The following is a 72,089-nucleotide window of genomic DNA, read 5'->3' as shown; positions in this document are numbered from 1 at the left end:
GAAACTATTTCTAATCAAATGAAAAGGTGCGCCAAATCACTATTGATCAGAGAAATGCCAATTAAGACAAATCTGAGATACCACTACACACCTGTCAGATCGGCTAAGATAATGAATGTTGGAGGAGATGTGGGAAAACTGGGACATTGATACATTGTTGGTGGAACTGTGAATGGATCTAACAATTCTGGAGAGCAATTTGGAACAATGCTCAAAAAAGTTATCAAACTATCATATCCTTTGATGCAGCAGTGTTTCTACTGGGCTTATATCCCAAAAAGACCTTAAAGAAGGGAAAGGGACCCCCATGTGCAAAAATGTTTGTGGTAGCCCTTTTTGTAGTGGCAAGAAGTTGGAAACTGAATGGATGCTTATCAGTTGGAGAATGGCTGACTATATTTTGGCATATAAATGTTATTGAATATTATTGTTCTATAAGAAACAACTAGCAGGATGATTTCAGAGAGGCCTGGAGAGACTTACATGAATTGATGCTAAATGAAATGAGCAGAACCAGGAGATCATTATACATGACAACAACAAGATTATATGATGATCAGTTCTGATGGATGTGACTCTCTTCAACAATGAGATGATTCAAACCAATTCCAATTGTTCACTAATGAAGAGAACCATCTACTCCCAAAGAGAGTACTGTGGGAAATGAGTGTAGACCACAACATAGCATTCTCACTTTTTCTGTTGTTGTTTTCTTGCATTTTGTTTTCTTTCTCAGTTTTTTTGTTTTTCTTGATCTGATTTTTCTTGTGTAAAGAGATATATACATATATTGGATTTAAGATATATTTAACACATATTGGACAACCTGCCATCTAGGGAGGGGATGAAGAGGAGAAGACAATTTGGAACAGAAGGCTTTGCAATGCTCAATGTTGCAATGCATGCATACATTTTGTAAATAAAAGCTTTAATTTAAAAAAAAGAAAAAATATTTGAGGAGAATGTTGATAGTATTCATAAATTGAGTAGGGGGTGGACAAAATCAGATCCCACAGAATCTTACAACTTTGGGATTCTGTGACTTCATGAATAGATGTTGATGTAACTATTGCCTAAGAAGCTCTATGCAGTATTTAAATTCAGAACTAGAAATTAACATGTTGATTTTGATTTTGGAGATTCTGAAAATTGCCTAAAAATTATATTTTCCTTTAAGAAAATTTATTGATGCCTTTTGTCCTTTGTATCAGTTACTTTTTAATATCTTCCCTTGTCCCACCCCTACCACAGCATATGCCATTTAACCAAGAAAAAAAGCTATGCAATATCTCATGTGTGTTGTTTATCTAGAAGAAGGAAATGTATTTTATCATTATCATCTGGTAGGAAGACCAGTCATTACAAGAAAGCTGAATTCTTTTAGTGTTGTTGCTTAGTTGTTTCAATCATAGTCAATTCTTCACCACCTCATTTGGGATTTTCTTGGCAAAGATACCAAAGTGCTTTGCCATTTCCTTCTCCAGCTCATTTTAGAGATGAGGAAATTGAGGCAAGCAGGACTTGCTCAGGGTCACACAGTAAGTAAATGAGGCTGGATTTCAACACGTCTTCCTAACTCCAGCTCTAGTTCTATCTATTGTGCCACCTAGTTGCCCCTCTTTTATTGTTCCTTTCTTGAAATCTGTTTCTTACAAAACTATGCCATCACACTCATTCTAACTAACAACCTGCTTCCTACACTGACCAGTTTTTATTATAAGTCAAAACATAAAGTTCCAAAATGTTGAAAATAATAAATCAAAGATAAGAAACTTTTTTTCAGGAATAAGGCATTTTCTGAGTTATGAACACTGAGGATATGAATGTTACCTATTTATAGCTCAAATCTTACTTTTGTACACAATCTTTCATCAATGAAAAGCATCTGTCAATGAAAGCATTGCTTTGGTTTAGGTTTTGTTTTTATAGAGTTCATGATAAATACTTGCTCAAAGATATATAAGTGTGGAGCAAAGAGATTCTTCTTTCTATCAGTTGTACTTATAGAATCTCCAAAAAACAGATGAGAATATAATCATAAATTTAGCTAGGAGGGATGCTGAGGAATACATGAAGATGCTTGTAGATGGAATCTTCCAAAAGCACTTCTGTTGAGAAGTGTTCAATGAAGTCAGTGCATGTAATTGCTGCAGAGACTTCTCCAAGCTTTGCCCCAATACCACCAAGCTATTCAAAATGACAGAGAAAAATAGAAGGGCATAGTTTACTATATGACTAGCAAGATCTTGTGCCCACCTTTGAAATGATGAGGAAAGGGCTGTATGCCCAGCTAGTATTGTTAGGCATCTGCAAGCTGTATCTATGGCATTATCATCACTAATATTTCTGCTCAGTGGATAAACTTTTTGATTTCTGAAACAGCACAAATTTGGGGCCTGGATTAACAAAAAAAGATGTAAACACCTCTTATAGCCATACTGCCCACAGTAAATCCATAAAGCAAGAAAAACAAAGAATTCTAGCACTACTAACTGTCCCTTCCAGCTCACATAGAATCATGGATTTAGAGGGCATCTAGTCTAAACTCCTCAGCATTTTCCAAATGAGAAAATGGTATGGAAGCTTGCTTAAGGTCAAATGCCTTTCTTAAGGTCACATATGTAGTAAATGGTAGAGACATAACTTAACTTTCAATCTTCTGACTTGTGGACCTACATTTCCTTCATGTACCAGGTACATTAGTTACTGGCAGATTGGTCTGATCAATGCTAAATAAAGACCAACCTTCATCGAATTCCCCTAAATATCTGAGGCAGCCATAGTAGCCTCTGGTGGAAATGCCAGTACAATAAAATCTCCAACTTAACCTAACTGCTTCCTGTGGTCCCAGACTGAGAATAGTAGCTCCAGGTGATTCTCTTATGTGTGCCACCTGTCTCCATGTCTGTCTCCATGCCCTGGAGGAGTTAATTCTCTCTACTGTCCTACCAGAGAAAAACAATGAGACATGTGTTAGTCTTTACAGAAAGTGGAGTTCAAAACTTGAATTTTTATAATTGATTTATGACCTTCATACTACAAACCAGTAAATCAAGAGTCTTTGTAATCTTTATTTGGAAAAAAATTATTGATTTTTTCTTTTTTTTAAAAACTTATTATATCTTCCTGACAATTATCTCCCTACTTCATACTAATACTCCCTACTTATACTCCCCTTCTTCTTTCATTAGAACATTCCTTTAAAACAAATAAACAACATTAAGCAAAACAAATCACACAAACTATGTTCAGAAATGTTTTCTCTTTCCATTCCTCTAGTTTACTATATTTGACAAAAAGGAAGAGATATTCTTCATCAACTGTTCTCTGATGTCAAATTTAGTCACTTTATTGTTTAGGATTTTGAACTTTGGGGATTTTTTGTAAATTAAATTATAAAAAATTACAGGAATTTATTTTCTTTCCCTCTCCCAACATCACAGGAAAAAAATCCTTATAATAAATATTCATAGTATTTAAAATTTACTTTACTTCTGCATTGTCTTTTGGCCAACTTTTTTTTCTTAATGAGAATATCAGCAGAGACTCAAAGACCAGCAAAACCCAGTGGAGCATGAAGTTTAGTAATGAACAGGCACAGAAAGCCCACTACAGAAACTAAGATATGATTTGTCACTCAACATGTTCTGCATCTCTTATGTATAATCTCTACATGTGCTCACTGATTTCAGTAACGTTGTTTTTATTGATGGGAGAGTATGCCCAACTTTTATGCAGAAGAGTGTTCTATTGAAAATTTTCTTTCTATGCTGTTTCATTAAATGGTTTTTTAATTGAATTAACTGCACCCAGTAAATACTTTGGTGGGGACTTAAGAGCTATTATTCTGAGAAGATATAGATCCACAGAGTACCTTGAACCTCTTAAACCACTTTTCCCAAAGATCAAAATTAGAAATCATATTGAAACCTGTTAATTAATTGATCTGATTGAGACATATGAGAAGACTAAAGACCCTAAAAGGGTCTTTGGATGTGTCTGTCCCCATGCTAAGCACTTTATAAATATTTGATTTGATCTCTGGGAGGTAAATGCTCTTTTGTCACCATTTTATAAAATAAAAGAAATTGAAGTACACAGAAGTTAAATGACTTACCCAAAGTCACATAGCTACTAAATGTCTGAAGTTGAATTTGAACTTGTCTTCCTAATTCCTGACTTCTGGGCCCAGCATTCTAGTCACTATGTCTCCTGTGTTCAGTGACCAAATACATCATTTTGGAGATTGAAATCTTCTGGTGGGAAATATAGATATGAAAGCCTTACAGTGATATGAAATATGCTAGCAAAAACACTACTTTCTTAGTTGTATGGATTACAATAAATATGCCATAGGTTAAGAGAACAGCCTTTCTTCTGTCACACTATTTAGTTTCTCTACTGAAGATATAGACTTTTTTTCTTCAGTGTAGACTTTCATCTTGTTTGCACTAAATGGGACAGCTATACAATTTATCACTATTCTGTGTGTGCATGCTTTTTAATCAAATAGCAGATTGTCTGGTCTGTTGGCCAAAATTTTGTGGTCTGTTGTTATGGCTTTCTCCCAATATATTTTGTAATGATTGCTTTCTAAAATAATTTCAGTTATATTAATAATACACTTCTACCTTCTTTGGGTAAGACAGTAATCATGCATTATTTTGTCATTATTATTAAAGTTGTTATTATTGTTATTCTTTTGAGGATGCTCTCTTGTGATGCATCTTCCATTCCATTTTGAGTTATTAAATTCAAAAAATGCATTTATTTCTTTTCATTTTCAAAAAGCTAAGGGAGATAAATTATAGTTGATATCTGATCATAAATGCTCTTGACCTTTGCATTGGTTTTATTTCTTAATTGTCTGGATATAGTGTGATAGTACAATGGGAATAATATCAGACTTGCTGTTGGAATCTTTACAAACTGCTAACTCATTAAAGTTGATAGATTATTGATCTGATCTTACAAGAAGATGTTTTGGGCCAGAACCTGAAACAAGGTACTAAGTAGAACTAATTGATACAATGCTTGTGTTCACACCTTTACTCATTAGAGTTCACAAGTATGGGAGTTTCACAAAGTAAACTTTGTAACTTTGTGAATTCACACCTCCCTTGAAGCTCTTAGGGCCAGAGAGCACTATGGGAGAAAACCCATAATCTCTCTCTCCTATCCCACAATTCCTCCCTCTTATATAAAAGAAACAGACAGAGGCTCTTGGGGAGATTTCAGCGGAATTACGCCAGAAGCCCTCTCTCCGAGGCAAGAAGGAATATTTTCCACTTGGCTGGCTGGTGGCAGAAGAAAGAGTTTTCAGAGGAAGACGCTACGAGTCGAGAGTTCAGCGGACAACCAGATTCATCTCCATCTCACACCACTGTGGTTGGTGGCTGGGCTCCTGCACTCCCCCCACTGAGACCAAGCTGGTCTGAAAGACTCACCAGAAAGCTAGCTGAGCCCCAAATGAAGGAGACAAGAGATTCATTCCATCTCTGTGCTGGTTGGAGGCAGAAGAAAGCAGAGGCAGAGGCTGAAGGACAGAACCCTTGGATTTGGAGCTATTCGGAGGGCTCTAAACTAACCGGGCTATACTGGAGATAATAAAAGATCTGAACTTTTATCACCTGGCCGCATTTGGGGTAATTATTGATCTGAACTGATACTAAGGCTGCCTCCAAGAAAAACCTTCCCCAAGAAACCTACCCTCTCCCCCAGAGAGAACTATTCTACTTTGGGTTCTAATCCTTATTCCACCAATCACTAGTCATTTAACCTTTCTAAGAATGTTTCTGAATTGGGAAAATTCTGTATCTGTCCTATCTACCTCTTAAGGTTGTTGTGAAAAATGAATCAAACAATGCCCATGAAAGATCTTTGAACAATATAAAGCACTTTATAAATTGATAGAATTATTACCTAAAGCATTTAGAGAATCTAAAGTTTTCCTTCTATAGCTCCATTTTTTATTTATTCTAATATTTATTTTATGTAAGGCACATATGAATAGACATCAACTCAAAATAAAAATTAAAAAATAACATGAGTTTAACTTCCAGTTGGAATAAAATCTTAAGTACATTCAATTCAAAAAGCTGGTATTAAGTACCTGTTGTGTACCAGGAACCTTGCTGAAAAAAGATTTTTTTTAAATAGCCCCTCCTACTAGGATAATACAATATCTAATGGGATAATTAAATATGAAATCATAAGAAATAAATTCAAAGTAATTTAGGGAGCAGGGAATGCTTGCAACTTTCTATCATTAAGGGACTCCTGTAGGAGGTGATGCTTGAAATAATGTTTAGAGGCAGGTTAGGGATTTCTAGAGGCAGAGATGAAGATAGTTCCTTTTTATTTCTATTATATTAATATTCTATTAGAGAAATGTAACACAATTTATTTAACTATACTCTTAACTGTTGAACACTTAGTTGTTTTTGGTTTCTTAAGATTATATGTAAGGCATTCCCAAAATCTTAGGGCAATTTTGAGCTGCTAAGATTTATTAATGTTTATACAAGGAGACAATAAAGAATTTGGACTTTAACATCTGGCTATTCTTGTGGTGATTACTCTACTAAAAGGAAGGCTGGTCCAGAGACCTCCAGAAAACCAACAGGAACATAACATTTTGATGTTCTGGTTGGGGAAGAGTAGGGGTTCAGGACAATCACCAGGAAGATTGAAGATCGAATTGAATTTCTCCCTTTGGTTGTGAGAACTTCTAGTGTGCTTGTCTTCTCTGCCTTTGAATCTCCAGCTCTCCAGATGAATCCTAGGTGAGGCTCCTAGTTTATATGCTCTACACTGAGTATAAGCCAATCATTATATCACTAGGAAACCATTATCTAAATGGTTTAGATAAATTAGATAACCATTATCTCTATCAATTCCACTGACTTAGCACCTTGTAAGATACAGAATGTTACAGATGTGGTCTGACCAGAATAAAGTATAATGATACACTCTTCTTCCTTGTCTAGAACATTGTGCTTCTATTAACACATCCCAAGATTAGTACTTTAAGATATGATGCTCCTTTAGCTTGAGTTTTTCCTTGATTAATGTCCCTAAGACTTTTCATATGAACAACTTTCTAGTTATGAATCCTCATATTCTGTTCCTGTGTAGTTTTTTTTCCCTTTTAATCCAAGTAAAAACTTTTCTGACTTTCCATAAAAATGTCATCTTATTAGCTTATGTCCACTGTTCCAGTCAATATGGAGAAGGAAACTAGAGGGTACATTACAACTATTTTCAAGTATTTAAAGGGATATCACATGAAAGAAGGTTTCAACTTTTCCTTTGTCCAGAGGGAAGAACTGGGAGCAATGGGTACAATTTGCAGAAACAAGGATTTAGGCTATAAAAATATGACTACATATTATATATATATGTGTGTGTGTGTGTATGTTTGTGTGTGTGTATCTACCTACACATACATATACATATATAATTATAGTGAGGTATTTTATATACAAATATATTCATATGTGATTTAACAAATCTAAATCTTATATATTTTATATGCATATATGTGTGTTTGTATTTATACACATAGATATCCCTTCTAAAATTAAAATTGTACAGAATTTGAATGAACTCCCTCAGAAGTTCCTGCATTCCCCTTCTCTAAAGATCTTCAAGCAAAGACTGAATGCCCCCTAGCTAAGTATCATACAGAAGAATCTTTAATCAGCTGTAGGTTGTATTAGATTGGCTCTGAAATCTATCCTACCCCTATAAGTCTATGATTTTATGGGAGCTTTCTGAATTCTTATTTTGCCAGACAAGGTACTAACATTTTCCCCTGCTTTGTGTCACTGAAAAACTGTATAAGTATACCATCAGTACCTTCATCAATCAATCAATCAATAGACATTTATTAAGAATCTATTATGTGCCTAGAATTGTGCCAGGTATCAGAACTACAAAGATAAAAATGAAACAGTCCCAGCCCCTAAGGAATTTACATTCTAATGTGGGAGACAAAATGAATATATATAGGTATATACTAACCAAGCAAATGCAAAGTAACCCAATGGGGGAAGGCATGAGAAATTCAGTGAGGACGGAATCTGAAATGGTTCTTTGTAAAAAGTCATATCTGAACTGAGTCTTGAGGAAAGCTAGGGTTCCCAAAAGGTGATCATTAATAGGGATTTACACTAGGCATTGGTTACAGGCAGCATCAAGATATAGAGACAAAAGGTATGGCATCCTGTGTGAACAATTTTGTTCCTATAGTTGTTATGTCATTTCACTCGGGTCTGACTATGTATGGTCCCTTTTGGTGTTTTCTTGGCAAAGATAATGGAGTGGTTTGCCATTTCCTTCTCCAGCTCATTTTGCAGATAATGAAACTGAAGTACAATTGGCCAGGCTCACGCAGCTAGTGCCTGAGACTGGATTTGAATTCAAGAAAATGAGTCTCCCTAATTTCAGGACTACTGCTCTATTCACTGTGTCAACTAGCTGGCTCATGTAAATAATACCAAGAAAGTTAGTTTGGCTGCAATGTCTAGAAACATGGGCTGGGGGCAAGCTGGGAAGAATTTTAAGTATTAAACAGAGGAATTTGTATTTGATAATAGAGATAATAGGGAATTGGAGACATTTAATGAGTAGAAGGGTGACATGGTCAGACTTATGTTTTAAGAAAAAACACTTTGGTCAGTGTTTGGAGGATGGATTGCAGTGGGGAGAGTTTTGAGGCAGGGAGATCAGTTAGATATTATTATGATAGTCCAGGTGAAGAGTAATAAGGCCCTGAATCAGGACATTGGTTGTGAAAGTGAAGATTGTATGGATAGAAAGAGCAATATTTGATTGAATGAGTGGGTTGGGTGAATGTTGGATGAATGAGAGGACTAAAGGATAATACTGAAGTTGTCATTGGGAAGAAAGTAATTCCCTCAAAAGTAAGAAGGAAATGCAGGACAGGAGTGGGTTTGGGGAAAAGAAAATGAATTCTGTTTTATCTGTTAATTTTGAGATGCCTGTGGAAACATACATTTTGAATTGTCCAATAAACAGTTTGTGATATGGGACAGTTAGATAACACAGTGGGATAGAAAGTAGGTCCTGAAGTCAGGAAAACTCATCTTTGTAAGTTCAAGTCTGACCTTAAATACTTACTAGTTATGTGACCTTTGGGCAAATCATTTAACCCCTTTTACCTCAGCTTTCTCATCTATAAAATGATCTAAAGAAAGAAATGCAAAACACTCCATTATCTTGGACAAGAAAATACCAAATGAGGTCATGAAGAGTTGGACATGACTGAAACAATTAAACAATAAAAACTGGAGCTGAAGCCTGGATATCTCAATCTGGGAATCATTTTTATAGTGACAATAATTGAACCCAGGAAAACCGATGACACCAATAAGTATAGTAAGAAAAGAAAAGGGGATCTAGGATAGTGTTTTGATGGATACTCATAGTTAACTCATAGTTAATGAACATTTTATGGATTAAGATCCAGCAAAGAAGACTGAGTAGAAGCCAAAGTTGAAGAGAATTAAAAGTAGTATTATGGAAACCCAGAGATAAGAGATTAATCAAGAATTAGCCATGTCAGTTTACAGTGTTAAATGCTGTAGAGAAATCAAGAAAGAAGAGAATTCAGAAAAACAGCATTAAGTTTATCAGTTAAGAGATCATTGGTAACTTTAGAGAGAGCAGTTTTAGTTAAATTAAGGGGTCAGAAGGCAAATTGTAAAGGGAAGCAGAGTAAGAATATAAGTAGAGGAAGTGGAATCACTAACTGTACACTGCTATATAAAGAGGTTAAGCTGAAAAGAAAAGGAGAGCTATAGGATGACAGCAGTGATGGTAGGATTTAGTGATTTAGTGGGATTCTTTTAAAGATGAGTTGTTGTTGTTGTTGTTAGCATATTTGTAGGCAGAAGGAAAGGGACAAAAAGATAGGACTAGGTTGAAGATAAGAAAAAGAGGAGGTGGTAGAGGGATTAATCTTGTAGATAATAAAGAAAGGGATTATAAAAAAAAAAGAAGGGATAGTATCAAGGGTAACTATCACCCTGTCAAAGAGAAAGATGACCTCTTTATCAGAGATTTTGATTCTTTTTTCCCCTCTTAATAAAACTTCCCTTTGATATAGTAGCTTCATGCTTGAAAGTATTAAATTAGCCATGATCCAGGAAAGCTATTATACAGTTCTTAAAATATTTTTTCTCCAGGGCAGGGGCTCAAGTCAAAAGAAATGAGATTGCTTCTTTCCTCCACCCTCATCCTTTGCCAAAAATAATTTACACCTTGGACTTTTTGTGTCAAAGTTACTACTGACACAAAGCTCATATAAAAAGTCATAGAATTTGAGTATTGAAAACTATTACAGGACCTGAGTTCAAATGTGATCTCAGACACTTAATGCTTCCTAGCTCTGTGATCCTGGGCAAGGCAAGTCACTTAACCCCAATTGTCTCAGGGGAAAAAAAAAGAAAACTATCACAGCAGCCATCCAATCCTGTTCATGTAGGAAAGGAATCCTCACTGTAGTATACCTGACTCCGGTCATGCAAACTGCTTAAAAATTTTTTAAGGAGAGAAAGTTAATTTCCTCAACTGTAAAAAAATGAAAGGTTTAGACTATATGGTTTCTAAGGTCCTTTAAATTATAGACATACCATCCTATAATGCCCCCAAGTATCTATTTCATTTTTGGAAACTCTAATGTTCGGGCCAGCTTTCTGGAATTAAGGAGTGCAGAAGACATGAAAGCCACCAGGAGGACCAGGAGGATGGTCAAAAATGGAATGTCTTTCTTCCAATCCTTCTTAGTCCTTAAATACCTTGGTATGATTACATTATTATAGCTCACCATGCTAAGTACTAAGTATATGTATACTAGAGAACCATTATCTCATCAATTCCACTGAGTTAACACCTCGTTTTAAGTATCCTTGTTTCAAATATATTTCTCCAGAGTTCTGGCCCTGTACAGGAAATTAAGGCCCAATGAAATGAATTGGTTGAGAAAAAAAAGAGAGAGTTTTTCTTTCCAAAAGAAAAACAATGAGCAAAGCTAATGATGTAAATGAAATGACATAAATTATGTAGTTCCTATACTAAAAGTTGTTTATAAAAAAACCTGTGTAACTCTTAAGAATCATCAATAACAATTTGCTCTAGAAACATAAAATGTTTTGAATGAAAAGGTGAAACATGGTGAAAAATGGAATTTCAAAATAGGTCAACTTTCTGTACTTTTAACCCATCAGGTTGATACTTCAACCCGATCAATTATATAAATGTTCATTAAGAAATTATCTCACCCCTCTCAGTACAGGTAAAATATCCAAAGAGAGATTTTATTTTCTTCATAGAATAACTGTATAATTTCTTAGTGCTCTTGCTGTTGCATAGTGGGAGAACTTTAAGAAATTATAAGAATCTATGGAAAGAAATTGGGATGATTAACCTGGAGAAGATAATAAGGTTGAGGAATGGAGAATTGAGAACATCCATCAAATGTTTGAAGAATTGACCTTTGTTTTACTGCTCCTAAAGGGCATAACTAATGAATAGAAGTTACTTAGAATGGAAACTGAAGAATTAGTTACAGAAGATATTTGTGCTCTGGCAGGCAAAGATAGGGAAATTAAAGAATAAAGCCAGAGGCTTGGAGTAAGAAGACCTGAATTCAAATCCAGCCTCAGACATTTAGTAACCCTGATATATATGACCCTGAGCAAGTTACTCACTTCTGTTTGCCTCAGTTTCCTCATCTGTAAAATGAGCTGGAGAAGGACATGATAAGCTATTCCAGTGTCTTTTTTAAGACAACCTCAAAGGGAGCCACAAAGAGTTGGATATGACTGAAATAACAAAATAACAACAGGCAGAGATAAGACATCACTGTCTCTGATTTGATATTTCCAGCACTGAAATTTGAATATTTTAAAGAAAGCTTTCGGAGAAAAAGTAAAGGTGCAGAAGGAGAATAAAAATAAAAAAATGTTCCCCAATGTCCAAAATAAGCACAAAACCTGAATAAAATTGCTATTTGTCATGTAATTAAAATAGACATATATCTTCTTTTCAGATAAGGAAGTGACATACTCTGTGGTACTAAGAAACATCAAACAATTATGGTGTTTTCTTTGGGGAATAATTGCTTGCCTCCCAATAAAATAAGGAGAAATTTTCTCTATAGTCCTGAATTCAAATTATGATTCAATAATTTGGAAATTAGCTTTGAAGATGGTCATGAGTTTTTAAACTCACATCATAAAATGGTGCTGTCTTTAAATATTTATGTATATGTGTATACATGCCTACATACATATATTATGTATATATTTATCACTGTTAATCCATGATCAATGAGACACGAGCTTCAAGCTATTTTTTCATTCATAGTAATAGTAATTAATTTACATTTTTCATACATACTCTCTTCACAATTCCCAATTTCCTTTTATGAATGATCAATGATATGACTTTGTCAAATAGTTCCTTCAGAATTTTACCAGATGCCTGCCATTGGAAGCAGAGGCAGAGATTTGGAAGTCTTAATCCTTTTTGAAATTTCCATCTTGCCTACTCCCATTCTAGGACTACAGTTTTAGGCATGTCCTAACCATACTTTATTTTATTCCCTATCACTCAGCCATCTTCTCAACAGCTGTCTTGCCATATTACATCTCCCTTTACTTCTACCCCTTTCTCCAAACTGTGCTCTCCAGTTTTCAAATTGTAATCACATCAAAAGTATCAATGCTTATTAAAAGATTGTGTCAGCACATTACCTTATGCTTCTGCTAACTGTTCCTATGACTTTTCAAACCAAATTGTTGTTACTGATCAGTTGTTTCAATCATATCCAACTCTTATGATGCATTTGAAATTTTCTTGGCAAAGATATTGAAGTGATTTTCCATTTCTTTCTCCAGCTTATTTTACAAATGAGGTAATTGAGGTAAACAGAGGTAAGCCACTTGCCCAGAGTGAGACAGTTAGTAAGGTTAGAGGTGAACTCACAAAGATGAGACTTATGACTTCAAGCTTAGCGATCTATTCAAGCAAACAACCCTCCCTAGACACCAACCCCCTATATGTTTTGTCTTCTCCATTAGAATTTAAGTTCCTTGAGGACACTGACTTTCTACTTTTGTATTGTATAACTAACATTTAGTTCAGTGCTTAACAATCAATCAAATATTTATTAAGTGTCTAGTATGTCCCCAGATCTATGCTAAACACTAGGGATACAAAAAAGATGCAAAAGATAGTCCCTGCCCTCAAGAAGCTTATTAACTAATGGGCAGACAACATGCAAACATATCTATACAAATATATACAAATCAAGCTATGTGCAAGATGAATAGGAAATAATTAAAACAGGAAAGGCACTGAAATTTAGAAGAGTTAAGGAAATCTTCCTGTAGAAAGTGGGATTATGTTGGGACTTAAAGGAAGTCCAGAAGTAGTAAGAATGGAGTAGGAAGGGTATATCAGGTGTGTAGGTAAAATAACTTGAGCCAAGAAATGGAGTGTCTTGTTTGTGTAGCAAGGGTATAAGAAAACTGGAAAGGAAGGTGAGGTTAGTTTATGAAGGGCTTTTCATTCATGTATTTGTTCATAAGTTCCTACTCCCTTCCACTTTTGAAATCCCTTGCCCTTTACCCATGTGATTCCATCTCTCAAAGAACAAGAGAATAAAATGGATGCCCAGGCTGTATATGAATTCTGGGGATTCCATATGTGGTCCCAGATGATCAGCTCTCTTCTTCATTTACCTCCCCCTTTTTTACTCTTCTTCTTTCTCAAAATAAAGCAGGTGGGGGTGAGGGATTGAAAATGCATCTGCTCAATCTGGATAGCAAGTTCCTCATCTGATTTTTAAGCGTCATCCAAATGCCTTTACTATCCCCTCGCCTTGGGGACAGAGCCTCACCCATTATCAGTAGGTAGAAAGAGTAAGGACTTGAACCTGTAAGGAGAAAATGAATCTGGTGTGTGGTGAACAAGAGAAGGGTCTCCGACTTCACAACCTTGGCTGGCCATCCCTCAGGACTAGTCCTACTAGGTCTAACTAATATCTAATTACAAACACTGTTTAGGAAGCTAATATCTTACTTATCTTCTCCCTGTCACAGATAAGCTCCTAGGGGAAAAAAAAAAGCCCATTCTCTTTTTTTTTTTTCCTGAGGTAATTGGAGTTAAGTGACTTGCCCAGGGCTAGGAAGTATTAAATGTCTGACTCCAGATTTGAACTTGAGTATTTCTGACTCCAGGGCCAGTGCTCTATCCACTGTACCACCTAGCTGCCCCCAAAAGGCCATACTCTTTGACCACATCCTCATTTCTTCACCACTTTCATACAATCTACATTCTAGCTAATCCCTGAACTTTTCATCTTTGTCCATCTCTTTGCCTTTTATAAATTTTCCTCCATGTCTAGAATGTCTGCCTTTCTCATCTTATCTCCCTTTGACTCCCTAGATCTCTTCACTGTTCAGTTTATGTGCAACATTTCTTCCTTCCTCCCTCCCTCCCTCTCTCTCACCCTCCTGCCTTCCTTCCTTCATTTATTTCTTCCTTTCTTTTCTTTCTTTACTTATTTTCCCTTCTTCTATCCATCCTTCCTTTCTCCTTTCCTTCTTTCCTTCCTCCTTCCTTCATTTATCTCTTTCTTTCTTCCTTTCTTTTTCTTCCTTCCTTCTTCTTTCTTTCCCTCCTTCCTTCCTGACTTCCTTTCTTCCTTCTTTTCTCTTTCCCTCCCTCTTTCCCTCTCTCTTTCTCTTTATTTCTTCATTTGCTTCCTGTCTCCTCAAATTAGCACAAATATGAATGAAGGAAAAAAGTTTTTATTAAGAATGTACTAGATGCCAAACACTTTGCCAAGTTCTACAGATGCAAATAGAAAAAGCTATACAGCAGGACCAGGAGATCATTATATACTTCAACAACAATACTATATGATGATCAATTCTGATGGACCTGGCCACCTTGAGCAATGAGATGAACCAAATCAGTTCCAATGGAGCAGTAATGAACTGAACCAGCTACACCCAGCGAAAGAACTCTGGGAGATGACTAAGAATCATTACATAGAATTCCCAATCTCTATATTTTTGCCCATCTGTATTTTTGTTTTCGTTCACAGGCTAATTGTACAATATTTCAGAGTCTGATTCTTTTTGATCAGCAAAATAATGGTTTGGACATGTATACTTATTTTGTATTTAATTTATCCTTTAACATATTTAACATGTATTGGTCATCCTTCCATCTAGGGGAGGGAGTGGAAGGAAGGAGGGGAAAAATTGGAACAAAAGGTTTGGCAGTTGTCAATGCTGTAAAATCACCCATACATATAACTTGTAAATAAAAAGCTATTAAAAATTTAAAAAAAGAATTATTAAAAAAAAAAAAAAGAAAAAGCTATACCCCTGCTCTCAAGGAGTTCCCATTCTAGTTGAGAAAATAGTTCTTAAAAGAAAATTAAGCTGCAGGACAGTTGCAGAGTCCTGAGTACTGAGATGGTGAGGATTTCAAAGTTCAGAAATCTTTAATTTACTGAAGTAGTTAAGATGGCAATGTTGGAAGACTGCAAGAAGCAGAGATAGGACAGAGAGTAAGGCAGTCCTAGAGGATCATAAGAGATAATCTCAAGGTAGACAATAATTTTTATTGCTCTTTGTTAGATTTTTACTATTGTTCAAAATGATCACTAAGAGTGAAAATAAAAAGCAGACAGCAAGTGAAAAAACACCATGTTTTCGGGAAGGAGAGATTGTTCAGGACAGAAAATTGACCTATTATTTCATCAGTGCAGGGAACTCCCAGGTGAGTCAATCCCCTCTACTAACATAAGTTGACAAACTTTTTCTGCAACTTATAGCCTTAGAGAGTTGCCTAGATCACTTGCATAGGCAAAAAAAGTATATATGTTAGACACAGGACTGGAACCTAGGTTTTCCTGGTTCCAAACATGGTTTGCTATCCACAAAACTATAGTGTATCTTATTTCAAAACCAAAATTTTTATATTAAAGTGCATGTATTTGGGGGGTTTATATGCACATGAAAACTATTTCTCCATATGTTGAAAACATAAACTGCAATGGGCAATAATGTTTGTAGCTTATAGTTGGAGTAATCTCAGCTGTCAGTCACTTTATCAGCCTACAGAGAAAATACTGTTTTACCACCAATACAAGTTTCCTTTAATATACATTATACACAGTGCACAAACAGAAAATACTTTTGTTTATGACATGTCTATTCAGTTATTAGCATATTTATTCTTATTTCTACTTTCAGTAGAAAATGGATTGTCTTGACAAGACTAGTGGCTACAATGTGCATCTTTAGGAATTCAGGAGATAGTCATAGTGCTTTCACAATTGTCCTGATTCTAAAGAAGAATCAGTGATTCATCCTACCTCATAAAGGTATAGCAGTGATATCTACTTTTTCAGGTCTAGCAATTTTCAATAACTGCCTATTAAGTTATTGAGGATATTATACTTGGTATTAGTGGACAAAAAAACCAATAGGTTTTTTCATTTGCAATGAAAATTCAGATATTATATCTATTATGTTTTTCCTAGGGATAATCCTGGGAGATAATTTACATTATCCTTATTTTATGGAAGAAAAAATTGAAAAACAATGAATTGCTTGAGTTAGTGTCAGAACAAAGATGAAATCTCAATTTTTCTCTTAGTTCCCAACTTTTTCTGCTGATTCATATCTAAACAGACAGTTCATTTATTCTATTATGAGAATTTAACTGTCACCTAAATTTCTTCAAAGTACTTAAAAATAGCTCAAAATCTCTATTTAACATACTTTGGACACTCCAGTTATGTAGGGAGCCTACTGGAAAGTCACAAATCTCCATCTATTTGCTGATTCTCCTTTCTCTTCCATTCTAAAGAAAAGCTCACCAAATTATAGTTCAGTGAAGGAAATAAATAATGGGTGCACTTCAAGATCGATATCAATATGTTGAAAAACTACTACATATATAAGAATGGATAAGGTTAAAGAGTCATTGTCAAGGTTTATAAATTCTCAGACTGGACTTTGTACTTATGAATAGGACTCTCGTATTCAGAATTAAGTTTATAACATCATGTGAAGTTTTTTGTGTGCTTTTTATAAACAGTCATGGCTATGTTTATTTTTTAAAGTTTCCAGCCAAGGCATTAGTTTATTTTTAATATATGAGGGAAATTATAAAAGATTAAAAGGGAGAAAAATAAACAAAAGCTAAAAAAAGATTGGTGATATTCTGGAAACAAATCTATTTTTGGATTCTTTTTCTATTATTTTAATATATTCCTATGCTCAAGTTTTAGATACAATACTACTGTTTGATTTTGGAAAACAGGGCATTTAAAAGGAATAAATTGTTTCTAGCCATTTCTAACATAAGACTTATAGAGCATACTTTGCTACAGTTTAGAGATTAATAGAAAAAATGAGCTTTGCCAACCTGTTTTCTCACTCCCTTTATTTGTGCTATATACTTGTTTATGATTTTTTAGAAGGCACTTTTCATATGGTTTGAAATGAAAAGATGATCTATTTCCTCATTACTGATCCACTGTTCAGTGATAAAAACAAAACAAAACAAAACATGGGAACAAAGGAAAATGCCTTCCTGTCAGTTCTTAATGCTCCCTGCTGTTGCTCAGCTGGGACTGGAGAGAGTAGGGGTTTAATGAAAGAAGGTGAGAAGGTGAAGAAAAAAACCACCCTAATGAGGGTGTTTCGTTGTACTGAAAGATCACTTAGGAGCTGGCATGATTTCCTTTGTGCCTGGAGAATGTTAAAGCAGCATTCCCCAAGGTCAGAGAGACCCATCCTTCCTCACTCATTCACTCTCCTCCTTGGCAACCAGTATTTCTACCTTGAACTGTTTTTCATGAAGTTTAATGTCTAATGTTGAGTCTAAAAGAAAATTAATTTTCCCTACCCAATATTTCACAGGAACCTTCTAATAGGATGAATTGTAAATGGAGCAATACATAAACTCTTATCTAGCAATGATATACACACTAACTTCTTTCAATGCTAGATGATGGGATACTTCTTTTGAATTCCTGTAGTAAGATTGCCAACACTTGTTCCTTGTTCTGTTAGTGAAATATATTTCATCTGACAACACTGGGGGTCCTAAAAACACAAATTCATTCATGCTCCAAAAGAGAGTTAAGGAAATTTGAAGAAACTATAATGTTAACTTCATATTTACTTTGTATTTACTAATTTATGCTCATGCTGTTCGCCTTCCCTCAGATGAGTATAAGCTCTTTAAGGGAAGGAAAAGTTTCTTTTTTATCTCTGTAGCCCCAGGATCTCACATAATATCTGGCATGTAACAGCATTTCATAAATATTTGTTGAAAGAATGAATGAATGAGACACTCCAAATTAGAATAACATTATGCTGTCATTCCCATCTGAATAAAGTATCTCTATGCAATTAGCCAGAGCTGAGGACTGAACATCAATCATATATATGTCTATATAAATGTGTATGTATATATAATTACACTTTTGTTTTTTAAGTTATTGACCAGTCAAAGCATTTATTATCATTTTCAAGGAGTTCTCTACTACTATAACTGGAAAGGATCTACATCTAGATCAATCCCCTCATTTATAAGAAGGGGAGACCCACAGTAAACACATCGGTTTTTAGGGGCAAAGCTGGGATTTGAACCCAAGCCACCTACATTTTAATTTAGTGAATACTTTTTTTTTTATCCTGCTTCTCTTTCACTACTGTTTTGAATGATTAAAGAAAAGGAAAATAATAGCTGTGGAGGTAGAAGGGACTTTTAAAGGTCATCCAATTCAATGTAATAATTTTACCTATGAAAAATCTGAGGTGAAAAGATGAAATAAACTATCTTGAGTTCTCTGACTCCAAATTCAGCACTTTCCATTGTACCAATCTGCCTCTCTTTCATTAACATTTTGCAGGATTAGAAGAAGACTATGATACTGTAAAAGAAGAAACTTAAACTAGAGCACCTTTCAGATAGACAAAAGATCTTGACAAGGCAGAGGATTGTTTCCACATACTCTATGTCCAGTCTTAACTATTAGCACTTCTGTCAGAAATAAATGAGATCTTTCTTTGAAGTTGAAATATGCAGTCTTAACTGCGCTCTCATCCTCTTAATTTCACTGAGTGAATAACCTAAATTACACAGAACAGCAGTTAAATTGGCTCATCATCACTCAGCTCTAATTTTAAAAGGATAAAGGAAAAAAGAAACCAAAAAGGCTAGTATGGGGGATTGAATGGCATCATGCTTGCTATTAATGGACTATCAGGGTCCTTCCCCAGAAGGTCAGTGGTTCAAGTTCAGCCCAAGTTAGTAATGGTCAAAGACCACTCAATGCCTAGTGTAAAGTAATTTGTGGTCCAAACATAATGTTTCTGATAAAGATATTAACAGATTACAATTATCATTTTTTTCTGACTCTCTCAGGAGTGAGGTAAATAGTCTACCAGATGTGGGAGACTTAAACCATTTTCTTACTTGTGAGAGTTATTCTTTGTCAAATATGTATTGAGTGCTAGAAAGAGTCTTTCTTTAGTGTTACTGACAACTACTGGCAGGGAGGGGGAAAATCATTTCATCATCTGTCAATCTAGCATCCTTGAAGAGCCCTGGGTATATTTAAAATTATAAACACACACATACACACACACACACACACACAGAGTCATAAAACAATATAATAATTTCTTTGTTTTCCACTTAAACATTTACTTGCCCTGATGAAATAAGAGGTCAGAAGCCACATTTTGTTTCCATTACTAAATATTAACCCTGAACTCTAAAATGGAAAGGCAGTTCAATTCACCAGATGCCATCTTTCAGATTGCCTCTGCTCCCACCCCCACCACTGTGGCAACAAGGACTGATGGAGTTAAAAACTTGGTCCCATGCTTAATAGGTGCTCAGTGTCCAAGACATCTTCACCAGGTACTCAACAAATGTCTCTTCATCATTCTTAAGACAATTCTGAAAAATAGCACAATTTTCATTTAAAGCCACAGGATTCAGGTATTCCATGTAAATTCTAGAAATTAATCCAAAAATGATTTGGGGTGGACTACAAAAAAAAATTAGACTGTGTTTCTGAAGCAAATCAAGGGCTGGGATGGTAGACATTCTCTCACAATTTAGATAGGAAATCCCCACGGAGAGCCACAGACTGTAAATTGCCCTCCATAACACATTAGGCTTTAACAACTCAGTGGTGGGAGGGTGACTGTGGCTACACTGCTCTGAATAGGATGAGTGCCACCAGTATCTATAAGTGTCCCCTACTTCATGAAAATGGAGCAGATTTGATCCCTTGAGGATGTACTATCCATACATAGTAACTCACAGTTCCTTCTATAGAGGAGGGTGGTATTGGAAGTGGAGGACCTCCTGGGCAAAATGCTTACCTAAAAGCTCTCTCTAAGCATAACTCAAAAACCTTTTACAGTGTCATCTGAAAACTGTCCTTCTAACAAGGAGTGAGAGGAAGTCCTTTCTGGGCAGCCTTTTCCTTTCATTTGCTGCCATTTGAACTTTATGGCACCAGGCAGTCTAGATATTTTGAGCATGATGTTCAGGCCATCTCTTTCTTTAGCAAAGACTGAGAGACAAATTACTCTGGAAGGTAGTGTCTCAGAGATTACAGGGAGGACAAAAAATCTGACAGTGTCCTCTGTTGACACTGGGTTGTGACAATGAAGGGAGGAGATCAGAGGGGTAGAGTTCAGTGTAAGAAACTCTAAGAACTCTGTGACCCTTGGAAGATGCCTCCAGTCTAGCTCTCTGAGGATACAAGATGCTATGGATTAACCTGTATATCAGAGAGGTATGCCATTCTTTGGCCATTTTAGTGTTTTTGGAGTACTTCCATATGTTTTAATAATTAAATTTGGGTTAACTATTAATGATGCACCTTTATCTCAATTTACCATTGAAGGAAAAATGACTAGAATATTTTCCTAAAATGAAGGGCTAGGTGGCTGTGGACTACCACATCAAACGAATCCTTCCAAATATTCTCTCTTCTTCTATATCTTTCTGCTGCTTATTTTCCCTGACAAGTCCCATACTTTATGATTTCCAAATATGGAACAACTTTAACATAAGAGGTCATGGATCAAGCTTTCTGTGCATGAATGCTTGTTTATTTTCGGTAGAAGTGAATGAAAGTGAGAACGGTAAAAGGGACCGGGGTGAACTTCAGATGCTTTGCAGGGTGGGGGAAAAAAGCCATATGTAGAGACAGCAATCTGGTTTGGTTTACATCGTCTTCCCTGAGTTGTACTAATTTTGAGTGACTGCAAGCTTGCATCAGGTGGAAGGAGATTGAGCCTTCCCCTCAAGCCACCACATTAGAAATAAAGATGTCTAAATAATAACAATAACAAAACGAAACCACCCGCACAATCCTCCGGGAATTTTTTTTTTTCTCAGCTGTTACCACTATAGCTGAGAGATGGGTTGGGGAAGGGTTTATGGGGGTAGGCTGGAGATTCACATTCACCATGATAAATGTAAAGACCAATTAAGGTTTGATCCGTGCACAGGGGAGGCAGACTGCGATTGATATTGTAACCAATTAACGAGCATGTCCTCTAATTCCTGCCGTCGCCTCCGAGTGCAACACGCATTTCTAGGCGTCTTCGGTGGCAAACTCCTGCCTCGAGCCCGCAATTGATCCAGGGAAGCCAATCCCCCTAGCCTGGGTAGCGGGATAGACTATGTATGGAGTCCGTGGAGTAAGGTGAGGAGAGTTGGTGGGGAGAGATAGAGGAAAATGTAGGCAGCCGCACCTGGCGGATGCAAATCAAAACTGGATGCGGCTAGGGCTGGCCAGGTGGACAATCTGTAAATAATTTTCTCTAAATACTGAGACCTGGAGTGAAAGGGGGAACAGAGGAAGAAGGTGTGGGAGTGAGAAGGCATGGGGCTAGGGAAGGGATGAAGGAGGGGAGATCGAGAGGCCGGAGGAGAAGGGAGATAGAAGCAGGGAGTCTAGGCACCCTGGAAAGAGAACAGGTGCTTCGAGGAAGAAGGACAAGTGTCAAAGCAGCAGTCCAGGTAGCACATCAGTGTTTTCTACCCTCCCAACCCCCCGCCTCCGCCCCTACCCGGGGGAGAGTCGAAGGCATTGGATGTCTTCCCAGCTGCTGGCTTGTACGCGAGTCTCTTCCTTCTTTTCTTACTCTTTCTCTCCACCTCCCTCATCCCACCCAGTTCAATCTGATCTCCGGAGGTAAAGCGCGCCACTGCTCCAGCAGCAAGGCGATACTGGTATCTGACCAAGATGACGATCAATAATGGTCCCAGGGGTCAAGGAAGTGCAGGGTCAAGCTCTGCGTCCCCCAGTATTGGCTCACATTTGTGAGCAGACAGGGGTCAAAGCCCCTAGGAACCCTCGGGCTGTTTGGGGAGGAAGTCAGGCCAGAGGATCTTTAGCCCCAGGGCTGGTGTGTACTGCAGCAGCAGCAGCAGCAGCAGCAGCAGCAGTAGCAGTAGCAGCAGGTTTCCCGGAGGCGTCAGGCGGCGACGGCGGCGGCTGCGAGAGCGAAGTTTGGAGGCTCCACAGCTACCTCCCGTGCGTCCTCCCCTCTGCTCTCTGTTCACTCTCCCTCACTCCCCTGTCCCTCCCCTTGTAGCTCCTGTGGCGGCGGTGGTGTCTGGGCGGCCGCTGCCAGAGACAGGACAAAGGCTCATTAACACGTGATGGGACCCGAGCTTCATAAATGGGACTGGAGAGAGAGCGCAAGAGAGACAGACACAGAGCGAGCAGGAGGAGAAGGAGGGAAGGGAAAGAAAAGAGAGTGAAAGCGCAAGGGACAGAGATCGAGGGAGCAGCGGAAGCCAGGTGCACTGGCCCAGGCTGGCTGGAAGACACTAGGAGAGGAAAGAGGCAGGGGTCCCCCAGCTGATCTGGGGCTTGGAGACCGTAAAGGAGAAGGAGGGGAAGGAGAAGAAGGACTGAGAAAAGAGGGAGGGGAAGGGACGGGAGGGGACGACAGGAGGGCGCAGCTTCTCTGATCATTTTCCCTGAGAAAAGCTTGAGAGGGGAGTTGTTTCTTTGAGTAGAGCGCTTAGATCAGTGGAAGAAAAGACTGAAGAAAAGAAGAGTGTTGACTGGGGTTCAGACAGACAGGAAAACAGACTGACGGACACACCCCACTCCACCCTAGTCTAGCCCACCCTATCCCTCCTCTCTCTCTTTCTCACGCCCAGCGGCACCGCCTCCCTCCCTTCTCTGTCTTCTTCTGCTCCTCTTCTCTCCTCTTGGGCTCACTCGCCCCTTCACTTCCTTAGTGCCTGGGTCTCTGGCCCTGGCCTGGGGCGGGGCTCGTTCAATGCTCCCTACCCTGGGGGGTCGATAGAGTAAGTGTGGGATCTTTCATTCTAGCTGAGGAACCTCCATCCACAACGTTTGTCCAGAGCCCCAGAGGGACTGAGGGTACCGGATCCCCGGCGGAGGACCAGGGGATGAGAAGGGTAAGGATTGGAAGAGTTCCACTGGCAATACTTTTCTGCATCCTGCCCCTGTGGTGCTGACCAGGGTGAGCCCTGAAGCGGCTAGTGAGTGCTTGTCTATTCAGTGGATGCGTTTGTATATGTACAAATCATGCATCCGCATGGTTATTTAAATATCTAGCTGTCAATCTGTTTTCATGTTCCTTTCAGTAGTCCCCCTGTTTTTTTTTTTTCTTCCTAAGGTTTCTTACGCTCTTATAATTTTTTTATTAAATGTGCACTGATGAATATCTATATGCATCTGTATATAGTTGTAGAAAATGAATAATAAGAAATGTTTGCAAATTGGGTTCTTGGGTTTGTTTACTGAATACCGATAAACATCAACAAGCATGTCTTTTTAATTCAAACCAATCTCTGCACCAAACCTAGAACACAGATAAGTGACATCTTAAGTGCCTAATAATAGCAATATATAGAAAACAAACTTTTTGGATAGCAAATGCAAATGAACTAAATGTATTGAACTAAAACGACAATGGTAAAAAAAAAAAATGAAACCAATTTGGTTAATTCATAATCCGGCATTAAATACCTTTTTTAAAAAAGTTCTTTCTTGATGCTAAGTTAAAATCTGTAATTCTTTTTACTTTTTATAAATGATTGAATACTAAATGGACATGTTTACTCGCAAGTAAGGAATTGTGATTATTTGAGACTTTACAACATACATTAATTCCGATCTTAAAATTGTTTTTCTTAATAGTTTTTAGGTTAAAACATAATTGGTGGGAATAAAATATTTTAGTTTTCTGATCATGCATATGCACGTGCATTTTTTTTTCCTCCCATATAGTGTTGCTTTTGTTGCTATGTTGGCTTATTAAGACACCTCAAGCATTTAATCTAATGAAGGATTAGGACAGGTTTTCGTGGTCTTAAATATATTATAAGAGTTTTATTGGCACTGTGACTGCTCCTCATTTTTTATTACCACCTAAATTAATATCTTTTGAACAATAGGGGGGCGAAGTCAATTTCTTAGAGGAAACTCAGTACACATTGAGGACCAATGATGTCACCACTAATATTAATCTGTTTCCCTGTATATTGAAAAGCTCATAGCAACTAGCCTCTTAGGTTCCCAAAGGACTTTATCTGATTTAAAGTGTTGCTTTTCTAATCCCATCCTACTGGTAATTTACAATGGAAGACATTCTTATTGATTTTTCTCTCTAGAACGGTTTTTCTTGGTTCCTCTTTTTCTCTTTCTCCAAACTCATTTATGAGCAATTTTATCAAAATGTCATTTATATTTCTTTAAGTACCAAATTATTTTTAGATTAAATATTGATATAAGGATGGCTTTATCCTTTCTACTATAAAATAAGTCAGAAGACAGTTGTTTGGTAGTACAATAGTATTGTAGTTGAGCAAGAGATTTAAACTTGGTCCTATATTAGTCTTAACAAACTTATTATTAATTTTAAATAAGCTATTAACAAGATTTACTACAAAAGGCCTCTTTTTGTTTCAAAGATATCTCCTACTCAACATGGAAAGCCTTCTTTGCCAAGGTATGTATCAAATATATGATGGAAAAGAAACCTCAGTATTTTCCTGAGATGCAATGTGGGTAAGATGGTACTAGAAGACGAAAGTGCACAGTTTTGTCCCATTTAGATTTAAAAAAATACTATTTTGCATACATAGAAGCAGAAGAGAGATTGTCTACACATATGCAAAATGCTTGATATCAGTACACATATATCTATTTATATCTAACTATATATAATCTCTTGTGAATGGTTATAACACCTTTAAAAAGTAAGGCATCTAGTTTGATTGTAATTCTAAAGTTCTAATTGTTAAAATGTGAAAATGTGTTTTTGTCCAGCTGTTATTTCTATTTTTTTTATTGTTATTCTTCTCCCACTGGAATATGTTCTTCTCTGTGTTGCTTGCAAGGCTGTCCTTTTCTAACAAGCTTAGTTGCAGGATCAATGTGTTCTTTTGGCATTTCAAACTGCTAAAATAATGAAATTATTAAATATTATCAAGATGAAACTGTTGAAAATTAAATCTTCCATGATAATTATTATTTATTATGTGATAGCCTACTTATAAAGGAACTGCTTGAAGGGCATATCCATTTTGCTCCTCAAGAAAAACCCCAAGGATAGATTGATGGTAACTATTGGGTAGCAGGTTAATTAGTTTATTAATTACAGAAACAAAGCCTGAAAAACTTTTTAATAACAAAAATTTTCCATTAAAATTATTTTGGTTTAACCTTAGTATCCTAACCGTGGGGAAATTTAGACATATTCTCAGTGTTTTTCAGATTAGAATATGGAATTAGATTCTGAGTACTTGGGTTCTTTAAGATTAACAATTTGGAAATGGAATTAATGATTGCACCATACTCTCCCCAAATACTCTAAGGAATGTTTCTTGCCTGGAAAACAAGTTGGAAAATGAAGAAATTAATTATTTTCCATTAGCTATCCAGGAATGCTACAGAATAAAAGTAATAAATTGAATTTGAAAATAGCTCACAACATGTGATTAGGGAAGGCAGGATTGGGTTATGGCTTCTTGAATTTGGTTAGTAAGATTAAGCCTGTTCTTTGGGTTGGTGCCTGTTATTCTTGAGGATAATTATATTAGCCCAGTTGCATAAAGAACAAGAGCATTCCTTTTCTACTAAAAGGATGGCATGTCTTAACCAATGTAAGTCTGCCTCTCCTATCTTTTATATGCATGATTTTCCAATTAAACAAACAATATTAGATATTTAGACAGGTTTTTATTCTTTCCAACAGTTTTTTTTTTAACTTAGATGCAATATGGATCAAAAATTGCTTAAAAATTGTGATTAAAGGCAAGGTTTAAGTTTCAAATATCTTTCTTCTTTGAAAATGCCTACTCTGTTAATTTTTTCTAATTGCTTAAACATTAGTTTAAAAAAAAGGTTTTAAAAGCAGAGAAAAATATTTAAGCTTATCTGGGTACTTTGTACAAATTTGACTTCATATCTTTTAGTTGATTTATGATTCTAGTCAATTTTGTGTAGAAAAATATATATCAGTATAATTTAAGAAACTCCAGTCTTTGAACTTTCTGAGACAGTATAACTTTTTTTTGCCTCCACCTAACACATATACATACATATGTACATGCACATACATATATGCATACATATAAAATATTTATAGGTAAGGCTACTTCATCTTTTCGAAATAAGTATATCTATATAGATTTCTCTAAAATATCCTCAACTGACAGAAATCACAAATGTTACACAGATTGCACAGAACATAAATTTCATAATCTATTTTGTACCATTACATTCATTTATACATATAACATTTTCATAAAAGAATGTCATGGTAAAAAAAAATCTTTTAAAAGTAGAATACTAAAGACTGATTTAAAACATATTATGCATAAACTGGATTTTGACTAATTTCAAATCAACTATATAAATGGGCATGCAAGGTTTAAAGGAAGATATTCACCTTGAATAATAAAGCTGTTAATATTTACATAGAAATTCTTCTAAACTTTCTTTGTCTAAGAACTTTCCTACAAATATGCCAGATAAACAGTGGACGACATTCTATTATGAGTTTAATGTTAAATGCTTTAACACACAACTCTAATCTCTTTCAGGTCTGCCTGTCATTTTGATATACTTAGAAACTAGTATTTTCCTATTGTGAAGAGACATTGAACATGGTTATTGCACATAAAAACAGATAATTTATACCATGATATACTTCATGGAATTCTGTCATCATGTTCATAAGCAAATCATAGCTGTAAACAAATTCATAAAAAAGAAAAAAATGAGTGATTCCTCATAGACTCTGACTAATATTCTGATGTCTATATTGCTGTGATAGAAAAAAGTTCCATCTAGAACTTGTTTTGGTATTGATAGGTCAGATATACTCCCATAAAGTAATTGCTCCATTTTCTGTCTAAAGACTCTAAGAGCTTTAACAAAAGTTAACTTTCTATCTTAAATAGGCATGCATAGCTTTCGAATACCTCTTATCCCATTACATTAAAATTCCAAGGACAATGTGGATATGCAAACATACCCTTAACACAAATGTTCATATTAATTTCATTCATGTAGTAGCATCCATCTGGTACATTTTACATCCAAATTACTTAATGATACATTATCACCTGATACCATTTATTTAGTTTTATGTCAGCAACTCTAAAGATATTGGATTTTGATTAATTACTAGCTATCTTACTGCAGCTCAGATTTTAAAAAAATCCGGGAAAGCATTGTTTACTCACCCAACCTGGGTGAATGTTCAATGTTGAGCTTTAGCAGTTGTTCAGGGAATACTATGAATTCTATTTCAGCCCCAGCTGGAGTAATTTTCACACCTGCACTTTAGGAAAACTCCCAAAGATGGTGGTGTGGAATGTTTTGTTTTATTTTTTGTTTTTCTTTTTTTAATTATGTGAAATGTGGTTGATATAAATAGCCATCATTTATAGCTAACTTTCTTCTCTTAGAAGGCACTAGTGCAGTAAGTAACTTTTGGGTACATGATTAAGTTAGCTTATAAAATCAAATTGGAGTTTGATAAATGCAAAAAAAGGAACAAATATGTTTTTAGTTTCTTCCCCTCTTTCCCTCCACCATGATAGGTTGTATTCCTAGGTCAATATTCCTATTTTAGTATTCTTTTGCCAATTTCCCCTACATTCCATTAAAACTAAGAGTTTGGATTGCTTGGATAAAAGATATTGGTGATCTTTTAGGTTAGTTAATTTATTAGCATAACTTTGAATTACATTATGTGTTTTATGCAGTAGATAGGGTATAACATGGGTTTTTTTTTTTAACTAGGCATATATTAAAGCTTGTTTTTCTACCATTCTTACTAACAAATTCTATGCTATTCCTTTTTAAAGAAAAGCAGAGGCATATTTCAAAGATGTGTACCCTTGCCAGGCAATCTGGTGTGGTGGCTTAATATACTGGTGAATACTTTTAACAAGTTGTTTATGTGTGTCAACAGATTTATTTAAATGGCATTAAAATACTAATATAATGAGAAAGTTAGTTTCTTTACATGTTTTAGAACCCAGGACCATATATGGGAGCCTCCATTATACTTCTTCACCTCTTCACCTTTTTTTTTCATCCTTTCCTTTTTTTTTTAGAATGTTTACTAAAATGAAAATGTAATTAAATAGGATTTTTTTCTGCTGGGAGTGCCAAGAAAGAGAGAGGTTCATTTAAATCAATGATATATTCCAGTATATTCACTACACCTCTTGTTTCTATTAAATGATATTCTGAGCTGAACTTCTATAGGGGAAAAGGCTAGAAAGATAGAAAGAAAGGTAATTTTCAGTGTATGGAAAGCCAGTATTACTATGAAGCCAAATCTTTGACACACTGTTCTTTCTTTCAAATTGTTTGTAACTTTGAAGTTGCCTTGATTTGATCCTTACTGGGCTCTTAGGTATTCTATTTATTCCAGTGTAATTTAACGAAAATTTCAAAATGTGTCAATTCTGGCTCTTTAGGCACTAAATGTTTGCCTTGAGAATTAATACCAGTTAAGGTGAACAGAGAGCATATGCAATTTAGGGAAAATAAAATAAATGCTATATATAACCCAGTTCATGTAGGCAAATATTTATCAAAACCGTTTTTGCAAACAAAAGAATTTAGTTATGGGGAAAAAAGGATTGGCCACTTCTGAAAATGGCTGTTTTTTACTTCATATATATTAACAATATAGAACTATTACATAGAGCTATATTTTCCTACTTGAATACTCTTTATCTGGATACCTGTATGTTATACATATGTAGTATATTATATAATATACACATAGTAGCTATATCTTAATTTATTAATAAAAACATTAATGATTGCCTAAATTATCTGATTTATTGAATAAATCCGTTCTGAAGGAGTCACACTGCTTATTCTTATATATTTCTAACTGTTAGGGCTTTTTTTTTTTTTTTAATGATCTAGCCCTCTTTATAGAGTACTAAGAATTGCATAATTAACTAAGCAATTCATGAAAAACCATTGGCTACAGGCCTGAATCACTCAGATAATCACAAAGTCCTCTGTTTCACTTTGATTGTGTAGCTCTAGTTCTATATCCTGCATTGCAGCATTTAGCCAGAGTTTTGAAAATTATGTATTTGATAATGTGAAAAGGTGAATTGTAATTACTTTTACATTTTTTTTCATTCTTGCTTTTTTAAAAGAGATAGTCATGAGCTCCTAAGCAAAGTTATTGACAATAAATGTATGTTTTGGCAGAATTTCTCTCTCTCTCTCTCTCTCTCTCTCTCTCTCTCTTACATACATACACACAAATTGTATAGATTTTACAAGTAGAATTAAGAAAACTTTGTTTTGTGTGGGGGGAGGAGAGTTCTAAATTTTTTCTATGTATTTTATAACTAAATAAACACCTTAGTGCTCAAAGCCATTTTCGTTTTCTGAACTAAATATATGATCATATCCTTCCAAGATAAGTCTAGAAACACAAAGAATTCAAAAACTAGGAAAACCTTTAGAGAACACCTACTCTTTACCCTTACCCCTAGACAGGACTACCCCAATACTATTCCAATTAGATAAGAATTTTTCTAATTAAAAAAAAAAAGATCTCTAGGAAAGGACATTCTAAAATAAGCAAATTCCCTTAGCAACCCATTCCAATGTTTCAAAAACCCACACTACCAGGAAAGTCTTCTTTTAATTCTGTCTTGCAGTCTTCTTACAGCTTAATCTCATTTCTTCTTCTGTCTTTTACAGCCAGTTACTATCTGTATGATGATACCTTTTATGCTTAAGAAGAGCATTATTAAATTATTTCTCAGCTTTTCCTTGCATAGGATTGAATAATATAAGTCCTTTTAACTACTTGTAATTATTTTTATTTTGAAAAAAATTCTTCATCATTGAAACTCTATTCTGAACCTTTTCAAAAATTTCCAACTCAATTAAGAGTCTGAGTTGTATAAAGCAGTGTTATAGGAAGAATGCCTCCTGAATTGTCCAAGACATATTTTGATTTATATAAGAGGAAACATTTTAGAAAGAACAATGTAACTAGAATCAAGACTTGGGCATAAATCCCACTTAGTGCATCTAGTACTTGAGCAACCTTGAACAAATCACTTAAATTTGCTATGCCTCAGTTTTCTCATCTATAAAATAATGGGGCTTAACTCAGTGACCTCTGAGGCCTTTTCTAGCTTTAAATCTATAATAATATGATCATCTGTAAGATCAGGAGTTAAGAGTAAATAACCTCTAAGCTATGTGCCAGCTCTAAATCAAGATTCTCATGTTTCAGGCTCACTTTTTAAATCTAGCACTATATAGCTGAAGCACATTGAGCTCATCTCATCTGTCTCTTTCCACTGTGCTTGCTATCTGTCTGTCTGTATCTATCAATCTAGTAGCACTTCCTTTCTCTCCTTCCTTCCCTCTCTCTTCCTTCCCTCCTTCCTTTCCTCCCTCCCTCCTTCTTTCCTTCCTCCTTTCTTTTCTTCTTCCTTCCCTCCCTCCCTTTCCCCCTTCCTCTCTCCCTTCCTCCCTCCGTCCTTTCCTTTTTCTCTCCTTCCCTTCCTTCTTCCTTCCTTCCTCCCTTCCTCCCTCCCTCTCTTCCTTCTTTCCTTCCTTCCTCTTAGGTTGATTACCTGTAAATGTTGAAGAGTTCTTCTCTTTAACACTTTTTGCCAAGTAGAAGAAACAAACAGCTTTAATTTTTGAAATGATATTTACAAGTGAGAGTATCTTGAAATAAGTCAAGTGTTATTAATCTTCATTCAAAAATATAGGCCAAATCTGAACATATTTTGAGGTTTCAGTGGTCAGTTTTATCATAAAAAACTTAATTAGGTATATGCTGCTTGAAAATTCTATGTACCATCTCAAACTATAACTAATAGGCATTTTTATAAAGAAAGAGTTGCTTGACGTGTATCAACTTGGAAGTTAAAGTTTAGGAATACATAATTAAGATTCTAAGTATGCTTTAGAGACAATATAAGTTTCTTTATTAGTACCAGATAATATCCTTGTAACTTTTAATGACACACATATGTGTACAGACATGTATAATCTATACAACCTGGAATAAAAAAAAAGTTACCTGATGATGGTTCATAGATGCTACTTGCAGGCATTTTAGTTTTTGACAATGAGGAATAAATCTTGTGGTTGATTTCCTCCCTTCCTCTCTCTGTCCCTTCCTTCTTCTTTCTCTCCCTTCTTTCTTCCTTCCCTTTCTCCCTCCCTCCCCCTCTCTCTTCCATAAATGACTTCATAGTCAGATGACTTAGCTGTTTTTGTTGGGTCCTGGTGTAGACGAGGCTGTTTTAGATTTGATTCCCGTTCAAGACCATTAGCTTTGGAGGAGGAAAACTCTCAATAAGCATGAACTTCTTGTCCCAGTCATCTATCTTGCATATGCAAAATCCTCAGTCACTAGAGATGATGACTCAGCATAGCATGAGCCACAGCCAGGAGGGAGGGACCTTCATAGATAGATTAAAAAGAGGCACCATTTTCAAATATAGAGAAACTACTATTATTTCTCAATATTACAGATCTTGTTATTGTTTTAATAATGGGTTCTACTCACTCTATCTGGCAATAGAACTATACTTAAGTAGGGAAAAGACTGATCATCTCTTTTCTTATCTTCCAAGAGAAATGGTAGTACTGTATAATAATGCCTATTGGTCCACATACCATTTAAGAGATCTGTGGATTGTAAAATATTAAGGATTAGAGTCAGTAGTCATATTACTATAATTAGTGGATATATACAGTATATTTTTTTTGTTATAGTCATGAATTCATCGACGATGATGGCAAGCTTACTTTAAATTATAGTCTAATTTCAAGGAAGAATATAGGGAGAAAATTTTCTTTCTTTTCTACTCACTGATGAATAGTGAGTGAAGTTAACACTGATTTTAAGCTAAATTTAATTTCTTAATTTTTAGAAATCTCTTTTAAGCTTCCATGTGCTACTTGTGATCTGTTTCATCTCTTACCTGAGAAGACTTCTAGGCCAAAAAGGCAAATGCTTCAAGGAGTTGTCCCTAGTTATGTCATCTCTGATCTTATTTTGTTACAATTTTCAGAGACATCACTAAAAAAAAAAAACCCACCAAATAATATTTCTCACAATGTAAGAAACTGCTCCACTCCATTTTTCCCTTTATTACAAATTGTTGACAAAATGGTAAGGTTTACTTAATTTTGTTTTTTAGTGGGCCACAAAATAGAAAGATTGTGTAATGAGTTATTAACCTAGGGTTAGAAATTCTGAATTATGAAGTTATCTTTAATTCTGACTTTATTGTAACATGTAAATAAGCAAGTACCATTTTCCTAGTCCATGCCCTTCCAGCATTCTGAGAGGACCAGTGCATAGGGTAGAACTGTGTGGAAGGAGAAGTAAAGGATAAAAGGGAAGAGGCCTCAAGTGCTCTGATTCTCCCCTTTCCCCATCCAATTCTACTTCTCTTACCCAGAATTGAAAAACTATGTATCTTTAGGAAATAGTTCCTAAGCCCTCTGGGATCTCAGCATTCTTAGTGAAAGAATTCAGGAATCAAAAGCCCTCTCTTTTTAATTCATGTTTTGAATCACGTAAATCATACTCCAAGATTATGTCCTCAAACCTAAGAAACAAAACATTTTTGAAAGATTGACTTTATTTAAGTGTTGGGTCTCTCTTAGGATCTCACAGTGAGTATCTTTTTGCTAATTCATCAAAGAAAAAGGAAGTGAAAATATGTTTTGGCAAGTGGAAAGGCATATAGTATGTTTAAAATTTTTGACATTGAATCTTCATTACTGAAAACTGAGAAGTCCAAACTGTAGTAAGAAAATGTATTTATTGTATGTGTTCCAAATATTAGAAAATAATTGATGTATTTTTGCTTTTAATAACTAAATCTCATTTAAAATGTCCAATATCCACAAACATTTTTGTATGTGAGCCATTGTCTCTATTTATGTGAAACCCTTTCTGTTTTCTTTTGTTTTAAAAATGTTATATTATTAATACTTGATTGTGTTCCCTTGCAAAGGATAAAGTCAAGCTGTCTTCATTTAATTAATATTATTTTATTAACATTTTATTTATGTATTAAGTATTTATTATGTTAAATGGGCCAGCATATCAAAGGGCTGAGCCAGGAAACTGGTGAGAGACTTATGAAAAATGCTTGTTCTGACTATAATGCTCTTCTCTATTTGAAATACTTAATACGTAAATATAAAGACAGAAATAAGTAAAAGGTAGGCATTAGGAAAAATAGCTTTTATGCAATTTATAAAGATGATTCACTGTTACTTTAATTGTACAAAATATCTAGGGGTTTTTAAGTGCAATTTTCTAAATTATAATGTTTGTCTAAGTGTTTTAAAGAAAACATTTTAATCTATTGAGTTTCATGAGTTCATGTGGACAGCATTAAGTACAAAGTAGTTGGAAATATTTTCAAATTAAGGTTAAATTGAAACATAGTTTCCTAGGAACCTTGATTTTTATTATGTAGTTATGCTTAACAGACTGTTTTTTTCTTTAGTAAATAAATATATATATATATATGAATATATATACACACATATGTAATACATACATACCTACATATGTATAGTATATAGACATATATACACACATACATACATATATATGCATATGTGTGCCTACTTATTAGCAATTTCCACATCTCCATAAAGAGTCTCCAATTGTTGGTTTTATGTTTTTTCCAGAGGATATAGTTATTACTTTCATTCTACCAATGAAATTTTGTGGAGAGCTAAAGGCTTGGGAGTCAACAGACTATGCTCAGCATAATAGATTCTTTTTAATATTGGAAAAGATGTCAGCAATGATTCAAGTTAAGTGATTATACACTTTATCTGAAATATCTGAATAATTAACTCAATTTTCCATTTCACTTTGGCTCTGGAGGAAAAGGAAACAAACTAGTCAAGTTACTTGATTAATTATTACATGGAATTATTAAGCCACATTGAATAAGCACAATAACAAATTTTCGTTGTTGACTTGTACAGTCCCGATAGTAATAAGTATATGTTCTTGATGCAATGAATTTTACTCAAGAGAGAAAAAAAGGTCTACAATATCTATTGAGAATTTGATTTGGATATAATTCATTTAAAATAGCTTACTAAAATTAGTTCCTTATTAACTGGGGACATGTACTGGCAAGAGACTTTACAATATTGAATTAGAAGGAATTTGGGCTCTCAAATTAAGAAACTAATTTATTTAATAAGTATATCTATTAGATATCTCATTCTCTTAAATCTTTCATAAGTCTATCAAAAACAATAAAGAACCATTGAGCAGGGGGAAATAAGTGTAGCATATTCTATTTTGGTGCTATAGAACCCTCAGATTTTAAAGCAAAAAGGGATCTTAGAGGTCAGCTTATTTAACCCCTTCTCCAAAATCACACAGTTAACAACTAAGCTGAATATATATCTCAAGTCTTTTTAACTCCTAGTTCAGTGATCATTTGATTTTTCAGTTTTAGGGAAGAAGAAAAATGTTTCCCTAATGTTTCTGAATTCATAAAATTTATTGGAAGGTGAATGAAGAATCAAAGTTTTTAAAAGTTGGAATGGACCTCCCAGGCCTTGTAATCCTTCCAATTTCTGAATAAGAATCCTCTTTACAATATTCCCTGAGAAGTGATTATCCATACTGATTTTTGAAGATCTCCCTTGAAAGGGAACTCACTGTTCCATTTTTGGGGTAGTTCTGATTTTTAGGAAGTTTTTCCTAATATCAAACTTAAATGAACCTCTTTTTGACATCTGCCCATTGCTTCTAACTGTACTCCAATGCTCAACACCACCCCCCAACACCAAAAACCCAATCCCAAGAAACACAACCAGCAAAAAGAGTCTGATCCTTCTTTTGTGTGACAGTCTTTCAAATGTGATTATGTTCAACCCAATCCCTTAACTATATACAGTTTCTCTAGTTGAACCTCACATAGCATCAATTTGAGATATCATCTTGGTTGTCACATATCTCTGGTTTACTGCAAATCCATCTAATTGTATTTCCTTCTTGCCTGCATTCATTTTCTTGCTTGTAAGATTAGACTGAGAAACTTTATCATATATTTTGTAAAGATACGTAAACCATATCTACAACCTTCTTTTAAAACAAGTTGAATATTCCTATCAAAAAGAAAATCTTTTTTGAGATTAGTCTGGTAATATCTATTCCTGATGAAGAAATACTGAATCTATTATCCCCATTTCTTTTTTTCAGTGTTTTAATCATTCCTTCAATAATGTGTTCTGTGATGGAGGTTCTTAATATAAGGTCATGAACTTAAAAAAATATTTTAATAGCTTTATTCCAGCATAATTGATTACCTTGACAATCCTGTGTATTTTATTTTATGCATTTAAAACCATTATTTTAAAATCGGGACATAGAATCCGATCAGAAAACTCAAGGTGTCTATGACACAAAAAAGGTTAAGAACCCCTGGCCCTAGAATTTGTCTAAGAATTAAAGTCAAGGTATGGAGATTATACTTTGCATATTTAATTTTCTTTTCCTTTTTTTTTTTCTTTTTTGAAAATTGGGGCTTTTTTCTTTCTCTAACTCTGTGGTATCTCTTCTATTCTTAATAGCCTTTCAAAGACCACTTGGCAATGACTAAACAATCAGGTATTTTCAAAACCCTACAAGTGATTTATCTGAGCCAAATTCCTTGAACTCATTAAGTCAATGAGCTGCTTTCTTACTGTCCTCTTACCAAGCATCAACTATGTGCCATTTTTGCTTGATATTTTCCAGGCCAAAAATTTTTGAAAAATCAAAAAGGAGCAAATTGGAGCAGTGATCTATCATCAGTCCCATCCATACCAATGCAAGTCCTCCAGTTTACCCCAATATTCCTTAAAAAAAACCCTTCAAAAATTATTTTTCATTCTCTTCGTTGGTTCCTCAAATCATTTGGAGTTTTAGCACTTTTGAAACTGTCCTGAAACAGGACTGTCACACTTCTGTTATTTAGCTCATTTTATGTGTCCTAACTTTCATTTTCATTACATTTATTAGTAAATACCTTTTTATTTATTTTTTTTTAGAAACTTAGTTTTTCAGTTCACTGTGCCTTCCCTTCCCCCATGAGAAATGATTTTCTTTGTGTTTTTATAATTTCATTTCTGAGAATTTTCTATCCCCCTATAGATTTTTCAATAGAATTTTAATTCACAGTATCCTACTTATCCTCTTCTTTTTGAATACTTTGGAATCTGCTTTCCTACAAGTTAGGGCTCATGTCAGACTATTCTCAGCTTTTCTCCACTTCATTACACACTTTAAGATTGAATGGCAACTTTCTCCCAAGTTTCCCATCATTTCCATCTCATCAACTAGTATTCTCTTTTTTGGTAAGAATCAGAATCCAAAATAGAACTTTCCCATTTTGGTTCTTCCTTATTTTGAAGTGATACTATATTGGATTAAAATAAATCCTAAAATGTTAATGTCAGTGTGGACAGCATTACCTACAGAACACAGGGTTCTTCACCTTTTGTTATGGACCTCATTGGTAGTATGCTGAGTCACCTATTCTTGGAATAATGTTTTTTTTTTTCTCTCTCTCTCTTAAATCATGATTAAAGACAGTATGAAGTTTTAGTTAGAGATTAGTAAAAATGTTTTCACATTCAAATTAATGGAGTCCCTGATATTTATCCATGGATTTTTTAGGGGTTTGTGGATCCAACTTCTACTACAGATGATCTCATTATTCCATCTGTCAGCTTTCTATCTGACAAAATGTAAAAGTGTATGACATGAATTAAGAGAGCAGCCAAACTAATTTAACATAGATATCAACTATACCTCTTTTTTTTAAAAGAAAAAAAAGTACTAGAAGCAATCTAGTTCTCAAAACAACCACTGCAATGAATTCTGTGATTTGAGCGAAGATTTAGCTGACATAAAGAAATTCATTTCTAGAATGAGAGAGCTAAAACAAATCACTTGCCATTCAATTATACTAGCAAAAAAAAACCATAGCCCCAATTAAAATATTTTATTGCATGTCTACAATTGCCTAGCCGTCAGAATTATAATTTCAAATACTGTAGAAAATTGATAGAAATTATGGGTAGAAACTCAATTTAAAAAACTAATACTACAATTTTGAAATGCCTTTGACCCAGAAATTAATGCATTTTGCCAATACAATCCAATAGATAGTATGTGGGTGGCATTGTAGGTACCATATATAGCTTAAATGGACCCAATATACTGTCTATATTAAAACAAGCAAAATTCTAGTAAAACCAATTTAGATGTTGTTGAGTCACTGTTTTACTGCAAGTTTAATAAAAATCAACTGCCAATTTAATAGGTGCAGCCACACATTTTGCTAGAGATTTCCAATTATGATTTTCCCAGTAGCAAACACAAACAAAATTAATGTCAGCCGCGTCCCCCAAAGCCTAAACTATATTACTAATGAACTCCCAAGTACTCTCAAAGAAAACTCTCAATGCAAAAACAATAAGGTGGAAATTACTGTAATAATACAAATGTAGAAATAGAAGGAAGAATTATTGAAATACAGAGAGGGATTTGTCTGTCATGATCCCATTTACTTTGTGGTTACCACAATGTATGAACAGTGGCATTTAAAAATTACTAAAATACTCAACATGAAAATCATATGATTTTATTTCCAATCCTCAATCCTATCTTATATTGGATGATGACTAGTTGTATATTAGGCCACAACTAAAATGTTAAAAGTTCGCTTTAATATAAGTTTGCAGATACATTTAAATTGGAATTTTGCTCACATTAGCCGTAACCAAATTGAACCATAGGGATAAAAACCTTTGGCATCAGAGAATTTTGCTTTCTTATATTCTTTTTTTTGCTCAAATATCTTTGAAGCTGTTGAACTTCCTCATCTAAAATATATATTCCTGAAATCATACCTTGTTTGGTGACTAATTCTTTTTATTGCCCTGGCTGAAAGTTCAGAATGGTCTAGTCCTCCTATGATCAGCCCAGAAATTTTGATCTACTCAATTTCTGACCTGGGGCAGTTTATTCCACCTTAGGCAGGTCAGATGGGCCACCACACCAGGGAGTTTGTCATTCTGATATTCTACCTAGTGCTAAGACCTGATGAGTTTCCAAAAACCCTAATAATGGTTCATTAGAATCAGCCTTCACAGAAGTGGGCATCATAGGCTTGTGCCACCCAATCTAGGTCTGATACTTTTATTCTTAATGAATTATATGAGCTTGATCTGTATCCAAACTATCAATGGCAAGATTCAAACCTTCTCCTGATTGTAGGTCTAAAGCTCTTTGAACAGTCTTATTAAATGAAGTCAAGCTTCCTACTTAGTTCTATATGTTATGTAAACATAGCAGAAAATAACAGTTAATAATAACTGTATCATCCAGATTAGCTCTCTGGAGAATCTCGTATCAGCCCAAGTCCTTGATCTTGGAGAGGAATGAAGAGGCAGAAACCCAAGTGGATGGCCAAACATGGAGTCCATTTATTTCATGTTCTCTCAGCCTTAAATATCTTGGGACAATTACATCATTATAGCACACTGAACAGGTGCTAACTATAAGCACTTTACTATTATTATGTAGATGCCTCTGCTGCAAGTATCTCTGCTTCAAGTAGAACACAGGTTGTCATGTCCCCTGACTTCTCAGGAAGGCTGAGATCTTCCCGAGGGGAGATGAGAGCCGAACCAGACATTGTCAGCAGGTTCCCTCTGAGTGAAGGGTCTTATACCTCGCCCAGATTCCCCCCACTCTACAAATAGCTAGTGTTTACACAGTACCTATTATCATTATGTGCCAGGTGCTGTGCTAAGTGATTTACAATTATCATCTTGATTGTAACAATCCTGAGAGATAGGTATTCTCAATATTCCCATTTTAAATTGAGGAAACTGAGGCAAACAGACTGACTTCCCCAAGATGACAGAACTAGCAAATGTGTGAAGCTAGATTTGAAATCAAGTCTTCCTGACTACAGGTTCAGCACCCTATCTACTGTGCCTTCCAGCTGCCTAACTTTGGAGTTCATTGTTTACAGTACTATTCTGTTTCTCCTTGGTTTTATCTTCTTTGACTGTTTCTTTTATTTTCCCTCCCACTAGGATTTCCTCCTCTGGGTTTCTTCTGGGTCCATTCAAAATTTGCATAATTGAAGCCAGGGGTTATGAAGTCCAACCTAGATGGCCTCGCGGATACCACCTTCCGGACCATCACGACAGACCTCCTCTACGCAGGCTCTAACGATATTCAATACGAAGATATCAAAGGCAACATGGCGTCCAAACTAGGATACTTCCCACAGAAGTTCCCTTTAACTTCTTTTAGGGGTAGTCCATTCCAAGAAAAAATGACTGTGGGAGATAATCCCCAGTTAATTCCATCAGACCAGTTAAATATCACAGAGTTTTACAACAACAAATCTTTATCTTCATACAAGGATAATGAGGAGAATATCCAATGCGGAGAGAACTTCATGGACATGGAATGCTTCATGATTCTAAATCCTAGTCAGCAGTTGGCCATTGCGGTATTATCTCTCACCCTGGGAACTTTCACAGTCCTGGAGAATCTCTTAGTGCTATGCGTCATCCTGCACTCCCGCAGCCTCCGCTGTCGGCCCTCCTATCACTTTATTGGTAGCCTGGCAGTGGCAGACCTGCTGGGCAGTGTCATTTTTGTCTACAGTTTTGTTGACTTTCATGTGTTCCACCGGAAAGATAGCCCAAATGTATTTTTGTTCAAGTTGGGTGGAGTGACGGCCTCCTTCACAGCCTCGGTCGGCAGCCTCTTCCTCACGGCTATTGACAGATACATATCCATTCATAGGCCTCTCGCTTATAAGAGGATCGTCACCAGACCGAAGGCTGTGGTAGCCTTTTGTGTCATGTGGACCATCGCCATTGTGATCGCTGTGCTCCCTCTGCTAGGATGGAATTGCAAGAAGCTCCAGTCAGTTTGCTCAGACATCTTTCCTCTTATTGATGAAACCTATTTGATGTTCTGGATTGGAGTCACTAGTATTCTGCTTCTGTTCATTGTATATGCTTATGTTTATATATTGTGGAAAGCACATAGTCATGCCGTCAGAATGATCCAACGAGGCACTCAAAAGAGCATCATTATTCACACATCGGAGGATGGGAAAGTTCAGGTCACTAGACCTGATCAAACCCGCATGGACATCAGGTTAGCCAAAACCCTGGTCCTTATTTTGGTGGTCCTGATCATATGCTGGGGTCCACTGCTTGCCATCATGGTCTACGATGTCTTTGGGAAAATGAACAAACTCATTAAGACAGTGTTTGCTTTCTGCAGTATGCTCTGCTTACTGAATTCTACCGTAAACCCTATTATATATGCTCTGAGGAGCAAGGACCTGAGGCATGCTTTTCGGAGCATGTTCCCTACATGTGAAGGCACGGCACAGCCCCTCGATAACAGTATGGGGGAATCCGACTGCCCGCACAAACATGCAAATAGTGCAGGCAATGTTCACAGGGCTGCTGAGAGTTGCATCAAGAGTACAGTTAAGATTGCCAAAGTAACCATGTCTGTGTCTACGGATACCACAGCTGAGGCGTTGTGAGCTGAAGACTTCTCAGCCACATTGGGAGAAGAGAAATTAGGCGCTTTTTTTGTTTGTTTGTTTAAAGGAGTCTATCCTCTCACATTTTTTAGTTTACCACATTTACTTAATAGGTGATTGTCACAATGATCATTAATCATTTCAAACAATGAAAAATCAAAATACAACTCTCCAAAGGTTTTACAATTTAAAAAGTTGGTTTGTTGAAAAAATTTTAAAGTATGTTACTTGAGTCAGCCATGTTTGACTATATTAAGGAAAAAGTTCCAGTAAAATAAATGGAAAACTTGTGTGGGAACATGGTTCAAACTTTAAGTAGCTGTTGAATAATTCCATCAAATGAGTAAAACCTTTGTAACCATAATTTTCATTCTAATGTAAAATGTACTTGATGTCTATAAGTAACAGAGGTTTCCGTTCTCCCCACCCCAAAAGCTGCAGTACAGAATTAGAACTATTTTGTAAAACTGTATTGTCCTGTGAACTGTGTACTGATGTTTATTACATGTTATTTATATTTGTCTATTGGGCAACATGGAAAAGATACAGAATTTTATGGAAACAGTACAGAATATGCAGTGGATAAGTCCCAGTGAAAACCCTTATTTGCCAATCATCCACACAATGACTTTGAAATTTTACACTTTATTGTCTCCAATATTTTCATTCTTTCTTTTGACATTTCAAATGTTCCTCTCAATTTTTTGTTAACCTAAAATTAGACTGACAAGAATATAAAGACCAATTCCCCATAGTGAATAATATCCATCTGCCCCTCAACTTTGCAACTTGATTCAAGTCCTAAAATATTTCAGTTTGCATTTTCTTCTAAGGACATTTTGTTAGGGTCTTCTGGACTATTGCTGTTTGGCTGTGTAATGTATGACCTTAAGAACTGAAGAGCAAAGGTGAAGTGACTTCTTTAACCAACACTTGATTTTTTTCCCCTTAAGTCTTTAGCTATCCCCAAATCTCTTAAGACAGCATGTGTCAATCTTAATGTAAGGTGTTATCACTGTGCAGTTGACGTATACTTGAAGAGTATTGTATTCTTATATTCCAGGTTTAAGTAGATTCTCTGCCTGGGAGGCCAAACAAGAGTCTTCATTTATTTTAAGTGAAAAGAAGTATTGTCTGGATTAGCAAAAGTGTACTATGTGAGTGTGAATTTCCATGTATGTGTGTGTAGATCGTAAATGTGTGTGTGTATGTGTATGTGTGTGTCACAGTGATATTATAAAGTTAGGAAACTGTGACTAGGTGTAAGTTGTATTACTTGTTGCGCTCTTTGCACATGAATTCAGTTTCTAAAATTGAGTTCTTTTCTACATTTTGGTTAATGAAACTATAGAATGCAAAAAAAAATTCAGAAAATTTTCATCCACTTTGAAAAAGTATTCCAAGTGTTGTTTGATAGTGTTGCTTGGGGACAACTCTTATCAAGAAACAATTGATTAAATATATTCAGTGGAAAATCCTGTATTTTCAATGCTAAAAAAATCATTCTAACTCCCAAATTTGGGGTACTAAGCATTTATTTATATATATATATATATATATACACACACATACACATAAAAAGGCAGCATGGTTGAATGAATGGATAAAAGGATGACCTCAGAGGCAGGAAGTATGTGTTCAAGGGTCTTTTCTGACACATACTGGCTACATGACCCTAGACAAGTCACTTAAGCTCTGATCACTAGGCAAATACAGAAGATGATAAACTGCCTACCCCAGTTGTTAAAGCAAATTTCCTCATTTGAGAGTTTTGTCCCCTTCTCTCTCTAAGGAGGTACACCTCCTTGTAAAAGGATAAATATGCTTCACTAAACCTGAAACCATTAAAAAAAGTAATAGTTCATCTCACCCTTGTGAATCCTAGTTTTAATGGCACTAAAGAAATCTCAGGCATTCCTCAAATCCAACTCTAATGAGGCATGACTGACTGCTTGCCACAGCCTACATGTCACAAGGAGATAGTGGGCTAGGCAGCTTATTTAGATACTGAAGAAATTCAGTCTTGATTATTGGAGCCTGACTCACTTTTGGAGACCAAATCAGCAGGATCACTCCTCTCTTTTACCCAGATTTACCTGGTAGATGTGCAGACCTCTCTATCTTATGTTTCCTGTGCAAACTGCTTTTATGAGACTGCTGTCCTAATCTTGGCGGTTGACTGAGATTTATTGACAAGTAAAGATTGCTCAAAATGAGACCTTTTTTTAGGCCCCAATCTTTTATTCCTTTACAGTGTCGTAGGGCCCAGAAATAAGCATTCTGCCAGGAAAGAAAGGGATTTTTCTTAAGAGGCTGATAAACCTTAATGGATTTTATTTATAAACAATCTTCTCTCCTTCCAGGGACAAATCATTACTCCTGCAGCACCCTGAGGCCAGGTCTATACAGTACAAGGTGAAGTGGAAAATTTGCAATTATCTGGTGGGTTCAGTGAGAAAAAAAAGTGGTTTTTTTTTTTGTTTTTGTTTTTTACTATTCTTATCCTCCTCCTCTCCATTCTCCTATCCCATTATGGTCTCTGGGCAAAACTTAAATTGGCTGTCTTCATGTCCCAAATTTGCCACAAAAGCTGTAAGTCGGTGTATCTCTGGTCTGTGCAGATGAGAAATGAGGCGTTAGGGTGTTATGGTGGTAATGATTTCTCTGTAGAAAAAGAGAAGGTTAATTTGTGAATAAATTCCACTAGGACCTAATAGCCCTTAAAAAAAAATAACCATTCTTTTGTCCTGAGTTATCCAAAGTGGTTATCTTTACAGTTCAAATTCACCAGGTAGCTACCAATTCTCCATTCTGTTATAAAACTCTGGTCTCACTGAAAGTGAGTGGGAGGAGGAATTGGAGAAAAGCCAAATATTAAAAAAAAAAATCTAAGATTTTTTTTTTTTGAAACTGTGTTCCTGTGAATTCAATGCAGATTTTGTAAATTTGTTGTGCTTTCAAGATCTAAATTGTATGTAATAAATCAAGGGACAATAGGGCTGTCAGCACTAAACTTGGTGCTTATCTATATATTAAGAAATAGCATCTTGTGAGATACTATCATGTATCTGTTTCAATACCTTGCGTACATACATTCTAAACTAGTTCTGCACACTTTGCCTTTTTTTTTTAATCACTTGCTAACTCAAGTGACTAAAACATACTCCCTGTTGAATATAGTCAATAGAACAACAATTAGTTAACAAATCAATTTCTTAAGCAAGCTAGTTTCTTTAATGTGGTTTATGTGTGAGTATGCTTTAGGCAATCCTGCTTCACAGTCATCAGCTTTCCATTGGTGATTAAAAATAATCAAAGCAACTTACAAGTCTTAGGCCTAAGAAATTCACTATTGTACACCATAGTTCATGAAGGACCATACTCCCAGTTGATGTTATTTCTTTTTAGGAGTTGACGCAAGCACAGGGTTCCTTTGGCCTGGTCTTCACAGCTGCAATCAACCCAGTAACTGATCGCCAACTCAAATTTCTTTCATTATATGTACCTATGTATAATGTACAAGAAACTTGAAGTTAATGATGAGCTAAGTCATGCAGATTGCCTACCTAAACACCAGCTAATTGCCAGAACCCCATAAAGCTGTGTGATGGCCCCATCAGAAGCCAATGAGATTCTGATGCTTCAGATCACTTCTTCAAGAAATGAACAGCATCATCTACTATGGGAGAATATGGCCTTGCTTGAATAGCACTGTAGTTATCATTCTATCTGTCCATTTCAGGTGTTTTATATCTGTAAAAGAGACCACCTATATCATGTGCAAAATTAGACTCCTCATGATCTAATTGTATATTTGTATGATATTTTAAGATCTCCTAAATGCTGTGCTATGGCTAAAACAGTTTTTTTCTTGCACTGGCCCTCTGATGAAATGTTACTGTTACCTATTGTAACATAGACAAGACATTTTATCTACTGATTTGGGCTGAATGTATGTAAATAAGTTTAAAAAGAAAAAGCCAGATGTATAAGCAGTGGCCTAAAAAATCAGTGCTTTTCAAATAGGGCTGTGTGTTTAAGTTACTATGGCCGCCTAAAAGCTTTCTTCAGATGGATTGGATGCTGGGGATGTACGGATCCCCAAGAAGGAAAACATTTTCTTGTAATAATAAGAAGCTGAGACTCTGGATTATCTGAACTTTTATTTCTAATGTTTCAAAGTGAAGAACATAACTCTTTATTGTCTGTAAATCTAACATTATTACTTTCTCTTAGAAGAATATTGTATTGTTCGATGTTTGTTGAGCTGGTAACATCCCCTGCAACCTCTGCAATATCCTTGTTAGTAATCTGTATGAAACTTTGTACACAAGTTCTGGTAAAATTGTCATTAAAAGTAGCTTCAACCATTCAACTACCTATAGCAGAGCAGTATTTCTCTAATATGTGCTGTATCCAGACTACATTTTATTTCTATTATGTAATTAAATTTACACAAAGTAGAAATATTCAATCATGCCCATAATTTTCAAAATTAAAAATTACAATCAAATAAAACCCTAGGTTATCATACAGGACCCAAAGTGATCTTGGAAGCTGCTTTCTCATTTCAGATGATGACTTTAAAAGAATAAGACTCATATTAATCTCTCCCAGATTTATAGAAAAATTAATATGGTTCAATTAACTGGGGAAATGAGCAAAAGAGTATATGAAATTTAAATTAAACAATGGTATGTGTATTTCTGTCATGCACACACACACATACATGCACACATACACATGCCTTGATCAACAGCAAAGAAAAAATTTATCAAGTCACCAAAGAACATTTATTCATTAACAATTGAAAAATTGTCCAATAAATTACAATAAAATTAATATTTGTAGTGTGAATGGACTCAGTAAAATCTAAATAGCTAACATTTGTATGTTACCACATCTAGCTAGGTGGGTCATGGTAATTAAATACTACTTTCAGTCTTTTATTCAAATAACTCAATAGGATTTAAAACTAGAAAGAACTTTTAAAGTCACTATTTTAAACTATTCCTCCCCTCCCCTACTCCCTATCCATTTTTACTAATGAAGAACCTGCAACTGGTTAAAAAAAAATGAAATTTTCAAGGTCACACAAGTTGTAAGGACAGCTAGGTGACACTGTGGATAGAGTACTGCTTTTGGAGTCAGAAAGTCCTGAGTTCAAATTTGACCTCAGATATTAGTGACAAGACCTTAGGCAAATCATTCTATCCTATTTGCCTCAGTTTCCTCATCTGCAAAAGAAAGAAAGAAAAACTGGAGAAGGAAATGACAAACCATTCCACAGTATCTTTGCTAGGGAAACTTCAAAAGAAATTTTGAAGAGTAAGAAATAACTGAAATGATTTAAAAAGCAAAAACAATGTAAGTTATAAGCGCCAGATTCAGGATTCAAATCTAAAAGCAAACATTCCTTTGCTTCCAAATCTAGGGCCTTTTTCAATACTGCCAATCTAGCAATGCACTTTTGATATATAAAAGCATAAAACAACCACATGGCTATGGATCATGCTTTTCTAATAGAATATAAGTCTACATGCAGTCAAGTTAGAAACATCTTGAGTATCCAGGATCTAAAGTGGTGATTGTTTAAGATAAATACTCTGTGACTTTAAAAAACTGCAAACTGGGAATCACTAAATTCATCGATTTCCCTATTATCAGATATAGTTGATGATAATGAATCTTTAAAAACCAAGCAAATCCTGTATTTCAGAAATTTCAAATACTGATCAAATTCTTGAGTTCGCTCTTTGTCCAGATGTCATCCTCAAAAAAGATGTCCTATCATATTAAATTCAAAACCCAAGAACCCAAGTTCTAGTAACTCAAATATAACACATACCTTTAGAATTAGGTGGAAACCAGTCAGATGGTCTTCCCTGCTTTGGATCCTCAGGCTGAGGCTGGAATTCAAGAGTTCTGAGCCATAGTAGAGCTAAAGCCCATCAGGTACCCATACTAAGTCAACCCCAATATGGTGAGCCTCTGGAATATGGGGGGCCATAAGGCTCTTTAAGGAAGAGAGAACACAGATCAGAAACAGAACAAGTGAAAATGCCAATTCAGCAATGGATAGAGGGGAGGCACATATACAGAAACAGAGATAAATATAGATACCCCTGCCAGGTATACCCAATTCCTGAAGCCCTAGAAATAATCAGGAGTGAGGGCAGGCAGTGGGCAAGTATGTAAGGACCTAAATGAGAATTTCCAATTAAATGGAACCTTTGGAGAATCAAGGGAAGAGATGTAGATATGTCCAGTGGATGATTGTAAAACACAATGAAGGCAAGCCAGAGGATTTTGTGGGAAGAAAGAGATGGAGAAAGACAGAGACAGAGACAGAAATAGAGACAGAGAAATAGCAATAGAGACTAAGAAAGAGACAGAGAGGCTGAGAAAGAGAGACAGAGACAGACAGAGATAGACACATATGCGCACACACACATACAGAATATTACACAGAAACATGAAATCACTTCTATAAGTGCAGAATCTATTTGTTACACAATCACAGAATTAAAGCTGGAAGGGAATTTGGAGGCTTCTAATCCAATCCCCTAATTTTTTTTCCAAATAAGGCCCAAAGATTGTGTAGTTATCAATGAATGTCCTAGCATATTATGCTTCCATACAATTCTCCCTTCTACATCTTGAAGAGTCATAACTTTAAATATCTTTTGGTCCTGCATGGATATCCTGAGGTCCAGTCTGATCTTAATCCTGAGTAATCTGTTGCTCATTTTAGCATTCAATGTGATATCATAGATGAAATACTTTGCATTTCATTAAAGCATTATGTGATAGTATTATTATTATTATTAAAGCACCATGGAAATGATATTATTATTATTATCTTATAGATTAGAGCAAGGAAGGACCTTTCTTAAAGTATATCTAGTCCAACTCCCCTCATTTTGCAGATGAAAAAACTGAAGTTCTGTGAAGGCAAATAACTTTTCTCAAGGTCTCATAGGTAATTGTAGAGCCAGATTTCCTCTCACCCTGGGAGACAATTGGGATAAAGTGATATGGTTAGGGTCACACAACTAGTAAGTGTTATATATCTGAGGTTGGATTTGAATTTAGGTCTTCCTGACTCCAGGGCTGGTGCTTGATCTTCTGTTCCATCTAGCTGCCCCTAAAACTGGCTTTTGAATACTCATCCTCTGACTATAATGCATACATTCTGCATATAATGCATAATATGTTAAAAGCAATGTTTTGAAAAGTAATAACCCCTTACTTCCCTTTATCTTGAGAAAACTTAGGAAAGGGCCAAAATGGGAATAATTAGACAAATTGATTTGAATTACTTTTGTTAGGCTCTGAGTATTCTAGGAATATGGATTTCTTCAATAACCAGTAATAAAAAGGCTATAGAATAAGGAGAATTAAAAAAAATAGTAGGATGAATGGTTTCTTTTAAACTTTTAAATGGTTTCTTTCAAATTGAAAATTTTTCAATGAGTGAAAATTATTGTTAGAAACAATTATAATTGTGAATTTCTGCAAATTCAGTTGAAAGAAGAAACTCACTGAAGATGGGGAAACTCAATCCTTCCTCCACCCTGGGTGTAGCTAATTCCTCAAGCCCTAGGAAGGCAGTGATGAGGACAGTCAGAAATATAGGGTAGGCAAGACTATAAGTGAGAACTGCCAGTCAATGAGACCTTGGAAGAATCAAGAAGACAAATGTAAGTATGTCCAGTGGAGAATTGCAAAACATAATGAAGGCAGGGTAGAAGACTTTGTGGGAAGGGGAACATATTGTCCCCACATTCAAACTTGGTGTCCTGGGACAAAGCTCCAGTTAGCCAACCCAAGCTCTGGGGAAGGACTTAAGGAAAAGAATGTTAAAGTATTAATATTCTAGTAAAATTTAACTCTTCTCTATGGTCATAGTTTTATGATACTATCATTTACAGCATTTACCCAGAGTTTTGCTAAAAGGAAGTGTTCATACTCATTGAATGAATAAATGAATTATTTCTACTGCAGGACCAGTACAAAAACAGATAAAACAATTATAATTTCTCTTTTTTATTGTTTTCTTTTTTCCAGTTATTCATGTAGATTAAGTTTTAATACACATTTCTTTATAAAATCATGTTGAGAGAAAAAATCAGAACAAAAGGGAAAACTAGGAGAGGAAAAAAAAAAAACGAGAAAAAAGTGAGCATAGCATATGTTGCTTCACATTCAATCTCCATGGTTCTCTCTTTGGATGCAGATGGTGTTTTCTTTCCAAAGAAACCACTTGAGAAGAACCAAGTTTTTCATAGTTGATCATCACACAATCTTGCTGTTATTGTGTACAATGTATCTCTGGTTCTACTTGTTTTGCTCAGCATCAATTCATATAAATCTTTCCAGGTCTTTTTAAAATTAGCTTGTTCATCACTTTTTATAGAACAATAATATTCCATTACTTTCATATATCATAACTTACTTAGCTATTCTTTTACTGATACTCATTTTCCAACTCTTTTCCCCACAAAAAGAGCTGCTACAAATATTTTTTGCACACGTGGGTCCTTTTCCCTCCTTTATGATTTCCTAGGGATACAAACCCAATTTTGGCACTGCTAGTATCAAAGTGGATCATTGTTTTTTAGCCCTTTGGGCATAATGCCAGATTGCTCTGCAGAATGGCTGAATCATTTCATGACTCCAACAACAATGTCCCAGTGTCCCAGTTTTCCCACATCTCCTCCAACATTAATTATCTTTTCCTGTCATTTTAGCTAATCTGAGAGGTGTCAGCTGGTACCTCAGAGTTGTTTTAATTTGCATTCCTCTGATCAATAGGGATTTAGAGCATTTTTTCATATGACTATAAATGGCTTTAATTTCATCATCTGAAAATTGTCTGTTTATGCTCTTTGACCATTTATCAAAACAATTATATTTTGATGTTTTCCTCCTGAAATATAATATGCTATAGAGTATAAGTTTTAAGAAAATCATGTAAGGACTGAAAATATTTATATTTTCAGTCCTAACATTATTCTCGTTATTTGGAAGAACCCCCTCCCCCGATTTCCACCATTTAAAAAATACAAATAAAATTTAGTTGTTGTTTTTTTTTTCATTTAAAATCAGAATCAAAGTGAACATTAAAAATACCCAGTTTTTCTTGGCATAGCCAGTATGATATGGAAAGATTGCAAGTTTGGGAGACAAAAGAAATAGGCTTTACTTGTTACTCAATCTTTTTCTTGAAATCTTGGACACATAGCTTATTATATTTAACCCTCAGTTTCATTACATATGAAATGAATGAAAAGTCTGAGATGTAGTTTCTGAGTAATTAATAATCAATTTATTAATTAGGATAATATATAATCAATAAATTGAGGTCAATGGTTCTCTCATAAACCAAAGGTCGCCTGTGGAGATTAATTGAATGTTTAAATACTTTTGGAAAAGGGTTTGTTCCTGATGGGTTGAAATCAGCTCTTAATTGGCTAATAACCAATTAGGAAAAAAACATAATTAGAGGTGGGCCTGTTCTAATGAAGATCTGGAGAATGTGACTTTGATCCTGTCAGTGCTCATAAACAATAAGATTCATTTCAAGCCATATCATTCCCACCTGGGTAATCTAGACAAAGGGTTCCATCTCTAGTCAGTTTACTTACATAGCTGAACAATGGGCCAGGATTTACCTCAGTTAGATTTTCTTTACCTTTTAATTAGAAACAAGCTCACCCAATTGGGTGGGGTATCCCCCAAGATTGAAGAGAATGTTTCATTGTCAGTCTTGTCCTTGACTTTGAATGAAGAAATAAAAAGAGGAAAAAAACCTACTAATAATTGGTTATTAATAATGAAAAATAGGATCTTTGGTTCTTATATAAAATTGTTTAATATAATTGTATATTATATAATAATTGTTTAGTATATAAATTGTTTTAAATAATCATTTTTTCTCACTTATGAAATAAAAATGTACTTATCCTGCCTGTTTCATACTGATTATAAGAAGGTCAGTACTATATGTAGATGCATTCTGTAAAGTGATAGGGACCATTTTTGCCAGACCCAGTCAATCAACAACCACTTACTTTAAGTGCCTACTATGTGCAAGACACTATGCCCAGGGAATAGAATAATCAAAACACCCAAGAAGCATCTTGGCTCTTTTCCTGTGTCCATTAACTAGTGATACCACATCTTAATGCATCCCATGTCCCCTACTTTTCTTATATCAGAAGGTCTCCCTTGGGATTTTGTAGCCATCATTTCTTCTTAATCTGGGTTGCTAAGTGCCCTGAATTTTCTTATAAGAAAGAATGTAATGCAGGAGCTTCCTTTGTCTCATACTTTGCTCCTTGTATAAACAGCACACAACCTTTTTGTGAATCTCCTAAGTTACACACTCTTGATCTTTTTTGATTGTGTTTTGGACCCCTCTAGGAGTCTGGTGAAATTTCAGAATAATGTTTTTAAATATATAAAATAAAATACAAAGGGTTACAAAGGAAACCATTTACATTGAAATATACTTAAAAAAATTTAAGTTCATGGATCCTATCCTAGGAACCTCAATTCTAAGAGCTGTAGGAAAATATGCAGAGATTAAAATAATAATAAAAAAAAATGAGGGAATCTTAACAGTTTATGCTAGTCTTACATGCAAAAGATATTAGGCCTTAACCTCTCCCTATTCTTCTCCTCCCTTTCCCACAGAAACAACTTTTTGCCTGACAGAATACTTTGATTCATCTCATCTTTCATTTTTTGGAGGGGGTAATTTGGAAACAATGGGGGTTAGATGACTTGGTCAGGGTCAGACTGCTAAATAAATGTCTGAGATTGGATTTGAACACAGATCCTCCTGTTTTCAGGATCCATACTCTATCCACTGTGCCACCTAGAAGGCTTTTAGATCTTATCTTTGAAACAAATGATGTGAAAAAATGTGAAAACCCGAAAGCCCCAAATTATTATTGTTGTTTATATTATTATTAGAATTCAAGGGATTCGTTGCTATGAGCTGGATAATGAATCAAATTTGAGAATTTTTGTCAAGGTTGGTTTAGTTTGGCAAGATTGCTAGACATCTCAACTCCACTTAGGCCTGCTCCCCTAATCCTTCCCTCTGTATAGGAGATTCAGGTTTCTGAGAGGGACTTCGAAGTTCTCCCCTAGGCTTCAGATCTGAAAGAAACTTTGGTCTCAATGAAAATGGACTCAGTGAAGTTTTGTCTTTTCCCTCTTAGCTTCATGGAGAAAATCTTTTCCTTATTTACTATCTAAAGATACCTTTGTTTTGAGATGTTTAGCAAGGTATGGCTGGATTGCGATCTTTGTTAGAATTAGAGAACTTATGTAGAAGATATCAAACACTCATTCAATCAATCCACAGGGTTTTATTCACTGTTGACTCTGTGTTAGACACCTGGCTAGGCTCTGGCAGTATAAAAAATATATAACTGAACATTTTCATCCCTCATTCTATTGGTATAGTATTTAGCATATCAAGAAAGGCTTCTTATGGGAAATAGCCTTTGATCTTAACTTTGAAGGAAATTGGAGATTCTACAAAGAAGCAATTTATTTCAGGCAAAAAAGAAATCCCGTGTACAGACAATAGGTAGAATATCATGTCTTAGGAACAATAAAAAGGAACAGTTGACTAAACTGAAGCCTGTAGAAAGAAAAGTCATATAATAAGACTGGAAACATGAGTTGGAATCAAAGCTGTGAAGACCTTAATGTTTTTCTATAAATATATATTAGAGAGAATGAACTGAACTTGTGAAGGTGCTCCCTTTGCTTTCTTTTGACAGGGTGAGGATACTAGTGGACTTTTCATCAGTTACTCCTTGCTCTCACAGGGTGACAAGTCCATATTTTTTTCTTTCATACATTTAAAATGAGATAAAGCTCAGTGAGATCCTCTCTATTATGAAGTACCTAATCTGGTTGCTAGCATACTAGAGGAAATCAGGCTTATCTAACTAAGCCTTGCACTTACAATATTATACTGACCCAATTCCAGGGGTATAATGTATTTAATTGAAGTAATTATTGTGCATCTTTTAACACCAAACAATTGAGTGGAAAACAAAAACTAAATTAGATAATTAGTCAGTGTAAAAAAACAAGCTAAGTCTCTAGTGTTCACACATTTGTTCTGTGAAATCCTTGTGTTATGAAATATGGGGTCATTTCATAATACATGAATTTGAGATTTGTTTTGTGAAGTATATATTATATATATATATATATATATATCAGATCACTGACACTTCACAGAATCACAGAATTTCAGAGTGGGAAAGAACTTAAATAATCATTTTAACCTAAACCATTCCTAAAAATAATTCCCATTGAAACTGAAAACCCAACAAATAGGTATTAGCCTTTGCTTAAAGACCTCCATTGAGGGAAACCCATTGCTTCTCACCTGAAGCAATTATTCCATAACTTTTGGATAGTTCAAATTATTGAAAAGTTTCCCTTTACACCAAACCTAAATTTTCTTTTTTTGCAACTTTAATCCATTATTCTAGGGACAAAAAGAACAAAACTAATACTTCGAATAGATTCTTCAAACCTTCCTTTGCTAGGTGACCTTGGGCAATTTATATAACCTTTCTAAACCTGTTTCCTTATCAGTAAAATGGGGATAGAGGCAATGTAGTAGAGTGGATATTATGTCAGGCTCATAATCAAGAAGGCCTGGGTTCAAATCAGATCTCATATATACTTTGTGTGATGCAGAGCAAGTAATTTAACTTCTCAGTATCCTCAGGCAACTCTTTAAGACTATAAATCATAAAACATGTACTGATATCCATTGATAGATGGAATTTACTCATTGAAAGTTCTTAATATTAATGAAAGCACAAAAGTGATGTAAGGAATGAAGAAGGAAAGGAGGAGAGGGAGGGATGGAAAGAGTGATGGAGGTAGGAAGGGAGAAAGGAATGGAAAGGGAAGGGAGGAATAGAAGGAAGAATGGAGGAAGGGAGGAAGGGAGAAGCACTAAATCTAGTGCTCACAACAAAAGAAATCAAGATTTGTTATGCTACATATATTTTACATCTCTGTTCAATCATAAAATAATAGCATTTCAGAGTTGAAAAGTAGATTTGCATTCATCCAGGTCAAACCATCCTTGTAAAAGAATTTTCATTGCCACAAAACAAACAACTGAGCATCTAAGCTTTTCTTAAAGATTTTCAGTGTCATGGGAACCATGACTTTCTGAGGCAGCCCTTTCCAAATCTTTTGGTATAACTCTAGTTGTAAAGAAAATTTTACTTATACCAAGATTAAATTGGTTTCTTTGCAATTTCTATTTATTGCTCTTAGTTTTGTTCTCTAGGATCAGGAAGAATGCTTCTAACCCTTTTCCTATGTGACAATATTTCAAATATTTGAAGACTGATTTAGGGATTTAGGGATATGTTGTGGACATAATTTAATTTCTTTGAGACTCAGTTTCTTTATCTGTAAAATTGAGGTAATAATATATTAATACATATAATTCCTTCTCTGTAGGATTTGTTTGAGATTGGAATGGGATAATGTGTATATGTAAAGTGCTTTCAATGTGCATTATAAACATTATAAAGAGCATTATAAAAATGATAGCTATTATTATTGTTATGCTTATAATCAGATGCTTGGTATTTCTCCATTCTCAGTTTTCCAGTATTCTTATCTTAATCTATCAACTCTAATAAGAATGTAGATGATGAAATATATAAAATTGAAAGAGTTGACTTCTTTTTTGATGTGCTATTAATCACTTTGGATGAATGACATCTTGGACATTTGATTTAATCTAATCTTTCTTGTCTGGAAACAGTGAAAAGGTTCCTTCTATCACTTTATTAAATTCTCCTATATTTCTGGGAAGTGAGGGGTAGAGTTTTAAAATCACTTGCTCCCCCCAAAAAAAATCACTTGCTCCCTATTTTGCCTTTTAGTGGAAGTAGCAAGACATTTTGTCTCCACAAATTAGCTCTCTACTTACCTGTTCCATTTAATGCATTTTATGTAATCATCTCTTCAGCAATTTAGTGAGATTTTAAAGAAGACTTACCAAAATTATAAGTGACTGTTATATAATGGTATAAAGTGCTGGAAGGAAGCTATAGAATAGTGGAGAAAGAGGTGGCCTTGAAACCGAAGAGATCTGTTTTCAAGTCCCACCCTTGGTATATTTGTGTGTGTATGTGTATGTGTATATACACATACATTTACTATATATGTATGTATGTATGTATATATATGGGGGTATATGTCTTTATATTTCTATATGTATGTGTATATGTATATGGACATACAGATGTAGCCCTTCTTGTGACTCTGGTTAATTCCTTCATACTCTAGACAGCTTTCTAAGTATTTACACTATAAAGAAACTCTTGAATGATAGAATGATTTTTTTGGCCTGGAAATTCCTAAAACCAATGAAATCACAAGTCTAGATTTAATCTTTTCAAAGCAAGAATTTTTAAGTTGAGTCCATGAATAAATTTTGAGAATATCAAATTTTGAGGGGATCTTGATCTTAATTTTTAGTATTTTGAGAATTATTTCACTTTCAATCAAATGGTTTCCATCATAATCTGATGTGTTTGATACATTTTAAAAAGGTAATTATGTGAAGAAATTCATAGGTTTTACCAAAAAAGTTTGTGATACAAAAATGGTTAAGAATCTTTGCTTTAAGGCTAACAATATTCCTTAAAGATTCAACAAAATTCCAAATATGATTCTCATTTTAAAATAAGCTCACAAAAATCATTGTAGATAAGTATAACTGTAAATGATAAGTACTATCATTAATGAGAAAAGTCAGGTTAAGTGACTTGACTATGGTCCTACAGTGTTTCAGAAACACAATCAGAAACTAGGTCTTTCTAACTCCAATTTCCTGACATTTGCTCCATTACATTGTTTTACCCTTTTAAGATGTTCTAGTCTATTTGTTATATATGTGAATTGACTGAAAACTTTGGAGGTTTGGATGTCAGAATAGTTTTAGTTTGAAGAGAAATATACATTTCTGAGAGACATAGGAAGCTAGGGAATTAACTCAGAAGTCATAGAATCAGGATAACCTTAGGCTTAAGTTTGCTTTTTCAATTAAGCTTTGTGTACAGAATGTTCTCAGCTTCTTCTAAGGTTCCTTAAAATACTTCTATTATATACAATAACTATTTTGGTTAAGCCTTCCCCACTTTAAGAATCTCTTCACTGACAATATCAGGTGCTGTTTTGTAAGGGGTTAATTACCCATTTAATTCAACAAGTATTTCTGCTCTTATGATGCTATTGTCTAGAAAGAGAATATAATCCATAATAAAACATTAATATAAACTGCTACTTAATAAGTATATGAGGGGTTTAAAAAGATTTCTCTGTATAATAGTTATGGTCTTCTTAAAGAGAGTGAAAACGTCAATAGTGAAACAAATGAGTTAGAACAAGTTAAAATCCTATCATCTGTTGACTACATAGACATGAACACAATCAAATGGTATTAACTATTGTGTTTGTGTTCTATAAATTACATTATAGTTTTAAAAGGAACACAGAATCACAGATTTAGGGCTGAAAAAAGAACTTAAAAGTTTTCTGAGCTAATTTCATAGGTGAGGAAACTGAAACCCAGAAAGAAATGAGATTTGAATTTAAGTCTTCCAGCTCAGGTCTTACTTACACTCTTTTGTTTGTGCCTATTGAAAAATAAACTTTTCCTGAAATTTTTACGTGGAATTCTCTAATTTGAGAGGAAAGGGCATGAGGAAAGACTTCATTTAAGACATTGTTGAGTTGAAGTTAGGAAAAAATACATGAATTCTTTTTTTTTTATATTCTAGCTTTTTATTGACAAAACATATGCATGGGTAATTTTTCAACATTAAGCCTTGAAAAAACTTCTGTTCCAACTTTTCCCCTCCTCTCTACCCCTTCCCCTAGATAGTAGGTAATCCATACATGTTAAATATGTCAAAATATATGTAAAATACAATATATGTATATATATTTATACAGTTATCTTGTTGCACAAGAAAACTCGGATTTAGAAAAAAGGTAAAAATAACCTGGGAAGAAAAACAAAAATGCAAACAAACAATAACAGGAAGAGTGTAAATGCTATGTTGTGGTCTACACTCATTTTCCAGTGTTCTTTTGCTGGGTGTAGCTGCTTCTGTTCATTACTGATTGATTGGAACTGACTTGGATCCTCTCATTGTTGAAGAGAGCCACTTCCATCAGAATACATCCTCATACAGTATTATTGTTGAAGTGTATAATGATCTCTTGGTTCTGCTCATTTCATTTAGCACCAGTTCATGTAAGTCTCTCCAAGCTTCTCTGTATTCATCCTGCTGGTCATTTCTTACACAACAATAATATTCCATAACATTCACATATCACAATTTACTCAGCCATTCTCCAATTGATGGGCATCCATTCAAGTTCCAGTTTCTAGCCACTATAAAAAGGATTATCACAAACATTTTTGCACATGTGGGTCACTTTCCATCCTTTAAGATCTCTTTGGGATACAAGCCCAGTAGAAACACTACTGGGTCTAAGGGTATACACAGTTTGATAACTCTTTGGGCATAGTTCCAAATTGCTCTCCAGAATAGATAAATCTGTTCATAATTCCACTAACAGTGTATTCGTGTCCCAATTTTCTTATATCCCCTCCAACATTCATCATTATTTTTTCCTGTCATCTTAGCCAATCTGACAGGTATGTAATGGTATCTCAGAATTGCCTTAATTTGCATTTCTCTGATCAATAGTATTTTGGAACACCCTTTCATATGAGTAGAAATAGTTTCAATTTCTTCAGCTGAGAATTGTCTATTCATATCCTTTGACCATTTATCAATTGGAGAATGGCTTGATTTCTTATAAATTTGAGTCAATTCTCTATATATTTTGGAAATGAGGCCTTTATCAGAACCTTTAACTGTAAAAGTATTTTCCCAGTTTATTGCTTCCCTTCTAATCTTGTTTACATTAGTTTTGTTTGTACAAAAGCTTTTTAACTTGATATAATCAAAATTGTCTATTTTGTGATCAATAATGATCTCTAGTTCTTTGGTCACAAATTCCTTCCTCTTCCACAAGTCTGAGAGGTAAACAATCCTATGTTCCTCTAATTCATTTATAATCTCACTCTTTATGCCTAAATCATGAACTCATTTTGATCTTATCTTGGTGTACAGTGTTAAGTGTGGGTCAATGCCCAATTTCTGCCGTACTGATTTCCAATTTTCCCAGCAGTTTTTGTCAAACAGTGAATTCTTATCGCAAAAGCTGGGATCTTTGGGTTTGTCAAACACTAGATTATTATAGTTATTGAGTATTTTGTTCTGTGAACCTAACCTATTCTGCTGATCAACTCGTCTATTTCTTAGCCAATACCAAATGGTTTTCGTGACTGCAACTTAATAATACAGTTTTAGATCAGGTACAGCTAGGCCATCTTCATTTGAAAAAATAAATGAATTCTAAAAGATGGAGATGAATTTTACTTTTTATCCTAGGAATCTTAGTGAACCACCGAAAGTTTTGAGGGCAAATCAGTGACAGAGTTCAGATCCTGGCCTTAGGAAGATTATTATTTTATTAGCTATGTGAAAGATAGATTCAAGAAAGGGACAGACTAGAATCAGGGACACCAACTAAGTAATTATTACAGTAGTTCAGGAGAAAGATGATGAACAAACTGAACAAGAATGACAGCTGTATGGGAAAAGAGAAGGGTACAAACTAAAATGATGTTGTGGTGGTAGAATCACTAAGAATTGGCAACTTATTGGCCATGGGGAGTGAAGAAAAAATTATCAGAATGATTCTACGGTTAAAAGCTTAGGTGTTTGTCCACGAGAGAAATAGGGACTATTTGGAGGAGGATGGACCTATGAGGTAAGATAATGAGTTATGTTTCCTATTAAGAATTTGATATGACTATTGGCCTTTCAGGAAGCGATATCCAAATGACAGTGATTGAGTTTATGTTTATTTAAAATAATAGAGGTATTTACTAGTCTCTTAACAGAATTGTCATCACTTGAGACAGGAATAACCACCCAAAGTAAATTCCAAAGCCTGGAAATACCCAGGTGAGTGGCTTCTACCTCTTTAATAAATAATATTGTTGCCACTGCTACTTGGTTAGCATAGAAGAACATTGAAATCTTTGTTCAATTTACAGAATAAAGGATAGGTATAACCTTATCTTGTAACCCCCATCCCAAAGTCACTCAACTCTTACATTTACTAAGTTCAGTCATTTTAAAAATTTTGTTCATATATTTAAATAATAGGTCCTAGTTTTTGGTTAGAATTCAGATTTTAAGAAAGAAGGAGAACTTTATTTTTTCTAGGAGACAATAATTTGTCAGTTCTTATGGTGGTGAAAGGAATATAAATTTGGTTTAAAAAAATCAATTTCCTGAACCAATGTTCATTTTGAAGTCCCAGTCATTTGAAATAAAATTATAACATAAACTGAAGTTCTTTTGCCTTTCTCCAAATTAGAAATGATTGTTTTTTATTTCATTTGAAGATTTCATTCTATGTATTTTCACAAAAAATACACATCTAATCATTTTTAATTTGTAAGATTAAACAACAGTAACAAAACCTTGATACAATTAAGTATGTTTACTTATTCAACAGTTTATTCCCTACTCAAATGAATTGCACATCTTTCCTGTTCCACAACAAATGAAACCTTCTGTTTATATTAAGAAGGGGAAAAGATACTCTAACTATTCACTTCTCCCATCAATTTTTAATCTGTCTAATCTGACAATAATAACCAAGAGAGGCTGAGTAGTCTCTGCTTGTGCTTCTTCTTCTAGTTTACTTTATAACTTCCATTTTAAGGAAGGACTTGCATTTCTATGATATGTAGGGAATTCAGGCCATTCTGCAATCCATAAATGGTCATAGGAGATGAACAGACAATTTTCAGATAAAGAAATGGAAACCATTTCATATTTAAAAATCACTATTGATCAGAGAAATGCAAATCAAGACAACTCTGAATTACCACTACACACCTCTCAGATTGGCTAAGATAACAGAAAAGATAATGACACATGTTGGGGGGGGGTGTGGGAAATTTGGGATATTAATATATTATTGGTGGAGTTGTGAACTGATTCAACCATTCGGGAGAACAATTTGGAACTATGCCCAAAAGGCTAGCAAACTGTGCTTGTCCTTTAACCCAGTGTCTACTGGGCTAATATCCCAAAGAGCTCATAAAGTATGGAAAAGGACCCACCAGTACAAAAATATTTGTAGCAGCCCTTTTCGTAGTGGCAAGAAACTGGAAACTGAGTGGATGACCATCAGTTGGAGAATGGTATAACTGAATAAGTTATGGTATATGAATGTTGTGGAATATTATTGTTTTATAAGAAATGATTAGCAGGATGATTTCAGAGAAGCCTGGAGAGACTTACATGAACTGATGCTGAGTGAAATGAGCAGAACCAGGAGATCATTGTACACAGCAACCACAAGATGATATGATGATCAATTCTGATGGATGTGGCTCTCATCAATAATGAGGTGATTCAGACCATTTCTAATGATCTTGTGATGATGAGAGCCATCTACATCCAGAGAGAGGACAATGGGAACTGAGTGTGGATCACAACATGGCATTTTCTCTCCTTTTGTTGTTGTTTATTTGCATTTTATTTTTCTTGTCAGCATGATAATTGTATAAATATGTATACATATATAAGATTGAACATATTTTTAATGTGATTAACATTATATTGGATTACTTGACATCTGAGAGGGTGGAGGAAGAAGGGAAAATTTTTGAACACAATGTTTTGCAAGGGTCAATGTTGAAAAATTATTCATGCATATGCTTTGAAAATAAAAAGCTTTAATAAAAAAAAGGAAGGGCCTTGGCCTCCATTCTGAGAAGATTTGTGTCTCATGGATATATAGCACCACTAGACAAATGTTGGTTAAAAAAAAGACTTTTGTTCCAGGGATAACCAAATGGTCCTAAAGAGTGTTATGGTTTTCCAAGGATAATCCAGTAAGCTTTCCTCCCCCTTTTCAACCATATTGAACAGAATCAAGGTAAGGAGAAATGAGAATACTCATTGCTCAAAGATGAATCATCCAGAGGCCATAGCTTTCCTTACCTCACTTTCATATCATTCAGGAAGTCCAAAATGGAGAGGTAAGTGGAAAAAAAGAGGGAAAAAAGAGAACATTTCTTTGCATTAATGAGCAGCTTTTTCTCTAGCAACAATACAAATCAATCTCAGATATAAGGAGTGTTTCATTGCAGCCACGAATCAAATGGAAATAACAAAAAAAAGTCAAATTGATTCTTGAAAAACCCATTATGAAAGCAAATTCTTTAATAAGCTGGTATCAGGAAAAGAATAAAATAGAAGTTCCTTGAAAAGAAATATGGCATCTAGGGTATTCAGAATTGGAAAGATATTGGGAATACCTTACTTAATGATGTTTTACTTCAAATTGTTAACTTCAGGTTTTAAAGCTCATAAAGTCCTCCCATCTGACTTCTACAAAAGACACATCCCTAGGATCATTAGGTCCAAAGACAATTGGATCACCTCAAAGATGTTGACATGCACGTGCAAATACTAGTTAAGCAGAAAATATGTGTCTTTAGATGTAAGAATTGAATCTATAAATGATAGGAGAATCAGCCCCAAATGCCAGCTTTCTAAAACAGAGGCCCCAATGAAGCAGCTCCTAGGTTCTCATCCAAAACATTCAGGATCTATAAAATGGAAATTAGTTTTGAGGCCAAGTAAAAATTAGAATATAAAGGATTTACTAAATTTTTTTAGTTTTGTTTATTTTTGATGGTGCTTTGTTTAAAAAAAAAACATGAATGTAACTGAGGAAAATATTAAATAGATTTTAAAAAACTGAAGCTGTCTACATAAGGAAAAAGCAGTAGAGAATGGAGGCTGTTTGTGGACCAATCCTTTAGAAACCATTGTTTTCCCCACCTTTCACTTCAGGGAGTTAATCCGTTCAGGGAAAGGGACTAATTGGGGACTAAGTTGTCTGGATGGGGTAAGTGAATGAAAACTCACCTCAATCCACTATTTTTTAACAAATCATCTCAACAAATGACATTGACTTGCCTTGGGGTGAACTCTCCCCTCCCCTTCTTTTTCTTGCCCTAGGAACAGCTATCAGATCAATATTATTCATGTTTTTTTTAAACAAAGCATCATCAAAAATAAAACAAAATACAAAATAAGGAAGAATAAATCAATCTATTGTCTTATAGATTTTCTCATCAACTCTCTAACTCTCCAGACCACTCCTTTTCTTGTTCCTATTCTCCTATATATTATGTGTTGTATTCTCTTAAATAATGTTAACCCTTTGAAGTCAGGAAGTGGATTTGTATCCACAGTATTTAGCATAGTGATTGACACATACTAGGAATATAATAAATGTTATATTGATTTATTGCACAATTTATTAAATTTTCTACCAATGAAATATATTTTTGAAAACCTGATATGTAAAATTCCAAATTTACAAAACAAAGAAGGCAGTAACAGTTTAAAGAAGAGAATTGTTAATACTTACAAAAGAATTGCACCCTAATCATATTTTTTAGGAGATTTTGAATATGGTTTCAACTTTTTAAAATATCTGTAATCAATTTTTCAGGAATTCATCTATAATGTAAAAATAAGGCACAACTCCATCTTAAAACTTGTGTAGATACACACAAACTATAAGACTTGTCCATTCAACTACTGCCTATATTTTTCTACAACCACTAATCCAGAAACCTTTGCAACAAATATCTCTGCTGACAGAAAGAGCTTCTTTTTATTGTTCTTTTAAGACATATCGTTCAGTCATTCAACAAACATATTGCATACAATGTCATAGGCACTAGGCTAGACAAAGTGGCTAGGAAGACAGTTTATCTTATATATCTTATATAATTCATACCAGAACCATGGTCAATATGGCCAGATAAAAGAGCTCTGATCTAAATGGTCACTGGGATTATGAATGGAATCATTGGGTAGTAGATTATCATACCCTATCCAACATCAGTGATGATATTGACTTATTTTCTGTTACCTGGACAAGAGGTAAAAAGGAGGAAGGAAAGGGCAGATAGCAATTTGCCCATACTGGATATACCTTGATTTTCTACTAAATGGCTAACTTGGATGAATCATCTTTCATTTTCAAAGAAGACCAAAGATGTCATGAGAGTGATGTTTTGACTTGCATGTAAATTGGATATGAGGCAGAATTGCATAAAGTTGTCAGCCTCATTCTCTCTTCCAGAGTCAATGAAGCACAGTAGCAAGACAAAAGTCAAGGTAATTGGGGTATAAATTGTAGTCTGTGATGAATTAGCCAGATATGGCTGCTATGAAGATCATCTTATGCCTGTGAAATGCCTACAGTCTAGGTCTCAAAATTGAGTGATTTAACTCCTCCTGGAGTGAAGATGAAGCAGGTTCTATAGATGAATCTGGGTTACTGTTCTTGGTAGGAGAAAGTAAACAACAGTCTGATAGATAGTAAAATGCCCTCTTGAACTAAATGGACCTTGATGTTAGATGGATAATTGGGTAGGATAAAGCATCTTGGACTGTGAGTCTGTTACAAGCTGGAAATAGAGGTAAAGTGAGCATGGTCTCACTCTCCAATCTTGGACATCTTTAGCATAGAGCATACTGATTGGCATATATATATATATATATATATATATATATATATATATCAATAACTGAATGAAAAGCATTTTTAAGTCTTTACTATGTGCCCTGCACTTTGCCAAATCCTGGCCTGTGAATATGAATAAAAGCAAATAATTCAATTGTTGCCCTCATATAGCTTACACTCTAAAAAAAGGAGTAAATGTTTTTAAGGGGTATTTGAACATATCTAATTTTCTCTGTTAAAAGAGCTTTCAAAGCTTTCAAAGGGTTAAATGACCAAAAAGAATGGTCAGTAGAAGAGGAAGGGTAAAGGAAGTCGATAGTTCAAAAACTGCTGATTCACCTCTTACAGGATTGAGAGAAAACTTTATAAGGCAACATAGTGAGCCTTAGCACATGTGCCCAAAGGCAGCAGATTTGAATAGTATGTCAATCTCTGAATCATTTCCCAAAATCCTCTGGAGGTATTCACTGAAAAGTAGTTGCTCATATTACAAGGCAATGAATTTTTATTAATATTTATTGTTATTAATTTTATAATATCCAATACCTCACATTTCTGTATCTCTTTGAAGTTTGCAAGACAATCTCTTTGAGGCAACTCTATAAGGTAATTGATATAAATATAATTTCCACCATTTTTACAGATAAGGAAAAGTAGTCTCTGAGAGATTAATAAACTAACTCACAGATGGCAAGTTTTGGAGACAGAATTCAAACACAGAAATCCTGACTTTTGTTTCTACCCAAGACTATACGACTTCTAATTTCCCAAAGGCCCCATCCCCTACAGTTATGGTCACAATTAAAAAAAAAAATTAACAGCTCACATTCAAATACTGTTCTATATGTATTATTTCATTTGATCCTCACATAACTTTGTGATGGATCATGTAGCATGACTATATACCATGGAATTTATATCTCCAAAGAATTAAAGATCAATCAAAAGGCAATGCAGTTTCTATCATATTACAAATGAGGAATTAACCCATTCCCCAATTGAAAAATGCTTAAAGGATATGATCAGACACTTGTCAGGCAAAGAAATTAAAGTCATTTGTAGTCATATGAAAAATGCCCTAAATCACTATTTATTATAGAAATGCACATTAAGATAACTCTGAGGTATCATTTCATACCTATCAGATTGGCTAAGATGACAGAAAAGGATAATGATAAATGTTGGAGGGAACTGGGAAAACTGGGACACTAATGCATTGTTGGTGGCATTGGGAAATTATTTAATCATTCTGGAGAGCAATTTGGAAGTATGCCCAAAGGGCTATAAAACTATTTAATACAGCAGTCTCACTACTGGGTCTTATTCAAAGAGATCATAAAAGAGGGAAAAGGACAGACACGTGCAAAAATGTTTGTAATAGCGCTTTTTGTAGTGGGAAGGAACTGGAAATTGAGTAGATGACCATCAATTGAGGAATGGCTAAATAAGTTATGGAATTATTATTATATGGAATATAATTCCATTATATGGAATATTATTGTTCTATAAGAAATGATGAGCACATGATTTCAGAAAGGGCTGAAAAAATTTACAGGAATTGATGCTGAGTGAAGTAAGCATAACCAAAAGAACATTATATGTAGTGACAAGATTATATGATATGAACTGTGGTGGACCTGATTCTTTTCAACAATGAGGTGATTCAAGAGAATTCCAATAATCTTAGGATGATAAGTGCCATCCATATCCAAAGAGAGAATTATGGAGACTAAATGTGGATCAAAAATAGTTTTTTAATATTTTTGTTGCTTGTTTTTTGTCTTATTTTTCTTGTGTAGTATGATGAATATAGAAATATGTTTAGAAGAACTGCACGTTTAACCTACATCAGATTGCTTGCTGTTTAAGGGAGGGAGAATATGGGAAAGGAGGGAGAAAAATTTGGAACACAAGGTTTTGCAAAGGTGAATGTTAAAAATGATTTTTGCATATATTTGGAAAAAAACAAAACACTGTTTTAAAAAGAATAAAAAACCCCAAGGAATTAAAAAAGAAAAATGTAAAAGATATCATTGAAGAAATGCAATCTGGTACAATATGGATTCCAGTCTTGGAGTCCAAAAGACATGGATTAAAGTCCCACTTTTACTATATTCTTTCTGTGTGATCCTGGACATTCTAGAGAAGTCTTAGACTGTAAGTTTCAGAGAAGATGCTGATCTACATTGGTAGAAGGACATCTCATAAATGGGAGTTCCCTATGTCAATAAAATCACACATTCCACTTCACTCTACTGCCTTACTGGAGTAGTTAGCAAAATTTCAGGAGTACAGGTAACAGCAATAGTTCTTTTGGCATAATCTAAAGCTTCACACAAGCCTCACAAAAGGACCTAACCCTTTTATTCAAACCAAGGATTAAACCAATTTTCCACTTCAACCCCTTCCCCACAGCAGGAATGCTTCAGTGTTTGTGCTTCTCCAGTGACAAAAGTGGCAAATCCCTGGTTTCTGGGAGTTACTGGAGAAATTTATTTTGAAAAATATGATTCTGTCTTATTTCATCAATTTCAGTGCCACCTAGATCTCCCCAGGGTTTTCTGGGTGACTCAGTAACAGTCAATTCATGTGCCCAGAATTCATACATAAAGCTAACTCCTTTTCAGTTTTCATCATTCTTCTCAGAGTTGACAGACAGCTGGTCTACATTGCCTAAATGCATGTTGCTATGAAGTGACAGCCCTGAAGTTAAGAAAGAAACAATATCTGGCAGATTTTGAGCTACACTGTAACTCCTCCCAGTTACAGAGCTCTGTATTCTCTGTTTTGTGGTGGGAGCGACATATAAAGTGAAGAATTAAATTCAGACATTTTACTACTCAAACAGAATAGGATAATCTGTATCACAGAGCTGATGTCTTCTTATGATATATTAATTCACATGGTAAATAATGGACTCTCTGTGACTGGTTCTCTTAATTCCATAAAAAAAGCACCATCTCAGTAAAGTCAAAATTGTCCAATCAGTCTTTGCATAAACCAGTTAGTCCCTCTCAATATGAGAATGTGAAGGTATGAACAAATGTTTATTACAAAAATATATTTAGAAAAAAACCCTTTAAGTAGTTAGGTAGCACAACAGATAGAGTGATGGATCTAGAATCAGAAAGAATTAAGTGCAAAATCTGCCACAGACATTTCTTAGTTGTGTGACCCTGGGCAAATGACTGCTATCTGTCTCAGTCTCCCCAAATATAAACTGGAGATGATGATAGCTGCTAGCTCTCAGGGATATTGTGAGGATAAATGAGATATATTTAAAGTGATTTGCAAACCTTAAAGCACCATAAAAACACTAGCTATGAATAAATATGGTTATTATCACTCTTATTGGAGAAGGAAAATAAATAAATATGTTTCAAAGCTAGGATGCCTCCATTATAATATCTTATACTACACAGGAGACCCATTTCACTCATGGATTTGTGATTCCCTGATGTCAAGTATTCTTTCTCCCTTAGTGATGAGTTTTTGCCTTATTGAACCCCATGGGGGTACAGAACTACTTTCAAAGGTTGATTAGGGGGAGTGGCATTACAATTATACCTCTGGCATTTATTACCTGTGAAACCATGTAACTCCTTTAGACCTAGGTACTGAATAATAGGGCAGTTTTCATCTTTGTTGTTATTAATAATGGAAACATAGATAATTTTCATTTTATAGTTAACATTTTAAAAATTTTTATTCACAAATTTTGTTTGACAGTTCTTAGTATATTTTCTGTAAAATACAAAACTATTGAACAACACCATTTTATTAAATAATTGCAATTCATAATAAATTACTTGCCTCTTAAAAAACATACTGTTAGCAAAAAAAGTGCTTTAACTTTTAAGAATTTGAATCTCACATTTACCATTGCATGTTATCTGAGTTTTTTTGCCTCTTAGTGATCTTTTCATTTTGATTACTGTGTTATCTTATTGTTTTCATTCTGTTTTCTTTACTTTGCATCAGTTCACACATATCTTCCTATGTTTTTCTGATCTCTTTGTGTACATTGTTCCTTATGACACTGTACTATTTCATTATATTAATATATATCACAAATTATTAACTACTTCCAAATTATTGGATGCCAAATATGCTCCTTTTGCTGTTGTTCAGTCATTCGTTTGCATCTGACTTTTTTGACTCTATTTAGAATTTTTTTTGCAAAGTTACTGGAGTGATTTGCCAGTTTATTGTCCAGAAAATATGTTCCTAACTTTTTGCTGTTATATATTATGCTATTATGAATATTTGGGTATGTATGCTACTCCTCCCCCCACCCCCAATTGACTTTCTTAAAATATTAACCTTGGATGATAGAGAGAATATATAATAACCATTTACTATGTGTTCTAAACTGTGTTAAGCACTGAGGATGCATATAAATTCCAGCAAGAAAATCCTTGTCCTGTTTATAATCTATGCATAGAAAAAGAAAATGCATGTATTATAGACCTAGTGAGAGAAAGGACCTCAGAGACCATCTAATCTATTTCATACATTTTATAGATAAGTAAACTTAGATGCAAGTAAAAATAAGTGAATTAATTAAAAGCAGAATAAAAACAACTTAGTATGAGTGAAACATTTATTATGTTCTTAATGCATGAAAACACTGTATAAAATGAAATTCACAAGATTAAAAGGAAAATAAAAAAGGTAATAAAAATAAAATTTTAATTTTTTTCCAATCCATATTAATGAACCACCTAAAATCTTTCCACAGATATCTAGAGAATCTAAGGTCCTGATCCTGATTTAAAGGAACCATAAATGATGAAACTATCATTACTAAGCATGTACATAACAAGTGACATGACATTAAATTTGTGAAGAAAAAGTTAACTGATTTTCAATAATACAAAGATGATATCAATATTTTTAGGAAAATTTAATGACTCTCTTTCAGAACTAAATAAGTGAAATGAAAACAAAAATGGCATTTTGGGAATGAGAGCATTAAAGAATATATAACTTCAGTGAACCTTTTCGAAAATGTAGAATGTTCAATGGGAAAAAAACAATTAAAATAAATATACGTATATATGCATATATACATACATATAGATATAAAATCAGAGGTAGTAAACTTAACCATTATAGAACATAATGTGATTAAAATTTTATTTTTTTTATTATAGCTTTTTATTTACAAGATATATCATGGGTAATTTTTCAGCATTGACAATTGCAAAATCTTTTGTTTTCCCCTCCTTTCCCCTACCCCTTCCCCCAGATGGCAGGTTGACCAATACATGTTAAATATGTTAAAGTATAAGTTAAACAATATATGTATACATGTCCAAACACTTATTTTGCTGTACAAAAAGAATTCAACTTTGAAATAGTGTACAATTAGCCTGTGAAATGCAGGTGGACAAAAATAGAGGAGTTGGGAATTCTATGTAGTGGTTCATAGTCATCTCCCAGAGTTCTTTTGCTGGGTACAGCTGGTTCAGTTCATTATTGCTCTATTGGAACTGATTTGGTTCATCTCATTGTTGAAGAAGGCCACATCTATCAGAATTGATCATCATATAGTATTGTTGTTGAAATATATAATGATCTTCTGGTCCTGCTCATTTCTCTCAGCATCAGTTCATGTAAGTCTCTCCAGGCCTTTCTGAAATCATCCTGCTGGTATGATTAAAATTTTAATCAATACAGGGAACAAGAGCAAAAGATACAAACCAAAATTCAGCATTGATTGTGGCAATCAAATAAGAGAATAAGAAAACAATTAACAACTACATAAAGGGGAAATTAAAAATGAGATAGCATAAAACTTCTGGAATAAACTTGAAGGAAAAGTGAGATTTTAAAGGAAATTTTCATATACAAAACACAAGAAAACCAAATTAACTAAATAAGAAATAGAAATATTAAAAAAAACAGTTTCAGAAAATGAAATTTAAGAAACCATAAAGGAACTACCAAAGGAAAATAAAACAAAACAAAAACAAAAACAAAAACACCATTTCTTAGACATAGTTAAAATTTAGCAAATATTTTAAAAGCAATTAATATCTATGCTACATACATTTTCTCAATAACTAGGAAATTAAATACTCTGCCAAATGCCTTTTGTGGAATGAACATAATTTAAAAACCTAAATGATTGAGAAAAGCAGAAAATGATCAATTTCACTAAATGAATATTGATATACAAATTAAAATCCAGCAAGAAGACTAAAATATCTCCAAAAAGTTATTCATTATAATCAAACTATATGGTTCAACACTGGCACAATAACAAATCTAATTATATTAAAAGAGAAATCATAATTATATAAAAAGAAAGTCTTTGATTAACTAGAAAACTCATCAATACTAAAATTCATATTATATAGCTATCTACATATTATATACAACATAGTATGATATAACGTTTTCTAGTATATTAGTATAGTGAATTGTACAGGACAAAATTTCTTAAATTGTGGTTGTGACCTCATATGAGGCCTTATAACTGAATGTGGAGTTCACAAAACATTTGACAACAGTAAAAGATTTCTGAATACAACAAAGTTTAATTCTAAATCAAATGCATAATGTATCTGAGGTATTTCTGGCAGCACTTGTTTGTGTTACATCATGTGATTTCACTGCAGCCTTGGTTCTGAGCATACAACATGAGCATTTTGCACTGCACATGCATGAATATCGCCAGAACTCCTCAACTTAGTTTTGACATGGTGTTGAGTAAAAATTTTTCAGGCAAAAAGGGATTATGAGGAGAAAAAGTTTAAGAAGCCTTGGTAAAGTGTAGTATATAGTACAGAGTGTGAGTCTGTGAGATGGGACAGTTGATTGAGTATTGAACCTAGAATCAGAAAAATTCTTTGTGAATTCAAATCCGGCCTTAGACACTTATTAGCTGTGTGATGCTGAGCAAGTCATTTAAGCATTTTTATTTCCCTGTTTCTTTATCTGTAAAATGAGCCAGAGAAGGAAATGGCCAACTTTCTCACTATTTTTGCCAGAAAAACCCCAAATGGGGTCACAAAGAGTAAGACATGATTGAAACAGCTCAATGACACCAGCAAAACTATTTCTCTATGACCAAAAGCAAGTATTATTTGCATTGGAGCAACACAGAAGCGTTCTCAATACATAGGGATGGATCTAGATGGTAAATTAAGTAGAATATAGGATCTAAAATCAGGAAGACCTAAGTTCAAATGTAACCTCATGTTGGAATCCTAGTGTTAACTCAACTTGAAACAAAGTAATAACTCAAGGGAGATGTTAGAATCCTAGGGTTAACTCAATGTAATTGATACAATGCTTGTGTTCACACCTTTACTCATTGGAGTTCACACGTTTGGGAGATTTCAGTGTTTAGTATGAGATATCTGAATTCATACCTCCCTTGAAGCTCTTAGATACAGAGAGCACTCTGAGAAGAAACCCATAATCCCTCTCTCTCATATCCCACAATTCCTCTCTTATATAAGAAACCAACAGAGGCTCTCGGACAGAATTCAGCTGATTTGCATGGAGAGTGGAGCTGAATTGGTGGCTGAAGAAAGCAGAGGCAGAAGCAAAGGACAAAGCTGCAAGAGCTCTTAGAACCAAGGAGAGAGAGAGAGAGGCCTCTAAGAAAAGCTAACTGGGCTATATTGGAGATTGAGAGCCAGAAGCCCTCTCTCTGAGGCAAGAGAGATCCATTCCATTTTCCACTTGGCTGGCTGGAGGACTGAAGGACAAACCTTTGGATTTGGAGACATTCGGAGGGAGCTCTTGGAACAAAGCAGAGAGATAGACCTCTAAGCTAACCAGGCTATATTGGAGACAATAAAAGATCTGAACTTTTATCACCTGGCTGCATTTGGGGTAATTATTGATCTGAACTGATACTAAGGCTGCCTCCAGAAAACCTCCCCAAGAAAACTGCTTTCTCCCAGAGAGAACCATCATATACATTTTAAAGAAGAAAAAAACACCACAACCTCAGATATTTACTAGTTGTGAAACATAAGCATAAGTTTCCCTAAACACAATGTTGTTTTTCCTTTTAAAAATGAGTATAGGAGAGCTGGGTGACACAACTGATAGAGTTCCAGGCCTGGAGTAAGAAGGATCTGAATTCAAATCTGATT

At 34.8% G+C, this 72,089-nt stretch overlaps 1 protein-coding gene across 1 annotated transcript; it reads left to right on the top strand.

The window, feature by feature from the left end:
• Nucleotides 1–22,586: 22,586 nt before the first annotated feature.
• CNR1 (cannabinoid receptor 1) lies at nt 22,587–45,616 on the top strand. The gene is made up of 2 exons (XM_051997382.1): nt 22,587–23,535; nt 39,758–45,616. Exon 2 carries the CDS (start codon nt 39,820–39,822, stop codon nt 41,239–41,241), a length of 1,422 nt encoding a protein of 473 aa, XP_051853342.1. The 5' UTR covers nt 22,587–23,535; nt 39,758–39,819; the 3' UTR covers nt 41,242–45,616.
• The last annotated feature ends 26,473 nt before the right edge of the window (nt 45,617–72,089 follow it).

This window comes from Antechinus flavipes, chromosome 4 (assembly GCF_016432865.1).
Source record: "Antechinus flavipes isolate AdamAnt ecotype Samford, QLD, Australia chromosome 4, AdamAnt_v2, whole genome shotgun sequence".
In the NCBI taxonomy this organism is placed as follows: Eukaryota; Metazoa; Chordata; class Mammalia; order Dasyuromorphia; family Dasyuridae; genus Antechinus; species Antechinus flavipes.
Note: the sequence above shows the minus strand (reverse complement) of the source record. Positions and strands in the feature narration are given on the sequence as shown.

What these genes read in the sequence shown, in the direction of transcription:
- CNR1 (XM_051997382.1), top strand. Translation starts at nt 39,820, where the DNA reads ATGAAGTCCAACCTAGATGGCCTCGCGGATACCACCTTCCGGACCATC.